Raw genomic sequence first — 72,089 nt, 5'->3', positions numbered from 1 at the left:
AGCCTCAACTACATTCAGCCAGTGTGCCGTGATTGAGATGTAGCATCCCTGGCCACATGCACTTGTCCAAGCGTCGGTGGTCAAGTGGAACTTTTGTGCAAAGCGCAGAACTTAGGGCCCGCCTGATGTTATGGGGCTGGTGCAAGGCTCAACTCACCCTAAGGGCCAAAAACACTGCTGGTGAATTTTGTTCCGTCCAAAAGGACTCTGTGTTTACATTTGGCTCAGTTGCAGCTCTAGGACATGCCTTTGAAGGCAAGGTTTCCTTTAGTGGCTCCATCTCAGCAGGATGATGCTGGTGAAGCTTGGTTAAATCTGGTGTCGGAAGGGAAAGTGGTTTCTGATCTACATCTAAAGTACTGGAACATGTTGTTTGGACAATTAACACCTGATCAGAACCCTGTAGAGGTAATGTAGAGTCCGATATTAGAGGACCATTACCGCTAGTAGTGGTTTCAGCCAATTCTCCCCCTTTGCGGTCCTCTAAATCAAAGTTACCCCCAGGACTTGATGCCAAAATGTTATCAATTTGACAGTCAAATTGAAGGTCAATGTCTGGGTCCTCAGTCCAATCCACTGCATCAATCCAACACAATGAGAGTGATGGTTCTGGAACCACTGTTTTAGGGGCAAAGAGTTTTAAAAGGGCTAACACTCTGCTGGTGCAAGGCTTTACTCACTCCAAGGGCAGAAAACACTGCTGGTGCAAGGCTCTACTCATGCCAAGGGCCTCAATCTCTGCTGGTAGCTCTGCTTAAGGTCCTGTAACTTTGTTTGGAAGGGCTCATGTTAAGGGCTAGAAAAGTGAAATGACAGTTAAGGGTGAGGGTTTTTGGATTTCCCATTGTCTATTCCATCCGTGGTTGTCATGGGGAACGTGATTTAAAGGGGTGGTTGTTACTGTTTGTTGAGCTTAAATTGGGGGTTGTGTCCATCCATTTGGGGACTAAAGAAGGTTTCCAGGTATTTTCCCACTTTGATAGAGGTTTTTTTGAATGTGTAAAGTGTGTAGTTGTTAGGCTGTGATGTTGGGGTAATAGAGGGTCTTTGGTGTGTTAGATGCCCCCAGACATGCTTCCCCTGCTGTCCCAGTGTCATTCCAGAGGTGTTGGCATCATTTCCTGGTGTCATAGTGGACTTGGTGACCCTCCAGAGACGGATTTGGGTTTCCCCCTTAACGAGTATATGTTCCCCATAGACTATAATGGGGTTCGAAACCCGTTCGAACACTCGAACAGTGAGCGGCTGTTTGAATCGGATTTCGAACCTCAAACATTTTAGTGTTCGCTCATCTCTATTAATTATACAAAGATTAAAAGAAAATACCTCTGAATTTTTCCAAAATATTTTCTTGTTATAAAGCACCAGCTGATTTCCTTCTTGAGCTGACACATTGAAATGGCCGACATCTTTGACGACCATCATGCTTTCCATAAGACTTTCATAGTTTAGGATGTAATACATAGTAGACATTTCTCCTTTTTCATTGAAATAGACGTCATCTCCATATGGATCTTTGAAATGGACTCTTCTTAGGTACTAGGAGAAGGAACCATGTATTATATGAGATTTACCTGAAAATAACATTGTATCATCTATTTTCAGTTGTTACAGTTTTTACAACAGTAATATTATTCATTAATGGGGAAAAATTTGGCAAATTTGTGATTTTAAAAAACTGTGTCACAGACAATCTTTATGTATTTGACATATGTTTTACCTTTTGCAATTGAATTTCTTTGTATTTGTCTTTGATATTTCCGGACATTTGTATTTGCATCTCCTGTAGAGAATGTGCCATGGCATAGACAGACTTATACACCAGATAAGTGATTCCAAACATCTCTGTATCATATAAATTGTTACTAAGTTCTCCTAACTTAATAGTTCTGTTACATTCATGAAGAGGAAGCGAATGGGATCTCAGAAGATCATTTATAACTGGATCTGAGGTTAAGCAATGAAAACCATGGGCCAAGATACATTCTACTATAACGTCATGTGTGCGATTTATTAGACTGATATCTTGTAGGAATCTTTTCAGATTCGGAATCCGTGTAGTCGGGGGTGAGAATACCAGACTGCCATGTAATGATGGCTTTTTATTTTCAGGAAAATCCATGAAAACAATCCAACCTGCCGGTATAATGTACGTCTTATCTTTTACTTTAATGGATTTTAATTGTAAAAATAATGTTATGGAAACAGAAAACTTTCCACAAATTGCAACAACTTGTGAAGTTGAGTTTCTAAGCAGTCTCATGTTATCAAGAACATGTGTATTTTTTTCTACTCCATCGTATATCTTTAAAATGTACTCAATACAGATCTCATATTCAGCAGCCATTGCCTTTAACTCCTGGCTCTGCTTCTCTCCAACATCATCATCAGATGTAATAACCCCGATCCATGTCCAGTTATAATGTCTCAGTAAGTGAACAATGGCCAGAATCTGGGTGGAGTAATTGGGAAGTGCTTGGAAGAACGATGGGAAGAGTCTAAAATTACTCAGAATAGGATCCATCGCACCGTAACTGATCTGATAATACAGGAATCATTTGGGTACACAACAATTATTACTAAACTAACTATTAGTTAAACAGCCATAACTATTACAGTATTTCACCGTTATGTCAAGGGGGATGAACCTTTAAAGATTTGTTTAATTTCAGGTTTGAGTGGTTTGTTCAAAAAATTAGTTTTGGGTTGGATAAGTGTCACAAATTCGAGATTAAATCACTTAAAACATAGGGGGACTTTCTTACAAATATCTTAATGGATTCCCTGACAGGGGCAAGGCTGGACAGAATTACTAAGAGCTTCTGGACTTAGTAATTTGAGAGGATATAGCTTTCCGTTATCTTAAATATATGTCAGGTAATGGCATAGATTGCCACCTACCCAGACCAGTCAAAGTGGGATTCCAGCCCAATAGAGACCTTCCACCTGGAGTTCTGCAAATACCTCCTCCATGTCCACTGTAGCACCTCCAACATGGGATGCCGGGCATAGCTAGGCAGACTCCCCCTATGGTTCACCATGCAGAAGAGGGCGCTATCATTCTGGACACACATACAGGGCAGCAGTCCTGGCTCTTACCACCACCAAGCCTGGCTGAGCCACAGAGCCCCGAGAAAACCCGATGCCCCCAACCAAGCATCAGCCATCTGCCAAGCCAAAACCCCCAACATGTCCTGAACAAGGCTCAAATAAAAGGAGTAATTGAGAGAGACAAAGAGCGGTACATCGAGGAATGGAGAAGCGCAATAAATAACTCCAAGAAACTCACTGTGTACCAGTCACTGCAAAGGGACTACATCATGGCCACCTACCTGGAGAGAATACCCCACCCCAAACACAGACAGACCCTGAGCCGGTACAGACTGAGCGCCCACAACTTGGAGATGGAGATGGGGCGACACAAGCAGACGTACAAGCCACGGGAGAATAGACTGTGCCAGCAATGTGACCAGGGGGTCCTAGAAGACGAGACCCACTTCCTGCTACACTGCACCAAATACTCAGCTGTGAGGGCCGTCTACTACCAAAGACTCTCTGCCCACATCCCAGACTTCACATCTGCAGACGAGAAGAGGAAACTCTACATCCTACTGGGAGAAGAAGAGGCCACTGTGGAGATTGCTGCCCAATACGTGTCCAGCTGTCACCAAACAAGAGGAAGATGAGACTCCATGGACTGTTATACCCCAAACCACCCACCCCACCCCACCTCCCCATATAGTGGTCACCAACTAAGAGGAAGATGAGACCCCACGGACTCTTATATATACTGAATCCCGTCTATGCCACAGAGACTATGTGATCCACCTCTGTCCTTCTATCACATGTTACATCTGCAGATGAAAATTTTAGTTTGTCCAAGACAAAATGCAAAACTTTCAGTTTCTCTTGTAAAAGGAAACGTTTGGTCATTTTCGGTCAAAACAGGTTCATTCTAAACTGGTTACCTCTTCTCTACTGATATGCTATTTGATAACTCACAAAAGCTTAACTTTAATCTGATAACTTGTAAGTCACAGACACAATCTAGTTTGCTGAAACTAATTTAAATGGGGTTTTCCACTGTAGGACATCTCACGATAGAGCTGGCTTTCTCACTAATCAAAAACAGGCATTCTTTACCCTTGTCTTGCAGCTACAGTGACTGGAGAGCATGCAGAGTATGTGTGGTTCTATCCTTTCACTTTTATGTGATTTGCAAGAAAAATTCAGCAAGGAGGAACTTGTGGATATGTCATAAATGTTCCTGTTGGGAAGACCACTTTAAATTGTTAAAGGGAGGTGTGGGGTTGTCCATTCACTGCAAAGTATAAACATTCTGACTGTATAGATGATGATGCCCTTTTACCCCATATGGGGGGGCCTTAAGTCTTCATATTTTGCCTCTCCAGCTGCTACTTTGGCTCTCTATGACTTTTCTGACTGGTTTGGTATCCTGGCAGTAAGTGTCAGATTATTTTAAAACGTTTTCAGGGTCTGGGATTGCTAGGTGAGGTGGCATAGACACAAAAGTCCAGATTCTTTAGTCCAAAAACAAAAGTAGAGTTTATTTTCACTCGAAAAGGTAGTGCAGCAACAAAAGGAAATACAAAAATAAATCCCTGCCCGGCCGGGCGCTAACTAAACATAGAATAGGTGACCTCACCTAGAATAACAGAAATCCAAAAAGCCAGTAGAATCATTCAGGACCCAGCTCCACAAATATGACCTCTCTGTCAGCTCTCCAGCCAAGCTCTGAAAAAAGTGTTGCTGCTGGAGCAACTTCTTAAGCCTCCTTGACGAGGAGACTCTCTGCAGCTGAGTCGCTGCCGGAACAACCCCAAAGTGTGGACTGGAGGGGGGTGGAATGACAGGTCCCACTACCAATCCTACCTGTCATTCTTAAAAATCCAGCCCAGTACTGATCATTTACCAAAATTCCCTGGAGTTTTCTCATCTCACCCACCTGAGTAGTCTGGGTGAGATGTACACCCCCTCCATTACCTGACCAGCCATTGACCTACAATGTTTAGACTTTTGAAGGCCCACAGTCTCCAAACATCCCATAGCCCTTGGTAGCTTTAACCTACCCCTAACACAATTGTAGACATTGTTGACTGAAGAACAAAACAGTAAAACATTTGGCAACAGTAAGAACAGTTCCGATTAGAGATGAACGAAGACTACTCGAAATAGCCGTTTCGAATAGCACGCTCCCATAGAAATGAATGGAAGTAGCCGGCACTGGGGGGGGGGGGGGTAAGCGGCCGGCCGCTGGCAAAGTTGGAGTGCCGGCTGCTTCCATTCATTTCTATGGGAGCGTGCTATTCATAATGGCTGGTTCGAATAGTGTTCGCTCATCTCTAGTTCCGATTTCTTCCAAATTATCTACTGTGGGAAAAGTGAATATTGCAGGCAAAATATATCTTTCTGTTTTTTCGAGCTTATTTGCAGAAAAATTCTGCAACATTTTCCATCTTTATACCCCTCTAGTTTTGAGAACTGGGCAGGAAAGAGGACGTGGTTAGTCTGTCTAATGTATGTGCACAGAATTTTGCAAATTAATTTTTTTAAAGTCAAAAAAGTGTCTAAAATCACAATCCTGTAAGAAAATTGCAGAAAAAATTCTTACTTACACCTTATTTATCATGTATTGTGTGGTATAGGATACATTCTGGCAAATGATGCTAATGCAAATTAAAATTTATTCTACAATAAATTCCTCAATACAGATGTATAATATGAAGTTCTGTTTCTACAGATAGGATCATATTGTAACCTATAAACATTGGACAACACTCTTAAAGAAGTTACTTAAAGAAAAGCTGTCCCTTACATAGTTCTATGTCTCACCTGGGCGTATCCATATAGACTTAATATTTGTGCCAAGTTTAAAGATATATCTGGGTTTATATCTCCAATAACACCAACCAAGTGACCAAAATTTGCACAAAAGTAATTAGGAGCTGTGTGTCCAGGACCAGATAAGATCTGTAGGACACTATCTATAGCGTTATTCACATTGTTACATGGATCATATACATGGTATCCCAGGGTCACATTTGGTAGAATATAAGGGTTCTTGTTAATCTCATCAATGGCAAAAATAAAGGCCATGAGATATCTGTAGAAATGGGGCAGAGGCCTGGAGAAAAGAGTAACAAAGAAGCTTTAATAGACACTTTAAGGTTGAGACCCCACATTGCAAAAACGCAACTTCTGTTGTTGTAGATTTACTGCAGTTTTTTGACGCAAAGTCAAGAATGACTACAAAATGAAAGGGAAATATAAAAGAAGTTCAATCCACTCCTGGATTTGGCTCAAAAAACCGCAACAAAATCTGCAACTAAAAAAAATCTACGTGTCCACAATGTGGGGCCTTAGCCTAAAGGGGTTTTCCAAGATTGTAATATTGATCTATCTAGATTGACCCATTACTAGTAGAGATGAGCGAGTAGTATTCGATCGAATACCTCGCCGACATAGGAATGCGTGTAATCGGCCCAACACCAAGGGGTTAAACGTTTCGAATATTTGATCACATACTACTTGCTCATCTCTAATTATTACAAATACCAAGCACGCCTCCGTACATTGCTTAGTGTCTGTGCTTGGTATTGCTTGTTCCTTCACTAAAATGAGATTGAACTGCATACAGGCCATGTATCAAAGGTGATGGCAATGGCCTGTGATGCAGAAGAAGTAGTCAAGCAGTTGAGGCATCAGACTCTCACAGAACAAATGAACCGATCTAAGGAGAGGTCATCAATAATTATCTCCTGGAAAACCCTTGGTTTATCAGAATTACACTGGGGTCAGTTGAAATGTTACCCATAAATATCATAGCAAACTTTTTCTAGCCGTTTTTCTTTTAATGTACTTGTCTACATAGCAGAATCCAAGAGGGAATGATAGTGGAGAGAAAACATGAGATACATTGGGCTGAGCAGGCGTATGCATTGAGTGAGAAAGAGAGAAAGGAGGAGAAAGAAAAAATAAAACAAAAAATACAATAATCGGTCATCTAAATAATACAGGGTTAGAAAACACATCCCAAGAAAGATCCAAAAGGTCAAACTGTGTTTCCTGGATGTGACCCATATGTCCTGGATGTGACTTGTGGATGTAACCTGTGTGTCCTGGAGGTAACCTGTGTGCCCTGAATATAACCTGTGTGACATGAATGTACCCTGTATGTCCTGGATGTAAACTGTGTGTCCTGGATGTGACCTGTGTGTCCTGGATGTGACCTGTGTCTCCTGAAAATAACCTGTGTGACGTGAATGTACCCTGTATGTCCTGGATGTAAACTGTGTGTCCTGGATGTAACCTGTGTGTCCTGTATATAACCTGTGTGTCCTGGATGTGACCAGTGTGTCCTGGATGTGACCTGTGTGTTCTGAATATAACCTGTGTGACGTGAATGTACCCTGTGTGTCCTGGATGTAAACTGTGTGTCCTGGATGTAACCTGTGTGTTCTAGATGTGACCTGTATGTCCTGGATGTGACTTGTGTGTCCTGGATGTGACCTGTGTGTATTAGATGTGACCTGTGTGTCCTGGATGTAAGCTGTGTGTCCTGGATGTAACCTGTGTGTCCTGGATGTGACCTGTGTGTCCTGGATGTAACCCGTGTGTCCTGGATGTGACCCATGTGTCCTGGATGTAACCTGTGTGTCCTGGATGTGACCCGTGTGTCCTGAATGTAACCTGTGTGTCCTGCATGTAACCTGTGTGTCCTAGATGTGACCTGTGTGTCCTGGATGTAATCTGTGTGTCCTGGATGTAACCTGCTATTCCTGGATGTAACACATGTGTCCTGGATGTAAGCTGTGTGTCCTGGATGTGACCTGTGTGTTCTGGATGTGACCTGTGTGTCCTGGATGTAACCCGTGTGTCCTGGATGTGACCCATGTGTCCTGGATGTAACCTGTGTGTCCTGGATGTGACCTGTGTGTCCTGGATGTGTCCTGTGTGTCCTGGATGTAACCTGTGTGTCCTGCATGTAACCTGTGTGTCCTGAATGTAACCTGTATATCCTGGATGTGACCTGGATGTCCTGGATGTAACCCGTGTGTCCTGGATGTGACCCATGTGTCCTGGATGTAACATGTGTGTCCTGGATGTGACCTGTGTGTCCTGGATGTTTCCTGTGTGTCCTGGATGTAACCTGTGTGTCCTGCATGTAACCTGTGTGTCCTGAATGTAACCTGTATATCCTGGATGTGACCTGTGTGTCCTGGATGTAACCTCTATATCCTGGATGTAACCTGTGTGTCCTGGATGTGACCTGTGTGTCCTGGATGTGACCTGTGTGTCCTGGATGTGACCTGTGTGTCCTGAATGTAACCTGTATATCCTGGATGTGACCTGTGTGTCCTGGATGTGACCTGTGTGTCCTGGATGTAAACTGTGTGTCCTGGATGTGACCTGTATCCTGGATGTGACCTGTGTGTCGTGGATGTGACCTGTGTGTCCTGGATGTACCCTGTGTGTCCTGGTTGTGACCTGTGTGTCCTGGATGTGACCTGTGTGTCGTGGATGTGACCTGTGTGTCCTGGATGTACCCTGTGTGTCCTGGTTGTGACCTGTGTGTCCTGTATATAACCTGTGTGTCCTGGATGTGACCAGTGTGTCCTGGATGTGACCTGTGTGTCCTGAATATAACCTGTGTGACGTGAATGTACCCTGTGTGTCCTGGATGTAAACTGTGTGTCCTGGATGTAACCTGTGTGTTCTAGATGTGACCTGTATGTCCTGGATGTGACTTGTGTGTCCTGGATGTGACTTGTGTGTCCTGGATGTGACCTGTGTGTATTAGATGTGACCTGTGTGTCCTGGATGTAAGCTGTGTGTCCTGGATGTAACCTGTGTGTCCTGGATGTGACCTGTGTGTCCTGGATGTAACCCGTGTGTCCTGGATGTGACCCATGTGTCCTGGATGTAACCTGTGTGTCCTGGATGTGACCCGTGTGTCCTGAATGTAACCTGTGTGTCCTGCATGTAACCTGTGTGTCCTAGATGTGACCTGTGTGTCCTGGATGTAATCTGTGTGTCCTGGATGTAACCTGCTATTCCTGGATGTAACACATGTGTCCTGGATGTAAGCTGTGTGTCCTGGATGTGACCTGTGTGTTCTGGATGTGACCTGTGTGTCCTGGATGTAACCCGTGTGTCCTGGATGTGACCCATGTGTCCTGGATGTAACCTGTGTGTCCTGGATGTGACCTGTGTGTCCTGGATGTGTCCTGTGTGTCCTGGATGTAACCTGTGTGTCCTGCATGTAACCTGTGTGTCCTGAATGTAACCTGTATATCCTGGATGTGACCTGGATGTCCTGGATGTAACCCGTGTGTCCTGGATGTGACCCATGTGTCCTGGATGTAACATGTGTGTCCTGGATGTGACCTGTGTGTCCTGGATGTTTCCTGTGTGTCCTGGATGTAACCTGTGTGTCCTGCATGTAACCTGTGTGTCCTGAATGTAACCTGTATATCCTGGATGTGACCTGTGTGTCCTGGATGTAACCTCTATATCCTGGATGTGACCTGTGTGTCCTGGATGTAACCTGTGTGTCCTGGATGTGACCTGTGTGTCCTGGATGTGACCTGTGTGTCCTGAATGTAACCTGTATATCCTGGATGTGACCTGTGTGTCCTGGATGTGACCTGTGTGTCCTGGATGTAAACTGTGTGTCCTGGATGTGACCTGTATCCTGGATGTGACCTGTGTGTCGTGGATGTGACCTGTGTGTCCTGGATGTACCCTGTGTGTCCTGGTTGTGACCTGTGTGTCCTGGATGTGACCTGTGTGTTCTGGATGTGACCTGTGTGTCCTGGATGTACAGTCATAGCCAAAAGTTTTGAGAATGATACAAATATTAATTTTTACAAAGTCTACTGCTTCAGTTTTCCTAATGACAATTTGCATATACTCCAGAATGGTATAAAGAGTGATCAGCTTAACAGCAATTACTTGCAAAGTCAATATTTGCCTAGAAAATGAACTTTATCCCCCAAAACACATTTCAACATCATTGCAGCCCTGCTTTAAAAGGACCAGCTAACATCGTTTCAATGATTGCTCCATTAACACAGGTGTGGGTGTTGATGAGGACAGGGCTGGAGATCAATCTGTCATGATTAAGTAAGAATGACACCACTGGACACTTTAAAAGGAGGCTGGTGCTTGGCATCATTGTTTCTCTTCTGTTAACCATGGTTATCTCTAAAGAAACACGTGCAGTCATCATTGCACTGCATAAAAATGGCCTAACAGGGAAGAGTATCGCAGCTAGAAAGATTGCACCTCAGTCAACAATCTATCACATCATCAAGAACTTCAAGGAGAGAGGTTCCATTGTTGGCAAAAAGACTCCAGGGCGCCCAAGAAAGACCAGCAAGTGCCAGGACCATCTCTTAAAAGTGTTTCAGCTGCGGGATCGGGCTACCAGCAGTGCAGAGCTTGCTCAGGAATGGCAGCAGGCGGCTGTGAGTGCATCTGCACGCACTGTGAGGCGGAGAATCTTGGAGCAAGGCCTGGTCTCAAGGTGGGCAGCAAAGAAGCCACTTCTCTCCAGAAAAAACATCAGGGACAAACTGATATTCTGCAAAAGGTACAGGGAGTGGACTGCTGAGGACTGTAGTAAAGTCATTTTCTCTGATGAATCCCCTTTTCGATTGTTTGGGACATCTGGAAAACAGCTTATTGGGAGAAGACGAGGTGAGCGCTACCACCAGTCTTGTCTCATGCCAACTGTAAAGCATCCTGAAACCATTCATGTGTGGGGTTGCTTCTCAGCCAAGGGAATCGGCTCTCTCACAGTCTTGCCTAAAAACACAGCCATGAATAAAGAATGGTACCAGAATGTCCTCCAAGATCAACTTCTCCCAACCGTCCAAGAGCAGTTTGGCCATCAACAATGCCTTTTCCAGCATGATGGAGCACCTTGCCATAAAGCAAAGGTGATAACTAAATGGCTCAGGGAACAAAACAGAGATTTTGGGTGCATGGCCTGGAAACTCCTCAGATCTTAATCCTATTGAGAACTTGTGGTCAATCATCAAGAGACGGGTGGACAAACAAAAACCTACAAATTCTGACAAAATGCAAGCATTGATTGTGCAAGAATGGATGGCTATCAGTCAGGATTTGGTCCAGAAGTTGATAGAGAGCATGCCAGGGAGAATTGCAGAGGTCCTGAAGAAGAAGGGTCAACACTGCAAATATTGCAACGCTGCATTAACTCATTCTAACTGTCAATATAAGCTTTTGTTACTCATAATATGATTGCAATTCTATTTCTGTATGTGATAAACACATCTGACAAACACACATAAAAACCAGAGGGCAGCAGATCATGTGACAATAGAAGATTTGTGTCATTCTCAAAACTTTTGGCCATGACTGTAGTCTAAATAACCCTAAAAGTCTAATGCATGGGCAAATGTATTTATTTTTTCTTACAGAATAAAATATAATCCCGGTTTACATTGATTTGTATCAGTCACGATCTTTGCCATAATCATCTACACCTAAAAAATACATAAGAAAACCCCAAGTACTTACAGGTCACAATAACATGAAACATCATTCATGGCATTGTTAATAAATTCATAGTAACTGACAGTAAATATCCCCCCGATGATCAGGTCTCCGTCCTGTATATACTTGGCATTGAATAACGTCCATCTCTTCCTGATAGAACATGGTGGAGCGGCGCTGGATTGTTGGCCCTGAGATGGAGGAATCAGACTGAGACAGGATATTGGTATTAGAAGATATTTAGAAATCATTACTGAATTATAAAGTATTGTATTCATGTAGATCTATAGAGGAGAGATTGTACACGACACATAATACAGCCTCGGTGCAGCTGGAGTGACGTGTGCTGTGTTATACCGTCTTATATAGACAGGGAACGAGAGACGGATTTATTCATAGAGTCTCTTGTTGAGTTGCTTCACTTTTAGTAATTCCCAGTTATACAGAAGAACCCGCAAAGGAATACAGTTATTGTTTCTATTATCACATACAGTGTGTCAGCCCTGGAATATTTTTATGATTTCTTTTCTGTTATTTCTTACTTTAACTTTACAAGATGTATTACTTTGTCTTACTACATCATGTCTTCTCTTCCTTAAAGGGATCTTTTGAAGACAAAAATTGAGATTGTAATTAGCCACACTAGGCTACAATAAAATGGCCACCACCATGTGTTAGACCAGGAAATACTGAGCAGACAATGTCATGTATGCGGTGACTCACACACAACATCTGACAGTCTTAGGGTGCTGATGTCATACACATGCGTATACATTCATATCTATGCTTGTGCACTCTGTAATGGTGGAAATGCACACACATCTTTGTCGCTGCATCTTATAGCTAATGTTATCCTATTAGCAGCAAGACCACAGACTGGGCAAGCCAGAAGAAATGAAAACTGAACAATAGTTATAGGAAGACTAGAGAGAATCACCCGATATACACAGCAGATTAGTAGTGCAATGCTAGAATGGAATTGAATAGACTGACATCAGTGGCGAACATTTGACATGGGGCCCCCCCCCAACCAACACCGAAGACATCGACCGACCCCCTCCTCCGCACTCTATTATGTCCCTTAGTAAGCCCTTCACACAGTATTATGTCCATTAGTGGCCCCTGCACACATTATTATGTCCATTAGTGGCCCCTGCACACAGTATTATGTCCATTAGTGGCCCCTGCACACAGTATTATCCCCCATAGTGGCCCCTGCACACAGTATTATCCCCCATAGTGGCCCCTGCACACAGTATTATACCCCATAGTGGCCCCTGCACACAGTATTATGTCCATTAGTGGCCCCTGCACACGGTATTATGTCCATTAGTGGCCCCTGCACACAGTATTATGCCCCATAGTGGCCCCTGCACACAGTATTATGTCCATTAGTGGCCCCTGCACACAGTATTATCCCCCATAGTGGCCCCTGCACACAGTATTATCCCCCATAGTGGCCCCTGCACACAGTATTATACCCCATAGTGGCCCCTGCACACAGTATTATGTCCATTAGTGGCCCCTGCACACGGTATTATGTCCATTAGTGGCCCCTGCACACAGTATTATGCCCCATAGTGGCCCCTGCACACAGTATTATACCCCATAGTGGCCCCTGTACACAGTATTATCCCCTATAGTGGCCCCTGCACACAGTATTATGCCCCATAGTGGCCCCTGTACACAGTATTATCCCCCATAGTGGCCCCCTGAACACAATATTATGTCCCATAGTGGCCCCTGCACACAGTATTATGCCCCATAGTGACCCTTGCACACAGTATTATCCCCCATAGTGGCCCCTACACACAGTATTATCCCCCATAGTGGCCCCTGCAGACACTATTATGCCCCATAGTGGCCCCTGCACACAGTATTATGTCCATTAGTGGCCCTGTACACAGTATTATCCCCCATAGTGGCCCCTGCACACAGTATTATGTCCCATAGTGGCCCCTGCACACAGTATTATACCCCATAGTGGCCCCTGCACACAGTATTATACCCCATAGTGGCCCCTGCACACAGTATTATCCCCTATAGTGGCCCCTGCACACAGTATTATCCCCTATAGTGGCCCCTGTACACAGTATTATCCCCCATAGTGGCCCCTGAACACAATATTATGTCCCATAGTGGCCCCTGCACACAGTATTATGCCCCATAGTGGCCCCTGCACACAGTATTATACCCCATAGTGGCCCCTGCACACAGTATTATACCCCATAGTGGCCCCTACACACAGTATTATGCCCCATAGTGACCCTTGCACACAGTATTATGCCCCCATAGTGGCCCCTGCACACAGTATTATCCCCCATAGTGGCCCCTGCAGACACTATTATGCCCCATAGTGGCCCCTGCACACAGTATTATGTCCCATAGTGGCCCCTGCACACAGTATTATGTCCATTAGTGGCCCTGTACACAGTATTATCCCCCATAGTGGCCCCTGCACACAGTATTATCCCCCATAGTGACCCTTGCACACAGTATTATGTCCCATAGTGGCCCCTGTACACAGTATTATCCCCCATAGTGGCCCCTGCACACAGTATTATGTCCCATAGTGGCCCTGTACACAGTATTATCCCCCATAGTGGCCCCTGCACACAGTATTATCCCCCATAGTGGCCCTGCACACAGTATTATGTCCCATAGTGGCCCCTGCACACAGTATTATCCCCATAGTGGCCCCTGCACACAGTATTATACTCCCTAGTGGCCCCTACACACAGTATTATGCCCCATAGTGGCCCCTACACACAGTATTATGTCCATTAGTGGCCCTGCACACAGTATTATGTCCATTAGTGGCCCTGCACACAGTATTATGCCCCACTATGGACACCCATTAACAATTATTATACTCTGGGGTCTTTTCAGATCCCAGAGTATAATAATCGGAAACATAAAAATTACTGTTTCTTACCTGTCCCCAGGCTCTTAAACTGTCTTCTCCGTTGCCGTCCTTTTTCTATGACGTTGGACGTCACATGACCTGGGAAGCAGGTCAGATTCATGTGATGTCAGGAAAGAGGCCTGGCAGGATCGTGGAGAGGTAAGTAACAGTGTTTTTTACGTTCCCTTACCTCTCCCGGTCTGCAAAGACCCCCGAGTATAATGATAGTATTTGTGAGGCCTGCGGTGTCACTTACTGATCCCAGCGCAGCCTGGATCGGCAAGTAAATAGTGCCCGTAATGGCCTATTAAAAAAAAAAAAAAACACAGCGGTAGCGGCTGTCACCGGGCCCTCTAATGGCCCGGGCCCTGTGGCAGCCGCCTCCGCTGCCTCTGCGGTAGTTACGCCACTGACTGACATAGTTATGTAGGACAGTTTCGGACAGTGAGTCTGCACAGCAGACAGTTAACCTTTTCATTGCCAGGCAATAATCTATATTATCTGACAGTACTTGTAAGAATTGTATCTCTTCTTTATACACATAATGCATAAATCTGAACAGAATATTCTAATTAGGGTTGAGCCGATCTTGAGATTTCAGGATCGATTTTAAAATCAGATTTCTGATCATTTTCCATTTGAACCCGATTCCGATCCTAATGTAAGTCAATGTTTTTTTTTTTTTAATGATCAATGATCGGATTTTAAAAACAATCCTGTTCACTACACAGAGTGGAGTCCAAAAATTGAAGCCTCCACGCTGTGTAGTGATTAAAAAATCCGCCGGCTACTTAGTCCCCACCACTTACCTGCACAGAACTGCTGCTGCCTCCTCTCCCGATGTGTACGCCGCTCCCCGGAGCTCCGGGCCGTTGTTCTCTCCTCTCTCTCTTCGCATGCCGGTAGAGCGCTGTGCTTGCTCTTGCTTCCCAGGCTAATGTGACTGATGCTGGAAGAAGGCGGGGCTTGTTGTGGCTTAGGAGAGTATGGGCGGGTACAGGGCAGGGAGAAGTGAGTGCATCACTTACATCTCCCCTCCCTGTACCTGTCCACACTCTCCTAAGCCATAAAAATCCCCGTCTACTCCCAGCAGTAACACTAGCCTAGGGAGGCAGGGGCGCACACAGTGCTCTGCCAGCATGCAAAGAGAGAGAGGAGAGAACAGCGTCCCGGAGCTCTGGGGAGCGGGAGCGGTTCTGTGCAGGTAAGTCGGTTGAGCGATCGGGATCGGAATTCTGTTCCCGATCTTTTTTAGGTGGGATCGGAACCCGATCACGATCGTGAAATTTACTCGATCGCCGATCGGGATCCGATCTTTTCCGATCCCTATCGCTCAACCCTAATTCTAATCCTTTGTACATTGCATGTGCATATGTAATTCTAGTTATACTCCACACACAATAAAGTAGTAGTGTTCGGCTTGGTACTACAAGTAGTGCACCACCTCCTCTGCCAGTGCCATAAATATCAGGTTTTGGGGAAAAAGCAGCAGCCAGGCTTTATGAAGCACACTTTAAATTGTCCTCCTAGGAACCTATCTATAAAACATAGTGTAGAAGACTCTTAGGTCTCTTAAGAACCTATATATAAAACATAGTGTAGACCCTTAAAGATCCTAGGAACCTATTTATCCAATTTCTCTAAGGCAAAAACTGCCAATGTTATTTTTAAGTGAATGTGACATATATGTCTATGGGAAACCAAATGGTAAGCAATGATACAAACTCAGAGTTTAACCATACAATGCGCTGACACTCACCTTTATGCATTTTAACATTTAAAATGCTCTAACATTTACCCTATTATTAGGTAAATGTGCTTGCCCATGGTTGTCGACACATGGTTGCTATATTACAAAAAAACATTGTTTTTGTAGAAAAATTAGTCCTCTTTGATTGCTTCTGTTTCAGGGGCTTATTGTTATTTGAGAGACAAATTTATGGCTGTGAGCCACTTGAAAAGTGATAAAGAATTGTGGCCAAAAATTATCCTTATAATGGACTGCATGTGATAGAGGCATCAGCTGTAGGTGTTTGAAAATTCTCACATATCAATGTCTGATTCATTTTGACAAAAGTTCTTCTTTTTACACTACTTGTGGACCCTCGGGCCCATTAGGCTTTAGGCTAGACAAGATAAACTCCCATGGCAAAGTGGCCCAGCTCCTTCGAGTGGGAAGGAAGTCAATAAGGTTAGTGTTATCTGCTGGAATATCAGTGCGCTCTTGGTATGACTGTACCTACTTGTGCAGATGATAGGTGTCAGTTACCTGTTGTGGCTCCAGTTGGTGCTACGATATGAAAATTTTCTAGTTCATCAACTTCCAGATACAGTACTGGATGTGGCTGCTGCGTTTTTTTCTCCTTCTGCCACTTCGAAGTGTAGCAATGGAAGAAGTGGTGGAGCACTGGCTGTGTAAAGTGAAGGGGAAGCTCTACTACTCCAGAGATGCATCTCTGGTGTAGCAGAGCTCAGCACACACTCAGCTCTGCTACATCTCGGATGTAGCAGAGCTCAGGGCACGGTCAGCTCTGCTACATTGCCGGTGTAGCAGAGCTGTCCTCTCAACACATCTGAGATCAGACCAGAATGGAGACTGCTATGGACCGATCTTAGACTCTGCCTCCTCCGGCAGAACCAGTGTTGATTGGCCGAATGCTGTACTCTGTATGGCATTTATTCAATCAACGTTGGTCAATGTATTCCTATGGGAAAAAGTCAGCTCCCACATATCATAAGCTGACAGGGATCCCGACGAGATGGTGGCATAATACAGGTACTTGGGCATGTTAGATGCCCCCCTGCTGTCCCAGTTCCATTCCAGGGTGTTGGCATCATTTCCTGGGGTGTCATAGTGGACTTGGTGACACTCCTGAGTCTAAGAGTGGCTTCCCCTGAAACAAAGCATTTTTCCCCATAGACTATAATGGGGTTCGATATTTGTTCGCATATCAAATATCGAATATTTCACTGTTTGCTCATCTCTAGTGAGGAGCCATCCAGCGGCATATTTGCTGCAGGATACAATGAAGCAGCTTCTCCTGTGTCGCTCCTCTGATCCAGGGTCCATCATTTTAAACCTGCATAACAGTGCTTCTCCTTATGCCAATGAAATTGGAAGTGGAGTGGAAGCTTTCCATGGTGAAGATGTTGGTAGGAAATGGTCCAGAGAGGATTATCCAGAGGAGGTAGATGGGTCTGCAAAATCAGGGTGGAAGTAGCACCTGGCCTTTCCAAGGAGAGGCCCACATTCTCTGACACATGGTGTTGTAAAGCAGGAACAGTTTTCCTAGAGAAATAATGGCAGCCAGGTACTGTATCCTCCATTGAGGTTGAGCACGTACCATAAATTGGGAAATGCAATGGAATCCACTAAGTGGTACGGCAGTAACTGCACCTCCAGCAGCTTGACCAGGTGTAATGTAAGTTACAGATACTAGGTGTAGTTGTGGCCTACTTACAAGGAAGATCACAAGCAGAAGGAGTGAAACAGCCTTGCTCACTTTCCCAATGCTTCCACTGCCAAGTCTATTTTGCCAAATAAGATAGTGAGTAGAGATGAGCGAGTAGTATTCGATAGAGTAGGTATTCGATCAAATACTACGGTATTCAAAATACTCATACTCGATCGAGTACCACTCGCTATTCAAATGGAAAAGTTTGATGCAGAACCAGCATTGATTGGCCGAATGCTATACAGTCGGTCAATCAACGCTGGTTCGTCTCCTACCTTTAGAAGTCTTCTCCGTGCAGCTTCCCCGCGGCATCTTCCGGCTCTTCATTCACTCTGCCAGGCGTCGGGCCTGGGCAGAGCCGACTGCGCATGTCCGCTTGTAGTGCAGACATGCGCAGTCGGCTCTGCCCAGGCCCAATGCCTGGCAGAGAGAATGAAGAGCTGGAAAATGCCGCCGGGACGCTGCAAGGAGAAGACTGCACGGAGGATCCAGCCCGACCCTCACTCGTGGACTTGGTAAGTATAATTTGATCGAACGTTGCCTACCCCTGAAACGAGCATTTCCCCCCCCACAGACTATAATAGGGTTCGATATTCAATTTGAGTAGTCGAATATTGAGGGGCTACTCGAAATGAATATCGAACCTCGAACATTTTACTGTTCGCTCATCTCTAATAGTGAGGTCTTTTCATTTGAGTATAAAACGATATCAGTGTTGCATTTGTTCCTGCACAGCCAATTTCTGCTTGTAGATCTCGAACATCGACATGGAACTGACTGAAAAAAATCCTTTTCTCTGTCCCCTGCCCTGTTTTTTTACAGGCATTTTTTTACTGCACACACAATCCCGTCACACTTCTGACTCTGTGTATAAATCTTAATTTTGTTTTTATTGGTATTTTTTAAAGACAATAAAAGAGTATTTCAGGAAAAGTCAGCTTTAAATAACATTGTTTTATTTTAGATTAGCGCAGGCTGCTATAGATATTTATGATTTTAATTTTTTTTTTCAGATTAACTGTGTATTTTGTGGTGAGCGGAGTAGAAAAAGCAAAACAAAAACATTATATAACAAGAGGTTTGGGTGTTTTTTCAGATTGTTTTGCCTGTTAAAATTTTGTTTAAAGACTATACGAAAAGATGAAACTGCTCTATTGCACAACAGTCAGAGACAAAATTAGATTATTGACATAGAAAGGGTTAACTTTCCTGTTTGTGTGCACCTAATTCTGCATTAGAACAGCCATGAATGCAACAGTCTCAAGCACAAACAGCAACTGCTATGTCCTCAGTTATATCTATTCATTTCTATTACTAATCTACCTGTGTAATAGCTTGAATGAATATTGCTTTTCAGACATGTGCTGTGTATGATGCAGTGAGATGAAACGTAGACCTCACACTATTTGAAATAAACTTCTATTCTCGCTTGCAACACTTTATATACTGTATATGACATCAGCACTGTGAAGTGTCCCCACACTATTGTCTATTGACTAAGAGACTGGCAGCTATTGTAAGGTGGTGCTAGAGCTCCACATAGTCACTCATACAAACATGTCTTCTCTGCATTTCCTGCTCAAACATGTGACGGCGGCCATTTTAATTTGTCTGAGATGAATCGCCTTTTAGTTTCATTAACATAAGAACAATTTGGAATATTTGGGTTGCATCTGGTCCGTGACACAGTGGTCCACCCATCTCTAGAAAAGATTATGTATCATGGTAGCAAATCTCCAAGTATGAGGAGATCAAAGATTCTGGTGGTGAAGTAGTGAGAGATTGCTGCAATTCAGGGGTGTATGGAGGGGCAGGTTGTGGATGGCTTTGGATTTTGGCATTCAATTTTAAATTGTATTTTCGGGCCAATGTGTCACCAATGAAGGGATTGAGGAAGGGTCAGGGGTGAACCTAGCTTTTTTGCCACCTGAGGCCGACGACAGAAGACCCCCTCCCCCCCCTGGAAGGGGCAGAGAGGAGGTGGTGGGGTGGAGCGGAGCGGAAGGGGCCTGGCGGATGGGGCGGCATTAGCAGGGAGAGGTCCACAGGGCCTACCCAATCCACCGCTCGCTTCCCGTGCCGGGCTGCTGAGACGGTGACGCTAAGCCAGTCCAAGACAGCTTGTGCTGGAATGGCTTAGGTAAGCAAAAATGCTGCCCTCCCAAGGGCCCTGGCATAGCGTCGCCTGAAGCGGTCGCTTCAGGTCGCCTCATGAGAGGTGCGGCACTGGGAAGGGTGAGGCAGAGGAAAAGTTTGACCTTTGCAGCAACTTTCTAAGTATCTAGTCCCCTGATGTTAACTTCAGCTAATTTCACAATAGCAAGATGGTTCTCTACACTACATGCTTATTATAGGGGGAAAGGACATAGACCTCTATCCATGACAATGTAAAGTACAGCGAAACCTCCTCTTGGAGAAGACCTCCTTCTTACTGACACCATATTTTATGTGATGGATATTTAGTTCGCTATACTAGCCATCTTCTTTGAGAAGACCACCTCTCTAGAAGATGACATTTTTATGCAATTTTAAGTGCTCATCTCAAATAGGCTTCACGGTTTGTTTTATTGAATAATCTACTTTTAGAGTTTAGTTCTGGTCTCACCAGTATAATATAACATTTAGGGAAGAATATGCAGCCTAAAATCCCAACACTTGATGATATTATAGCAAATATTTCTACCAGAACTGTATTTTTCCCAGTAACACTCATATAGGCCGGGATAAAAGCCACCCAGACACTGCAGACAACCAGCATGCTGAAGGTGATGTTTTTGGCTTCATTAAAACTATCTGGTAAATTTCTGGCCAAGAAAGCCACCATGAAACTAACAGCCGCAAGTAGTCCCATATAGCCCAGGAGTATGGAGAAGGCCAGCATGGAGCCTTCATTACACTGAAATATAATCTTGTCCTGGTATAAGTGAGTGTTCATTTCTGGGAATGGAGGAGAAGTAGATAACCAAATGATACTAAGCAAAACCTGAAGGAATGAACAGAAGAAGACCACACAGTTTGGAATTTTCACACCAATAAATTTCCTCCAGGAACTTCCAGGTTTGGTGGCTTTGAAGGCCGTGTAGACCAGGATGGTTTTAGCCAGAATAGAAGAGATAGCTACGGAGAAGATGATCCCAAATGAGGTCTGACGAAGCATACAGGAGACATGTGTAGGACGACCCAGGAACAGAAATACACAGAGGAAACTCAACATGATGGAAGCCAAGAGAATGAAGCTCAGGGTTTGGTTATTGGCTCTGACCACTGGAGTATCTCGGAATAGAACAAAGATGCCCAAGTTTATAGATGTTGTAATAAAAGAAGAGACAGATATAATGAAGACAGCGATAATTGTTGGTTCATGATGATCATAGGATAAGTATTCAGTAGGTTTCTGTACACACTTGCTCATATCATTTGGCCATTGATCTTCTGGACATTTTTGGCATGATGCACTGTCTGCAAAAAATAACAGTAACTAGTAAGACTAAAGATAACAGATTGTTCTCAAAAATCTTATTAAATCAGTAAAAGAAACAGTAGTTGCTAGTAGGTTATCTATATTCTAGCGCTATATTGTGGAATAAGCTCGATAATGAATATATTAGGGAAGATTTATGAAGACTGGAATATTTAACACCAGACTTTATAACTAGAGATGAGCGAACAGTAAAATGTTCGAGATTCGATATTCGTTTCGAGTAGCCCCTCAATATTCGACTACTCGAATCGAATATTGAACCCTATTATACTCTATGGGGGGGAAAATGCTTGTTTCAGGGGTAGGCAACGTTCGGTCAAATTATACTTACCAAGTCCACGAGTGAGGGTCGGGCTGGATCCTCCAAGCAGTCTTCTCCTTGTAGCGTCCCGGCGGCATCTTCCAGCTCTTCATTCTCTCTGCCAGGCATTTTGCTTACCTAAGCCATTCCAGCACAAGCTGTCTTGGACTGGCTTAGCGTCACCGTCTCAGCAGCCCGGCACGGGAAGCGAGCGGTGGATTGGGTAGGCCCTGTGGACCTCTCCCTGCTAATGCCGCCCCATCCGCCAGGCCCCTTCCGCTCCGCTCCGCCCCACCACCTCCTCTCCGCCCCTTCCAGGGGGGGGAGGGTCTTCTGTCGTCGGCCTCAGGTGGCAAAAAAGCTAGGTTCACCCCTGACCCTTCCTCAATCCCTTCATTGGTGACACATTGGCCCGAAAATACAATTTAAAATTGAATGCCAAAATCCAAAGCCATCCACAACCTGCCCCTCCATACACCCCTGAATTGCAGCAATCTCTCACTACTTCACCACCAGAATCTTTGATCTCCTCATACTTGGAGATTTGCTACCATGATACATAATCTTTTCTAGAGATGGGTGGACCACTGTGTCACAGACCAGATGCAACCCAAATATTCCAAATTGTTCTTATGTTAATGAAACTAAAAGGCGATTCATCTCAGACAAATTAAAATGGCCGCCGTCACATGTTTGAGCAGGAAATGCAGAGAAGACATGTTTGTATGAGTGACTATGTGAAGCTCTAGCACCACCTTACAATAGCTGCCAGTCTCTTAGTCAATAGACAATAGTGTGGGGACACTTCACAGTGCTGATGTCATATACAGTATATAAAGTGGTGCAAGCGAGAATAGAAGTTTATTTCAAATAGTGTGAGGTCTACGTTTCATCTCACTGCATCATACACAGCACATGTCTGAAAAGCAATATTCATTCAAGCTATTACACAGGTAGATTAGTAATAGAAATGAATAGATATAACTGAGGACATAGCAGTTGCTGTTTGTGCTTGAGACTGTTGCATTCATGGCTGTTCTAATGCAGAATTAGGTGCACACAAACAGGAAAGTTAACCCTTTCTATGTCAATAATCTAATTTTGTCTCTGACTGTTGTGCAATAGAGCAGTTTCATCTTTTCGTATAGTCTTTAAACAAAATTTTAACAGGCAAAACAATCTGAAAAAACACCCAAACCTCTTGTTATATAATGTTTTTGTTTTGCTTTTTCTACTCCGCTCACCACAAAATACAGTTAATCTGAAAAAAAAATTAAAATCATAAATATCTATAGCAGCCTGCGCTAATCTAAAATAAAACTATGTTATTTAAAGCTGACTTTTCCTGAAATACTCTTTTATTGTCTTTAAAAAATACCAATAAAAACAAAATTAAGATTTATACACAGAGTCAGAAGTGTGACGGGATTGTGTGTGCAGTAAAAAAATGCCTGTAAAAAAACAGGGCAGGGGACAGAGAAAAGGATTTTTTTCAGTCAGTTCCATGTCGATGTTCGAGATCTACAAGCAGAAATTGGCTGTGCAGGAACAAATGCAACACTGATATCGTTTTATACTCAAATGAAAAGACCTCACTATTAGAGATGAGCGAACAGTAAAATGTTCGAGGTTCGATATTCGTTTCGAGTAGCCCCTCAATATTCGACTACTCAAATTGAATATCGAACCCTATTATAGTCTATGGGGGGGAAAATGCTCGTTTCAGGGGTAGGCAACGTTCGATCAAATTATACTTACCAAGTCCACGAGTGAGGGTCGGGCTGGATCCTCCGTGCAGTCTTCTCCTTGCAGCGTCCCGGCGGCATCTTCCAGCTCTTCATTCACTCTACCAGGCATTGGGCCTGGGCAGAGCCGACTGCGCATGTCTGCACTACAAGCGAACATGCACAGTCGGCTCTGTCCGATAATAATTTTTTTTTTATTTTTTTAAGATTAATAACTAGAGATGAGCGAGTAGTTAAATATTTGATATTCGTTTCGAGTAACCCCTCAATATTCGACTACTTGAATCGAATATCGAATCCTATTATATTCTACGGGGGAAAACATTAGGCAACATTCGATCAAATAGAACTTACCAAGTCCACGAGTGAGGGTCGGGCTGGATTCTCCGAGAAGTCTTCTCCGTACAGCGTCCCTGCTTACAGTCAAGGCGGCCATTTTCTTGTAGTGCGGGCATGCGCAGTCGGCTCTGCCCAGGTCCGATGCCTGGCAGAGTGAATACTGAGCCAGAAGACGCCGCGGGGACGCTGCAAGCAGAAGACATCTAAAGGTAGGAGAAGAACCAGCGTTGATTGGCTGACTGTATAGCATTCGGCCAATCAATGCTGGTTCTGCATTGAATTTTTCCATTCGAATAGCGAGTGGTACTCGATCGAGTACGAGTATTTTGAATACCGTAGTATTCGATCAAATACCTACTCAATCGAATACTTCTCGCTCATCTCTATTCATAACTAGAGATGAGCGAGTACTATTCGAAAATCCAGTTTCAAATAGCACACACCCATAGGAATGAATGGAAGTGGCAGGGGGTTAAGCGGCCGGCCGCCGGCAAAGTCTGCGTGCCGGCTACGTCCATTTATTCCTATGGGTGCGTGCTATTTGAAACTGGAGTTTTGAATTGTACTCGCTCGTCTCTATTAATAACTATAAAGAATTCTATATCTCTCGATTGCTGCCATTAGTAACTAACAGTTTTCAATTATATAAACTAGACTTCTTTACCCATTCCAGGTGATATTTCTCCCTCGGAGCATCTGAAACACTCGGAGCAGCATTTATGTATTCCCGGCTTTATGGCTCTTTTGTAACCTGGAGGACACTGCTCAGAACATGTAGAGACCGGGATCTGTTACATAGAATCAGAGAGAGAAAAAGTTGCAGTAAAAAAATTGGATTAATAAATTGATAGTTCGATTAATAATATGATTTTAGAAAAGCAATAAATGAAAGATTAAAAATCCTATAAAATATTATATGAACTAAGATTGGATTAACTGCAGAGTGTGAGTAGCAGGTTTCAGGGTTGGTCCCCACAATAGCATCCTCCTCCTACACCGTCCTCTCCATGTTCATTGGTATTACATATAAATCGAGGCTGGCTTTACTATTGTAATAATGGAGTCTGCCAGCCGTCATATTCGTGTCATACCATTGAACAAGGAGAGAATACGCTGGATCAGTGTGCTCGGTGCTGGTTATGAACACGTGACACGTCCTATTTTTAACCATTCTCATGGATCATTTGATAGACTTAAGTCTGTGAAGGATCCATGAAAACAGATGCCCCACCGATGAAAAACCATGCATGTTCCATCAATTTTTATTGACTGGGGTTTTTTGATCACCCTTTGTGTACATGAGTCCTTAGAGATCTGCATTGTGCTGTGTATCTGTTATTCCTTCTAGAACTGTATGATATCAATTGTACTTCCTAAAACAGTCATGTCCGGAGAGTTGTCTATAGGAGACAGAGCATAGTGAATATTCATTGCTGTGGTAGGAAATCCAGTTCGTTTTAGGCAATAGCTCTTTACAGTGTCGACCAAAAGTATTGGCACCCCTGCAATTCTGTCAGATAATACTCAGTTTCTTCCAGAAAATGATTGCAATCACAAATTCTTTGGTATTATTATATTCATTTAATTTGTCTTCAATGGAAAACCACAAAAAGAATTGTCAAAAAGCCAAATTGGATATAATTCCACAGCAAACATAAAAAAGGGGGTGGACAAAAGTATTGACACTGTTTGAAAAATCATGTGATGCTTCTCTAATTTGTGTAATTAACAGCACCTGTTACTTACCTGAGGCACCTAACAGGTGGTGGCAATAACTAAATCACACTTGCAGCCAAATGAAATGGATTAAAGTTGACTCCACCTCTGTTCTGTGTCCTTGTGTGACCACATTGAGCATGGAGAAAAGAAAGAAGACCAAAGAACTGTCTGAGGACTTGAGAAGCAAAATTGTGAGGAAGCATGAGCAATCTCAAGGCTACAAGTCCATCTCCAAAGACCTGAATGTTCCTGTGTCTACCGTGCGCAGTGTCATCAAGAAGTGTAAAGCCCATGGCACTGTGGCTAACCTCCCTAGATGTGGACGCAAAAGAAACAGTGACGAGAGATCTAAACGCAAGATTGTGCGGATGGCGGATAAAGAACCTCGACTAACATCCAAACAAGTCCAAGCTGCCCTGCAGTCCGAGGGTACAACAGTGTCACCCCGTACTATCCAGAGTCAGCATCTGAATGAGAAGGGACTGTATGGTAGGAGAACCAGGAAGACCCCACTTCTTACCCAGAGACATAAAAAAGCCAGGCTGGAGTTTGCCAAAACTTACCTGAGAAAGCCAAAACCGTTCTGGAAGAATGTTCTCTGGTCAGATGAGACAAAAGTAGGAAAAGGCCTCAACATAGAGTTTACAGGAAAAAAAAAGAGGCCTTCAAAGAGAAGAAGACGCCCCCTACAGTCAGACATGGCGGAGGGTCCCTGATGTTTTGGGGTTGCTTTGCTGCCTCTGGCACTGGACTGCTTGACCGTGTGCATGGTATTATGAAGTCTGAAGACGACCAACACATTGTGCAGCATCATGTAGGGCCCAGTGTGAGAAAGCTGGGTCTCCCTCAGAGGTCAGGGCTCTTCCAGCAGGACAATGACCCAAAACACACTTCAGGTCAGCACTAGAAAATGGTGGTGAGAGAAAGCCCTGGAGACTTGTAAAGTGGCAGCAATGAGTCCAGCCCTGAATCCCATAGAACACCTGTGGGGGAGGGGGAGAGATCTCCTGATGGCAGTTTGGAGAAGGCCCCCTTCACATCTCAGGGGGGACCTGGAGCAGTTTGCCAAAGAAGAATGGTCTAAGATTCCAGCAGAGCCTTGTAAGAAACTCATTGCTGGTTACCGGAAGCGGTTGTGCGCAGTTATTGTGTCTAAAGGTTGTGCTACCAAGTATTAGGCTGAGGGCGCCAATACTTCTGTCCGCACCATTTCTGGAGTTTTGTGTAAAATGATCAATGATTTGATTTTTTTTCATTCTCTTTTGTGTTTTTTCATTGCAAGCAAAATAAATGAAGATATTACCAAAGAGTTTGTGCTTGTAATCATTTTCTGGAAGACACCGACAGAATTGCAGGGGGGCCAATACTCTTGGCCAACACTGTATGTTCTACTTCAGTAGATAAGTTCATTTAGTTCACTTACCCCTCCTTCACATCTGCATTGGTATTCCGTCCGGGGGAGTCCGCATGAGAACCCCCTTGAACGAATACCAAACGCAACTGCAAGCGTTGTGCCAGTGAAAGCACACTGACCCCATAGACTATGATGAGGTCCATGTGCTTGTCGCACGTTGCCCGCATGAATCATGCGGACAGGAAAGTAGATTGTGAACTACTTTCCATGATCCCTGAGGAGATATGTCAGCAAGCACATGGACCCCATTATAGTCTATGGGGTCTGTGTGCTTTCACTGGCACACCGCTTGCAGTTGCTTTTGGTATTCACTTCGGGGGAGTCCTCATGCAGACTCCCTCAGACGGAATCCAAACGCAGATGAACAAGGGGTTAGTTCACTATTTCTCTGGCTCTGGACACTGCTGAGAACATAGATCCAGCCTCATATACAGTCACTACCAGCTCCTAGTTGTGTTCGCTCAGATAGATTCAATGGCCGACGGACATGCACAGTCGGCGCTTTAGGATTAAGATGTGACAGTGACGCGGGAGAAGACGTGGTCTTTAGAAGAAGATGGAGGGCGATGCTGGAGAGTTCTCAAGCAGAACAAGGGACGCCCTGACGTCTTTAAACGTACAGGTGGCCCTCAAAGTCCAAGACCAATCGGGTAGCAGAGGAGTGGGGTAAGGCGCGCACAAACCAACTGGACATAAATTCTTCCAGAATCTTTATTGACAAGGCACTACGCGTTTCGGGCACTAGCCCTTTCTCAAGTGCATATAGGTCTCAAGTGCGCGCCTTACCCCACTCCTCTGCTACCTGATTGGTCTTGGACTTTGAGGGCCACCTGTATGTTTAATTTTTTTGCGAGCCTTGGCTGTCGCAAGGGGACTAGCTGCTGCCACCACCCTTTAATTCTGTGTGCTAATAGTGTTGTGATTTGTCACATCACAACACAACAAGGTAAGGGGCTTTAATTTATGACTATTGCCTCATCTTATCAGGAATACTACACTATTGGCGCTCGGTGTCTCCCTCTTTTCTTTTTTGCCCTGACGTCTTTGTCAGGGGCGTCAACTAGATCTGTTAGTTCACTATGGAGATCACTTCCTTTTGAACTAAAAGTTTGTGAACTCCCCATCACTAATTCATTACTTAAGAATGAAATAAAAAATTACATCTGGATTTTTCCACGATATTTTGTGACTATCGAGCACCAGCTGATTTCCTTCTTGAGATGCCACATTGAAATGGCCGACATCATTGAAGATCATTTTCCCTGTAGTAAGACTTGCGTAGTTAAGGATGTGATAGATTGTAGACATTTCTCCTTTTTCATTGAAATAAACATCTTCTCCATATGGATCTTTGAAATCAATTCTTCTTAGATACTAGGAGAAGGAACCGTATATTATATGGGATGTAACGGAAATAACTTTGTATCCTTCTTTTCAGGTTGTCACAGTGTTTATGGAATATGTAATCCTACTAATATTGTAAATGTGAAAGTTTGGATATTTGGATGTTTGTTACTCAACACGCAAAAATGAAATTTGGCACATAGATAGTTTGTAACCTCGATTAACACACAGGCTACTTTTTATCCCAGTAAATGACATGGCTTCACTACTGTTATGAATTTATGTTCACATACTATATTACACTGCTCTTGGCAGCAGCTTGTCTGAGCTTCTACTAAACCCAGGTCTGTTATCTTTCTATATAAACAATCAACTAACCCTCAGTCCATTCTGTACATGCATTTGCATATTTTCTGATCTACTCCAGGCAGTGCTGACACACTGGATGGAAAAACACCTTTAATCCATATTGGCAGTTTTCTACTTTTAAACATGCCGGGAAATAGAAAATCTAATTTGTAGCAAAATTATAAAACAACGACAGCTATAAAGGAGCCAGAAGTCACAGAGTTCTCCTCAAGTGAAGCTGAGGGGGATCATCGGAGTCAACAACACGTTCATTATATATTGTCCCAGCGTGCTGCTGAGATGCTGGAACAATCACGGGCACAGCGCGAGGAATGAGTTCAGTGACAGGCCAGCTTGACAGCTGCTGAAACGCCAGAGCAGGTGGATCATCAACGTCAACAGCACGCTCATGATATGGTGTTGCAGCAAGCTGCTGAGATGCCGGAATAACCACAGGCACGGCGTGAGGAATAGGTTCAGCAGCAGGACAGCTTAAGAGCTGCTGAAACACTGGAGCAGGCAAACCATCGACGGCAGCAATTTGCTGAATATAGGCGGATCATCCACTCCAAGAACCCGCAGATGAAGTCGCGGGCAGAAGCTAGATAATAATATAAGGCCGTAAATTTGATTAAAACGTTCCCGCACCTCAATGTAATCGTTAAGATAATTAACGCACCTCAATGTATAATTATTTTAGGGTGATTTCATAGAAAACTTGCCCATGTGATCGGTGTGGGAACCCCATAGAGACTGATAGCCAGGCTTCTACTGTGATGAACACATTCAGTGGTAACACCAATTTCTGCCATTTTAACCATCTAAGGAAGCCCCTTCTGCTCCTATGTGGACAACCCCCACTTCCATCAGAAGTTACCAATGTGCCCACTGCGCATGTCCATCGGACATTTTCCTGTGGCCTCTCCTGTTTGGCCACAGGAAAATGACCACGGACATGCGCAGTTGGTGCTTTTTGAAAGAAGACATAACGGGACAAGGATGAAGAGGTGGAGGAAGCAAACAAGAAGTAGACGGTGCTGTATAGTTTTCTCGCAGCACTAGGGTCGCCCCCAGTGCTGTTTGGGTGCTGGGGCCTGCCCCCAGTGCTGTGAGAAAACTAATTAGCATATGGATGAAAACCGGGATATCTAAGGAACGTCGGCGCGGAGAAGATATCAAAAGGTAGGGGGGGATTAATCTTTCTTAAGGCTATTGATAGAATCCCTTTAAGGCAGCATAATAATTGTCATGATAAAGGATGGGGTTCCATCTGAAACACATAGACAGCTCTCATCACCCTGTACTTTGTTATATACCTGGAGATCCATCCTTTCCCATGTTCTCATGATTCCCAAGCCACTCCATGCGCAAAAAAGCCATCAAAATGTCAGTTATCTGGATTTTTGTCTTGATCCCGTTGACTTCAATGGAAGCTGACAGTATTGGTGCCGAGCCCTATACAGGGCACTGAGTCAACGTATTCTGTCTCTTCTGTGCATTGTACTATATACAGACCCAATTCACCTCTGAAACAGGTGATCTGTATGAGGGTTGGCTGCCATGCCCCCACCAATTAGATATTTATGGACTATCCTAAGGATATGCTGCAAATCAACAATTCCTTTAAAAAAGAACCTTTCATGTCCTCATGCACATACAGTATTACATAACACTAGAAAGCAGACAGTGCACTGAGTTCAGCGCACTATCGTCTTTCCTGTTATGTGCCTGTGGTGAAGGACTATCGGTGCCGTTATTGTAGCTCTTCACCGTTTCTGACCGTTTTTGAGGAATGCCCCTCCTAACAGTAGAGTCCATAATGCTATACTGTCAGAACAGGCGTTCCTTACCACCCAGCCATGACGTTGAGCTGTAAGGAACGCCCCCCCTCCTGACAGTACTCCTCCATAGACTAGTACAGGGGGGCATTCACTGTCGGCTTTCTATTGGTATATAAAACCGCATGTGCCTGAGGACATGAAAGGTATTAACTATCTCAGTATGAAATATCTTATTATGAAGGACTAAGGGCTAAGATTCTAAGACCAGATTCTAAGACTAAGGACTAAAATTCTAAGACCAGATTCTAAGACTAAGGACTAAGATTCTAAGACCAGATTCTAAGACTAAGGACTAAGATTCTAAGACCAGATTCTAAGACTAAGAACTAAGATTCTAAGACCAGATTCTAAGACTAAGGACTAAGATTCAGACCAGTCAGAGAATAGTGTTCGCAACCATTCTTGTCATAGAATTGTATGTATTCCATATATAATATATTACCTTTTCCATGAGAAATTGAGTTCCTTTGTGTTTGTTTTTGGAATTTTTGGCCACCTGTATTTGCATCTGATGCAGAGAATGTGCCATGGCATAGACAGACTTATACACCAGATAAGTGACCCCAAATCTCTCCATATTATTCTTACTACGTTCTCCTAACTTAATAGTTCTGTTACATTCATGAAGAGGGAGCACAACGAGATTATTAATAACTGGATTTGTTGTTAAGCAATGAAAAGAATGCGCTAAGATATTCTCCAGTATAACGTCATGTGGGCGATTTATTGGACTGATATCTTGTAGGAATCTCTTTAGTTCTGGCATCATCTTTATAGGGGGTGAGAATACCAGACTGCCATGCAACGATGGTTTATTAATTCCAAGCTTAACGATCACGTGAACAATCCAGCCCGCCGGTATAACGTACGTCTTCTCATTGACTTTAATAGATTCTGATTGTATTAAAAAAATAATGGAAACCGAAAACTTTCCACAAATTGCAACAACCTGTGAAGTTGAATTGTTCAGGGTCCTCGTGTTTTCAAGAATCTTCATAGATTTTTCGACTCCATCGTATATCTTTATAATATACTCAACACAGATCTCATATTTGGCAGCCATTGCCTTTAACTCCTGGCTCTGCTTCTCTCCGACATCATCATCAGATGTAATAACCCCGATCCATGTCCAGTTATAATGTCTCAGTAAGTGAACAATGGCCAGACACTGGGTGGAGAAATTGGGAAGTGCTTGGAAGAACGATGGGAAGAGTCTTACGGTGCTCAGGATAGGATCCACCGCACCATAACTGATCTGATAATACAGGAACAACTTTAGTGCATAATGATTATTATTAAACACACTGGGACATATTTATTATGCCTTATATGCCAGAAAACTATCCAATTTTTAAATTTTGCATCCGCTTCACCACTTCTGCAAAAAGAGGGTGTAGCGAGGACAGTCAGAGAGTCGTTGCCCTACCTGTTTTATCAGCATTCATGCCAGAAATCTGGAGTAAGTGAAGTGGTACATGTATGAGAATCCCCCTCCAGGTACACTCATCATCAATAAGCAGCAATGGGGTTATGAAGACTGACATTGAACCCCAAGTTTTGGGGGTTTGCTACTTATGCATTATTATTAGAGATGAGCGAGTAGTGTTTGATCGAGTAGGTGTTCAATCGAATACTACGGTATTTGAAATACTCGTACTCGATCGAACACTACTAGCTGTTCGAAGTTTAATGTTCGATGCAGAACCAGCGTTGATTGGCAGAATGCTATACATTCTGCCAATCAACACTGGTTCTTCTCTTACCTTTCCGAAGTCTTCTCCGCGCTGCGTCCCCGCGTCTTCCAGGTGGAATTCACTCTGCCTAGGCATCCGGCCTAGGCAGAGCCGACTGCGCATGCCCGGGCATGCCCTCGCATACACGCGCATGCACAGTCGGCTCTGCCTAGGCCGGATGCCTAGGCAGAGTGAATTCCACCCGGAAGAGGACGCGGGGACGCTGCACGGAGAAGACTTCAAGCAGAATCCAGCCCGACCGTCACTCGTGGACTTGGTAAGTATAATTTTATCGAATGTTGCCTACCACTGAAACGAGCATTTCCCCCAATAGACTGTAATGGGGTTTGAAATCCGTTCGAACAGTCGAACAGTGTGCGGCTGTTCGAATCAGATTTCGAACCTCGGACACTTTAGTGTTCGCTCATCTCTAATTATTATCATACTCTGTAGTCTTCTTAGACCCCAAATCATTATAAATGGAGGCCTAGGTGAGATGCAAATATATTCCTCACCTCTCCTGGGCTGGCTTTCTTCTTTCCCGGAGTTCAATCCTCACCTCTGGGTTCTTCTGGCCCCTTTAAGCACATGCCTATGATTGAGCCTCAGTGGTTACGTGGGGCCCACCAACTTTATGATGCTTCCAGCTGAACCGAAACTTGTGAAAAACAAATCTCGCAAGATTTGCCTATTGCTACACAGTCCAGTCACATTAATGTGACCACCTGTCAAAATCCAGAATAACCCCCTTTGGCAGAGCGGACCGCTGCGAGACGTGCAGGAAGAGAGGGGATGTTGTGATGATGTCACTGTGATGTTGAGCCATGCCGACTCCGGTGCCGTGGCCAGCTGCGCTAGGTTACGCGGCTGAGCATCCATGGCGCGAACAACCCAATCGCGGTGGTCCCACAGATTCTCGATTGGGTTCAAGTCCGGAGAATTTGCTGGCCAAGGGAGTATGGTAAACTCATCCTGGTGCTCCTTGAACCACGCACGTACACTGCGAGCTTTATGATACGTCGCATTGTACTGCTGGTAGATGCCATCATCCTGAGGAAAAACAATTCACATGTAGGGGTGAACATGGTCCGCAAGGATAGATGCATACTTGTGTTGATCCATCGTGCCTTCCAAAATGATGAGTGCACCCAGATGGCTGATGACCCGTGCCTTCTGCCATTGGTTAATGTTGACGTCAAAAGTAGGCGGTGGTCACATAAATATGACTGGACTGGGGGGCGGAGCCTGACCGCGAACCAAGATGGCCGCGCTGTGAAAGAGCTCCATCACAACGGACCCTCTCAACTCCACAAAAAATCAACATTGAACGGGCAAACATGGGCAAACTTAGTAGAGATGGCTCTACAGACCCTCCGGGTACCCCGCAGAGATCAAAACAACAAGGTGACATGCAGCGTTACCTTAAAAAGAAGCCGTTACCTTCTCCATCTGAAGCTTCTAAGATGGCGCCGCTCTCCCGCCGAGACACTGAGCCGGAGGACGACTCAGACCCTGAAAGCCACACAGAAGGGGAACACTCAGACGCAGGACTCCGTGAGTTTTTTCAAAAAACGCTATCTAAAGCTTTATCTCCCATATTGAACGAGCTTAAAGAAATTAGATGTGAGATGCAATTCCTTAGTGGCAAAGTGCAAGTACTTGAAGAGACTTACTCCTCTGTTAAAGAACATGCAGACTCTGTCTCAGATCAACTTCAGATCCACAGGGATCTTATAGACCGATCCCTAACCCTGGTAGAGGACCAGGAAAACAGAAATAGAAGGCGCAATATACGCATAAAGGGAGTACCTGAAACTTACACACCAGAGCAACTTCCCAAGATGGCGGCTGAACTATTTCAGGACCTACTAGGCCCAGAGAGAGCAGCTATGATAGTAGTGGAGCGCATTCACCGCGCCCTGCGCCCCAAGCCTGAACAAGGGGACCCCCCCAGAGACGTTTTATGTGGATTATTATCTTTTTTGGATACTCAAGTGATACTTGCCGCTGCAAGAGAAAAAGAAAAAATTCTAATTGGTGACGCAGAAGTATTTCTCTACCAAGATATTGCGCCCTCCGTATTGGCCAAGCGCAGATTGATGAGACCCCTGCTGGACATTCTAAGAAGTCGTAACATACAATACACCTGGCTCTATCCTTTCGGGATTGCTATTCTCACTGGTGGTAAAAGAATTGTCGTACATACCCCAAAGGACTTACGCTCTATCTGGTCCCTTCTTAACATCGAGCCAATAGACATCCCGTCCTGGCTACCTTCAGCTGATTGCAACGCTATACCCGAGATACCTTCACTATCTGTGGAACCGCGCCAATACCGGAACCGCTCGCCCAAAGCTAAAAAAGCTCTTTCTAAACTGAGACAGGCTCTTCTATAAGGACACTCATTCTTCCACTGGATTTTGTGAGTTAAACCACGCATAAGTTAAGAAATTTTGATATGGGTCCTTTTCGCTAGACATATCTGTTGTCTCACAAGTTATGTCCTTTTATATCATATAGTTACTGAATATGCCTAAGTTCAATGTTTTAAACATGTTCATCACCTAGTTTAGTGTGGAGAGCGGAGGGTCACTCACCGATCGGGATTGACACTTCGCTCCTATTTTGTTCCTACATACAGTACTAATTTGTGCTATTGTTCATTAGTTCTATCTATTCGCTGTTTTGCTATTTTGTAGTGATACCAGTCCATTGCTTCTCAAATCATATAGAACATCCTTGATATTTACTATAGTATCAATCATCCCAACCCCCCCCCCCCCCCGCCCAACTAATCCTCTCCCCCCCCCCCCCTATCTGTATCTTTGATATAAGTGAATTGTGCTCTCTCTCATAACACAGAGTAAAACAAAAATTATCATGGCCACGGCGTCTACCAACAAAGACTGTGTCTTAACAATCACCACCTTTAATACTAAAGGTCTGAACTCCCCACATAAAAGACATTGGCTTATCCGACTCACCAAAAAACTACAGACAGATGTTTTAATGTTACAAGAAACCCACTATAAAAGTGGGAATATACCCAAACCCCCTCGCTCTGGCTTCTCACAATGGTATTATTCTTGCTCACCTGACTCTGCTACTAAGGGTGTAGCAATTGCTATTAAAAATACTGTTCCTTTTGAGTTAACAGCGCAACTTTCAGACACTGAGGGGAGATACCTTTTCCTGAAAGGAAAATTAGAATCCAGAACTATAACTTTAGCCACACTATACTCCCCAAATCAAAAGCATATATCATGGCTGTCATCCGCGCTGCAAGACTTATCTCACTTTGCAGAAGGAGATCTTATCCTAGGAGGTGATTTAAATGTCACCTTAGACCCTGTTATAGATACATCTCAAGGTAAATCAGCAACTTCTCAGAAAGCATTGAGTCATATTCATGGTAAACTTCAATCAATGAAGTTAGCAGACACCTGGAGAATTTTCAGACCCACAGAAAGAGACTACACTTTCTACTCCAACCCACATTCGTCATACCAACGCCTAGACTATATACTGTGTTCTTTCCCACTTGCCAAATTAATTCGAACCTCAGATATTGGAGTTATTGGTGTATCAGATCACGCCCCAGTCACCACAGTTTTCCATATTCCTGAACTCTCTCCTAGACAATGGTCTTGGCGCTTAAACGAAACCATACTAGACGACCCACAAACAACTCAATATTTAGCAGAAGAACTGGAATCTTATTTCATTAGAAACGACACTCCTGAAATTACCCCAGCCTTACTGTGGGAGTCCCACAAACCTTTTATAAGAGGCCTACTCATCTCTAAAGCATCTGCCTTACGGAAAAATAGACAAAAAGAGATAGACTCGTTGCTAGCCCAAATAGCAACGCTTGAGAAAATTCACAAATTCCAGAAACTTAAGTCCGCACACGCAGATTTAATTACGCTTCGAGAAAAACTCAAATCTATCCTAAACTATGCAGCAGGTAAACAAATCCTTTATTCAAAATTAAGATTATATGCTCATGGCAATAAAGGGAGTAAAATTATGTCCAAGCTGATAAAGAAAGAAAAGGCAAAATCCCTCATAACAGCAATTAAAAACTCAGAAGGTAACATTGATAGAGAAACTGAGCAAATAGCCAAGTCCTTTCACTCTTTCTATACTCAACTTTATAATTTAAACATAGATTCTTCCCCAGAGCAAAATACCAGACTTAAAGAAAAAATAGAAACATTTTTCTCCAAAATCTCGATACCTAAAATCTCGAATGACAGAGCGCAGGAGCTATTAATTCCTATTACGCAAGAAGAAGTCAAAAAAGTGATACAATCCTTTCCCCCAGGAAAATGTCCAGGACCAGACGGTCTTCCATTGACCTACTTCCTGAAGTTCCAAAACCAGCTATTACCACATCTCACATCCTTTTGCAATTCACTATTTAATGGAAAGCCGATGCCTAGACAAACTCAAGAGGCATATATATCTCTCATACATAAACCAGGAAAAGACCCACTGGAATGTTCAAGCTATAGGCCTATTTCATTGCTCAATTTAGACTTGAAAATTTGGGCAAAACTGCTCGCTTTAAGAATACGTACTTTACTTCCTACAATATTAAGTGATGAGCAAGTGGGATTTGTAAAATCCAGAGAAGGCAAAGAAAACACTACACGCCTTCTACATATTCTCACCTTAGTCAAAAAGCTAAAGAAACCACTGCTCCTTCTCAGCGTAGAAGGCATTTGACCGAGTCAACTGGAATTTCATGTATGCCACTCTAAGAAACTTTAACTTCCCCCAACAATTTGTATCTGCAATTCAAACGCTATATTCCCAACCACATGCAAGATTAAAAGTTAATAACTCCCTTTCTGACTATTTTAGTATAACAAATGGCACACGCCAGGGCTGCCCCCTTTCCCCATCACTCTTTATCCTCACCCTTGAAGTCCTTCTCCTAGCAGTAAGACAGAACCAACAGATTAGAGGTTTTGAACATGACGATGTTAAAATTCAAGCACTAGCTTTTGCAGATGACATTTTATTCCTCTTATCTAATCCAGAAACCGGTTTAAAGGCCCTTACTGATATCATTGCAGACTACAGTGTAGTATCGAATTATAAAATGAATGTCTCCAAATCTGAGATTCTAAATATATCCTTTCCACCAGAAGTAGTACAAAAGCTCAAAACTAATTCTCCCTTTCTCTGGAAGACCGACTCAATTAAATATTTAGGAGTGCATATTGTACCCAAGGTCAAAGACATATATGGGGCTAACTTTGAACCCCTGCTAAAAGAAGTCAAAAAACTCCTTGCAGACTACGACTTACCTTTTATATCCTGGATGGGTAGACGAAATCTCCTCCAAACATACATTATACCAAAAATATTATATACACTACAGATGCTTCCTATTTCCCTCCCAATCTCTTTCTTTTCAACCCTTAAAAGATGCTTTACAAAATTTCTATGGAGAGGAAAACCACCTAGAATAAGTTACAGTTTTCTTACTAGGAACAAAAAAGACGGAGGCATAGCCATACCTGATGTAACTTTATACTACCAGGCCATCCAGCTGTCAAGATGGATGACATACGTTAGACCAATAGTCTCAAACTCCCTGTCAAAGTTAGTGAAAGCGCAACATGGTGAGTCCTTGCAGAAAAAGCTCTGGTTCCCAGATCGGAAAAAATTTCAGCAACAAGATTTTGACCCACTTCTCAAAGGACCAAGCGAAATCTGGCTTCAGCATAAACATACTCTATCACCAGAACTCTCGCCAGTGGGCCCAGCAATACTGCTGCCCATGTTTGTTCACACTAACAAATCCCCACACCCAGAGCCCTGGTCACACCTCAACCCACTACTGATAAGGGACCTTTTCCGAAACAATAGCCCCATTCCTTGGGAAGACATCAAAACTAAATTGATCACTAGGAAAACGAACTTTATGCATAAACTACAATATCAATCAGCTTAAGACCACTCACTTTTTTTGAAAAACAACTAATATCAGACCTACCAGCCTCAAGAAAAATTTCAGCTTGCAAAAATATATTGATGGACACGAAACAGTTGAACACCCCATCTTATATTTACTCATGGGAAAAAGATCTTAATATTTCTTTATCTGAAAATGATGTTGCAAATATACTCAAAAACTCACATGGTTTTTCAACCTGCGTCCGCCTGCAAGAAATTCATTACAAAACTTTAACACGATGGTATAGGTCGCCAAATTGGCTGGCACAACGTAAGCTCTCAGATTCTAATCTCTGCTGGAGATGTAAAACCCAACCTGGCACACAGGAACATATTTGGTGGTCTTGCGCTAGTATCAAAAAATACTGGTCCTCAATTCAAAAATATATTTCCAAAGTTGTGAAAAAGAAGATAGACCTCACACCAAGTGAAATACTACTCTCTACTCCAACCTCTTCATACATTCCGACAAAGTCCAACCTTGTCACACTATTACTCGAAGCTGCAAAATCTCTCATACCACTCTACTGGTTACAGGAAGAAACACCACCAGTACAGCTATGGATAGAAAAGTCTTTCCAAATTGCGAGATTCGAAGAACTCATTAGCTGGAGAGAGCGCAGACACGACAGTTATCTTAAAATCTGGTCCCCATGGTGGCAATTTCACTCATCAAAATAAGTCAGACCTACCGCTGGTGAATTCAGTTTAAACAGTCAAAGATACCCTATCCATTCCCCCACCCGTACCATCCCCCCACCTTTACCCCCCCTTTTTTCTTTTCTCATTCTAGATCAGTTTCTTATCCTCTAGAGAAGCAAAGAGAACAGCATTACCCCTTTTTCATCTACAAAATAGTAGTGAATAAATAACTTCTATTAAACAAATTCTAACTTTTTGTAACACTTAATAGACACCTCATGTGTCAGTTAATGCACTCTGTAACTAATCTTTGTTTGTTACATGTACATGTTATGAGAACAGTGTTTCATATGTATATGTTGTAAAATGAAAAACTTAATAAAATCAGAATTGAAAAAAAAAAAAAAATATATGACTGGACTGAGTAGAAAGTGCTCAAGAAGGAGCCAGTTTTGTTTGAATGGGTATACAGATGCTATAGGGAGAAAAGTAATTGCATATCATCGATGGGCTATAGGATAAAGGGGAAAGGCTACATCAACCTTCCCCCATCACTAGCAGTTTGGATACAACTGTAGCTGAGACTTTGTAAGTTTTATGTATTAATCAATGGAATAATCAATGAATCTGCAGTAGTTTATGAGCCATGGTTGGCAATAAAGTTTTGAGACTTTTTGAGCTCATTTGCATTTTTACAACAGTTACTCTATTTTTGAAAAGTGGGTGGAACTAAGAGCACGGATTGGCCGCCTCAATTTGTGCACCTGATTTATCAAATTAAAATTTTGAAAAAGTCATAATAATTAAAGATGAGCAAACACTAAAATGTCCGAGGTTCGAAATCCAATTCGAACAGCCGCACACTGTTCGACTGTTTGAACGGATTTCGAACCCCATTATAGTCTATGGGGGAAATGCTTGTTTCAGGGGTACGCAAAATTCGATAAAATTATACTTACCAAGTCCACGAGTGACGGTCGGGCTGGATTCTCCTTGAAGTCTTCTCCCGACGCAGCACTCCCGCGGCGTCTTCCGGGTGGAATTCACTCTGCCTAGGCATCGGGGCTTAGGCAGAACCAACTGCGCATGCGCGGTCGGCTCTGCCCGGCCCGACGCCTGAGCAGAGCCAACTGCGCATGCGAGGGCATGCCCGCACATGCGCAGTCGGCTCTACCTAGGCCGGATGCCTAGGCAGAGTGAATTCCAGCCGGAAGACGCCACGGGAAGGCTGCACGGAGAAGACTTCTAAAGGTAAGAGAAGAACCAGCGTTGATTGGCAGAATGTATAGCATTCTGCCAATCAACGCTGGTTCTGCATCGAACCTTAAACTTCGAACAGCTAGTAGTGTTCGATCGAGTACGACTATTTCGAATACCGTAGTATTCGATCGAACACCTACTCGATCAAACACTACTCGCTCATCTCTAATAATAATGGTCTCAATCTCATTTCAGTAAAGGAATGGAGTAGAAAATAGAGTAACATCGTGGCATGGAAGTGATAGACTAATGCATAGGCGAAATGAGTTATTGTCATACATTGTTGATGCATTGGGTAACATTAGGCTAATGCAGAGTTCAATTGACTTTGAACAAATAAAATACTCATTACACCATTCTACCAATATTGTCATCATGTTCCACTACTATTTCTCACCTGGGCGTATCCATATAGACTTAATATGTGTGCCAAGGTTAAAGTTATTTCTGAATTCATATCCCCAATAACACCAACCAAGTGACCAAACTTCATACAGCAGTAGTTAGGAGCTGCATCTCCAGGACCAGATAAGATCTGTAGGACACTATCTATAGCGTTATTCACATTGTTACACGAGTCATATACATGGTATCCCAGGGTCACATTTGGTAGAATATCAGGGTTCTTGTTAATCTCATCAATGGCAAAAATAAAGGCCATGAGATATCTGTAGAAGCGATGTATAGGCCTGGAGAAAAGAGTAACAAAGAAACACTTGGTTGGCTAAGTAATCCAGGGCTAATACCCCATCCAAAGAACGTTCCAGCATGTTTTTGCACACTAGGTTTAAAAATGAGCCTATATGTCGTGTAATGTTGTTGAATGACTTACTGGCAGCTTTATTGCGAAGTTATGTGCTCCTCCCTGGAGCATTGACATCCTCTCTGCTCCTCTGCATGGAGTGGGCCAATAAATTAGGACTTATTCAACTGTTTTCAGGCATACAAGGCATGGAAATGCGATGGGTGCGTCCCCACTGCTGCTCGAAAACAGGCTCCAGCGACGCCTCTATCTTCTGCTGGATCCTCCCCTTCTTTCTTCGGCATCACCTCCGACGCCTGCGCAGTTGGCTCTGCCATTGAGACACTAGTAGAACGGACTGCGCATGCGCAGTCGCCTCTACTAGTGTCTCACTGGCAAAACCAACTGAGCAGGCGTCGGAGGTGATGCCAAAGAAAAAGGGGAGGATCCAGCAGAAGATAGAGGCGTCGCTGGAGCCTGTTTTCGAGCAGCAGTGGGGACGCTCCCATCACATTTCCATTGCTGGGGCCCGCTGCCATCGCTGCGAGAGAACTAATTATCGATAAATATCGATATTTCTAAGGAACGGCGCGGCGGAGATCACAACTAAAGGTAAGAGACAAATACACTTTTTAAAGGCTATTCCGACGTCTTATCCACAAAAAAAAAAAAAGTTTTAATGGTAGAATCCCTTTAATGCAAAAATTGTAAGTGTTTCAGTTTTGTACCCCACTCATCACTTTTTAAAAAAGTGGGCTGTACAGGGTAAGAATCTAGATCGGCTGGGACAGGGACAGACACTTCATCCTGCCTCATTTACAACACAGTTGCACCAGAAATCTATTCTGGCATACTGGGCTTCCATGTTAAGTGCCAACATTGTTAAGAGGCTGCATCTTGGTAATTCTGGTGCATCTTGCATCAACAACATAGATTAAGACCAGCGCACTAGATCTAGTGTTTCCTGCATTCATAGGAGATCAAAGTCACAATGTAACTCTAATAGGCTCACATTGTCCTATGACTTCATCTATGCTCCAGATGAGCCAATATGATGTTAGTGCTCCAGAGGAAAGCACATAACAAAACAACAAATCTATTCACTAACAGTACACTATACACAGGCTCATTCTCAAATAGAGGGGCAAGAAAATTACAAGGATGCTTCTTTAAGGATTCATACACACCAAGATCAAGAATATTTGGCAGGGCATGGAGACTGCATGGCTATGTAGATTCACACAGGTACCATGTTCTCCTGAACGGCTTCCATCTTTTTCCATATGGACACATATATTCTCCCTCTAAAATAATTCTTTACTGGGATGTTACTATTGCACATACAACATCTCATGGACCATACCATCAGTACGGTAGTCTAAATAACCCTTAAGTCTAATGCTAGGGCAATACATGTTTTTCATCATTACTTTCATCATCCTCTACACCAAAAAAGTAATAAAAATGAAACAAAGTACTTACATGTGACAATAACATGAAACCTCATTCATGGCATTGGTAATAAGTTCATAGTAACTGACAGTGAATATCCCCCCGATGATCAGGTCTCCATCCTGTATATACTTGGCATTGAACAACGTCCATCTCTTCCGGGGAGAACATTGCGGACTGGAGATGAATTTTTGGCTCTGTGATGGTGAAATGAGACTGAGAAATAATATTGGTAAAAGAAAATATTTTGTTCTCATGGTGAATAATAATGTCTTGTATCATGTATGTAGAAGAGAAAGCTTGTCCCCAGCACATAGCACAGCCTGAGCGTCGCTGATCCTCAGTGACATGTGCTGGGTTATAGCGTCTTATATAGGCAGGAGCACAGATGCATTTATTCATAGATTACGTCTTTGGTAGCTTTATTTTGTCACAAAGATGAATATAGTTGTTGTGATATATTTTCAGTTATTACCTTCAGTTTTCAAAAAAAAAAAAAGAGGCCTCTCATCATCTCTTCCCTTTATTAAAATATAGGGTTGAGCGATCAGATTCCGATCGGCAATTGAGAAAATTTCACGATCGCGATCGGAATTCTGAACACAATCTTTTTAGGTGGTCAAGCATTGTGGGAAAGGCTAACAATGTTAGCCTTCATACTGAGTATACGCACCACTCATTCTGAGCGAAGTGTATACTCCGTGTGAAGGCTCCGCTGCGGTTCCATACCAATGAATGGAAGCAGCCGGCACACACCCTAAACCCCCTGCGCGCCAGCTGCATCCATTCAATCTAATGGGAGACTAGCTAACATCTCTAGTAGCTACTGACCTGCAGAGATGGCTGGTCCGGTGCCCGGTGTTCTCGTTCTTCTTCGCCTCGCTGCCCCCGCCTCCCAGGTTAGTGTTTAAAGAGCTAGGAAGAAGGCGGGACTTGTGGCTTAGGAGAGTGTGGGCGGGTACAGGGTGGGGAGACGTGATGTCTCCCCTCCCAGTATCCGCCCACACTCTCCTAACCTGGCAGGGAGGGGGCAGCGAGGCGAAGAAGACCGAGAACACCGAGCACCGGACCAGCCATCTCTGCAGGTAAGTGGACACCAGGGGGGAATAAGTAGCCAGAGGATTAAAAAAAAATCCTCTGGCTACTTAGTGATTCACTGCACAGCGTGGATTCTAACAATTAAAGCGTTCACTTGTTAGATTCCATGTTATATAGTGAATAGGATTGCTTTTAAAATCCGATCTCCAGTTAGTAAAAAAATCCCATTGACTTGCATTGGGATTGGAATTGGGATCGAGATCGGATTCGAATGAAAAATGACCGGAAATCGGATTTCAAAATCGATCCTGAAAAGTCAAGATCGGCTCAACCCTATTAAAATACCGTCATCAAGTTTTGAGATTCAGTGTTTTATGATTCTTCCCCTCCATTTAAATGATATTTTACTTGAGTCATTTTCTCTTCCTTTCCAGTCTACAAAGACAGTGTTTTCCTGTATTAGGCTATAGACCAATGTTGGAGAAACACAGCATTTTTTTTTTTTTGCAGATTTTGCTGCGTTTTTGAGTCAAAGTAAGGCCTCGTTCACATCTACGTTTGGATTCCAGCTGGGGGAGTCCGCATGAGGACCCCCCCCGAATGGAATACCGAACACAACTGCAAGCAGTGTGCAGTGAAAGCACATGAATCCCCATAGACTATAATGGGGTCCATGTGCTCGCCGCCAGATCTACCGCATAGTAGTTCACAATCCACCGCATGATTCGGTGGATTGTAGTCTATGGGGTCCTTGTGCTTTCACTGGCACACCGCTTGCCGTTACGTTCGGTACTCCTGTACGCAGATGTGAATGAAGGGTCAGGAGTAAATCTAACCCAAGGGAAGACATCTAAGAGCTTCCTTGATATTTCTTATACCCTTTTAAGCCACTCCTGGCTTTGGCTCAAAAACCCCGGCAAAATCTACAACAACAAAAAATGTGTTTCCACAACGTGGGACTTTAGCCGTAGAGGTATTCCATGTACCAGATGTCCTTCTATTTTCTGCTAATAGCTCAGCACAGATCTATAGTATAAATCTCATGATGTCTCGCTTTGGTATGTTCTGTTGTCTCCATTTATGCAAACTACGTGATCTTTACATGATTTATGTTATGTATACTGTGTCTGACGGAGGTCACGAGCTCGAAAACTCACTATGTGCCAACCGATGGGAGGGTTCTGACCAATTCTATTCTGATTAGTATGTTACAAGACATTACACTGAGGAACAGAAATTTTGCTGTCTTACATCTGTGACTTGTTTTCAACTAACTTTTGGCCTCGGGATCCAAAAATAACCGCAGTTTTTGTCTATCACGTCAAATTTTTAAGCTACAGAATACCCTCAACAGTCATACAAATTCTGCATATCAAGGTAGATAAAGCAAAAACTTTCCAAATATACTGTTTAGGGCAGGTTCACACCTGCGCCCGGTCTCCGCTTTGCAGGTTTCCGTTTCCTGTCCGAGAAACTGGACAGGAGACAGAAACCGGCGGGCAGTTTTTAAACCCATTCATTTCAATGAGTATGCAAAGTGTCCGCCCGTAAGCGGCTGTGAGCGTTCTCTGGTCTACGCGGCAAAACCGTTTTTTTTTTTTTTTAACTGGACACAAAGTTGGACATGCAGGACTTTGTAACCAGCTATATCCAGAATTCAACTTTTAAGGATAACAATGTTTTTCATACATTACATGATTATAACCACCCCAATATCTCTCCACTGTCAGGAGACTGAGCCTTATAGCCTAACATAACCACTGGGCTGTAGGGAACACCCCAGCGACGGTATTCTTCCATAGCCTTGCACCGTCGGGAGGGTCATTCCTCACAGTCCACCTTACTGGGGGCCAAAAATATGCACAAAAAATGAATTTCCGTAATGTGCGGCTTCAGTCTAACAAAACAAGATAGACACAGACATTGACGGCTAAAACAGATAGTCTTTTATTTTTAACTTTATCAACTTTTACCAACTCTTCAGCAAACTTCCAACTTTTTCTAAGAATCCTGAGCCCTCCTGATATAATATGTTGTATTTGGGTAAGAAATATACAAAGGACAATATTACTTTCTTTTACACTGTTTTAAAGGATTTGCTTTTATTTTTCTGGATAATCTACATTTAGAGTTTAGTTCTGGTCTCACCAGTATAATATAACATTTAGGGAAGAATATGCAGCCTAAAATCCCAACACTGGATGATATTATAGCAAATATTTCTACCAGAACTGTATTTTTCCCAGTAACACTCATATAGGCCGGGATAAAAGCCACCCAGACACTGCAGACAACCAGCATGCTGAAGGTGATGTTTTTGGCTTCATTAAAACTATCTGGTAAATTTCTGGCCAAGAAAGCCACCATGAAACTAACAGCCGCAAGTAGTCCCATATAGCCCAGGAGTATGGAGAAGGCCAGCATGGAGCCTTCATTACACTGAAATATAATCTTGTCCTGGTAGAAGTGAGTGTTCATTTCTGGGAATGGAGGAGAAGTAGATAACCAAGTGATACTAAGTAACACCTGAAGGAATGAACAGAAGAAGACCACACAGTTTGGAATTTTCACACCAATAAATTTCCTCCAGGAACTTCCAGGTTTGGTGGCTTTGAAGGCCATGTAGACCAGGATGGTTTTAGCCAGAATAGAAGAGATAGCTACGGAGAAGATGATCCCAAATGAGGTCTGACGAAGCATACAGGAGACATGTGTAGGACGACCCAGGAACAGAAATACACAGAGGAAACTCAACATGATGGAAGCCAAGAGAATGAAGCTCAGGGTTTGGTTATTGGCTCTGACCACTGGAGTGTCTCGGAATAAAATGAAGATCCCCAAGATTGTTGAAGTTTTGAAGAAACATAGGGAAGAAATTGAAGAAAGAGAAAGAGCTGTGGTGTCACAGTAATTGTAAGATAAAAATTCTATAGGTTTCGGTAGACACTGGGTCATGTCATTTGGCCACTGATCTTCTGGACACTTGTGGCATGATACACTGTCTACAAAAAGAAAAGCAAATAGTGAACCTACATTTATTACAGAATAATAGAAGTTTGCTCTGAAAAAAAAATCACTACATTTTAGATAATGGTTGAAAAATGATAAGAAGCACCGGATGGCATCACTTAGGTCACGGAAATATTATTATTATTATTATTATTATTATTATTATTATTATTATTATTATTATTATTATTATTATTATTATTATTATTATTATATAATTTTGCTAAATATTATAAAAGCATGTTTAGATTGTCCTTTTGATAAGCGTCACCTTATTGGTAAAATAGAAAGTGGTGCCAATGGTAACAATCACAATATCACAATTACTAGGGAGTCTATAGTAACAATCACAACATTGCCAATAGAGATGAGCGAACAGTGAAATATTGGAGATTCGATATTCGTTTCGAGTAGAGCCTCAATATTCAACTACTCGATTGAATATCGAATCCCATTATAGTCTATGGGAAAAAATGCTTGTTTCAGGGGAAACCACTATTCCACTAAAGGAGAGTCACCAAGTCCACGATTAGCAGGAGGAGAATATTTAGGAGGAGCGAAGTGCAGTTAAAGCGCATGGACCCCATTATAGTCTATGGTGTCCGTGTGCTTTAACTGCACAGTGCTTGCATTTGCGCTGATAAAAAGTCAGCTCCCTCGCAACCGCAAGCTGCCAGCTCTCCTGACTGGCAAAGACGACCCTGCGACAAATCAACGCTGGTTCTGCAGCAGGCTCGTCCTTGCTAGTCAGGAGAGCTGGCAGCTTGCTGTTACGAGGGTTCTGACTTTTAGGAATTGGAATGCATTGACCAGCGTTGATTGGCCAGTGTACAGCATTCGGCCAATCAACGCTGGTTCTGCCGGAGGCTCGTCTGTGAGGAGGCGGAGTCTAAGATCGGACCACAGCAGTCTCCATTGTGGTCCGATCTTAGACTCTGTTTCCTCACAGACGAGCCTCCAGCAGTTCCAGTGTTGATTGGCCAAATGCTGTACACTGGCCAATCAACGCTGGTCAATGCATTCCTTTGAGACAAAGTAAGCTCCCTCGTAACAGCAACTGCCAGCTCTCCCGACTAGCAAGGACAAGCCTGTTGCTGGACCAGCATCAATTTGCCGAATGCTATACACTGTATAGCATTCGGCCAATCCACGCTGGTTCTGAATCGAATATTTACTGCGAATAGCTAGTAGTATTCGACCGAGTACGAATATTTAGAATACCTACTCGTTCATCTCTAATTGCCAATTTTAACACCAAAGAATTGGGATTTTTATTTTACCTGTTTTATTGGATATTTCTCCCTCTGAGCACCTCAGACATTCAGAGCAGCATTTATGTATTCCCGGCTTTATGGCTCTTTTGTAACCTGGAGGACACTGCTCAGAACATGTAGAGACCGGGATCTGTTATATAGAATCAGAAAATGGAGAGATAACAGTAGAAATATCAAAGATCAGATACAATACTGATAATATTAGATAAGAGATCAGAGATGTATCTAGATCTTTCTTTTTTTATCACCGCTGTATGTATCTAAGGGGATATTTCAAAGACGAATTTTGAGCATGTCTTGATTCTTCTTGACATTTTTCCTCTAGTCTTCACCCTTCCTGCTCTCTACTGTCACAGGGCCTGGGTGGAAAGAGAAATACGTGGACCACCCACCTTATGGTAGAGACCATAACTACGCTGAATAGAACAGAAATTATTGTGCAGGAATGGAGGGGGCTAGAGAAAAAAATTCCAACTGTACCAGACTGCCTATTGAAGGATGCAATGAGTAACAGTTGATGGGGTAGGTGAAAGGTCCATTGTAATAACAAGGACACCCCGCAGTTATGATCAACCAACCAAGAGACAGCCCACACGATTGCACCACCCTGGACCTATGGGGCTTTAGAAGGGTGAATGTATCTGCCACCATGGCCAAACTGTGATCAAAAACTGGAACAGCCATCTTGTGGTCTACTTCCACCTCCCCGCACTGTGGATGTAACTAGTCTCATTGTAGGTACTGCAGGGTTAAGCAGCCTCTTTGGTACCATGTTCCTAATAAACAAAAAAAGTCAAAGATGACGTCTAGGTCTTAGGGTTCCATGCAATAGTCATACAGTTCTTGTCTCCTACATGAACGTGATATAATGGAAATTGATTCATTTTTGCTGCTTGTGACAACCTTTGTCCAACCTATCAACATGGTGAACCAGAAATCTGAATTCGTCTGACCATCTTGCCTTCAGTTTTTCTTCTAAAGCAATGGCACGAAAACTAGTCATCTGCTGTTATATCCTATCCATGCTAAGGAAGGAGGAGTTGCGTGTTCGGACACATTAGTTGGACACCAGTGTCAAATTCCATTTCAGTTTGCTGCCTGATCATCAGAACAATCCTCCTCAGGCCACTCTGGTCAATGAGTTGTTGATGTCCACATGATCACTGGTGGTTTTTCCTTGATAATATCTTTCTTAGTATATTCTCAACACCGTATATAGGCACCACCTAGTCTAGCATCAATGATTATACCTCAATCGAGTTTAATCAATTTTTCCATTATAATGTGAATTCACACTGATGTTAGGTTCACACTAACATTTGAGTTTCCTTTCTTCGGGTCCATTTGGAGACCCGAAAAACGGAAACCCAATCTGCTTGAAAGCAGTTATCCAAAGACCAAATTATAGGACTCAATGTTCCTCTAGGACCCGTGATATCATCCAGGGGGTTGGAAGAGGCTAGAGGAGGATCGTAATGGATAGGTGAGGGAAAGTATTTGTGTTTGTGTTTTCTGCACATCTCTCTGCTTTTTATACTCTGGGATTGAAAGAGATATCAGAATTTAATGGGGATTTATGGTGGAAAAAAACCCAAAATTTCCAAAACCAAATGATTTTAGAAAAATCATAATGAACCTGGCTTGAGACGAACCAATTTTCTCATCTCTAATGACAAGATATGTTACATTTCTCAACATGATATTAGGGTTGAGTTGATCTTGAGATTTCAGGATCGTTTTTAAAATCCAATTTCCAATAATTTTCCATCTGAACCCAATTCCAATCCTAATGCAAGTCAATGGGATTTTTTTCAATTATCAAAGATTGAATTTTAAAAACGATCCTATTCACTACACAGCATGGAGTCCAAAAATTGTTCATGCTGTGTAGTGATTAAAAAAAAAATCCTCCGGCTACTTAGCCCCACTGTTGTCCACTTACCTGCACAGATCCGCTGCCACTGCCACTCCCCATTCTTCTCGGTCCGATCCTCTCTCATTGACATGCCTTCAGAGCGCCGTGCGCGCCCTCATCTCCCTAGGCTAGTGATAGAGATGATGGGAGTAGGCGGGGCTTGTTGTGGCTTAGGAGAGTGTGGGCGGGGAGACGTGAGTGCATCACTCACGTCTCCCCTCCCAGTACCTACCCACACTCTCCTAAGCCACAAGCCCCGACTTCTCCCAGCATCTCCAACACTAGTCTAGGGAGGCGGGGGTGCGCAGGGCATGTGAAGGAGAAAGTAGAGGAGCGAGAAGAACGGGGAGCGGCAGCGGCAGCACTTCTGTGCAGGTAAGTCGAGTGATCGGTATCGGAATTCCGTTGCCGATCTTTTTTAGGCGGGATCGGAACCCGATCGCGATCTTGAAATTTACTCGATCGCCAATCCTGATCGCTCAACCCTACACGATATGATTTTGTGACAACTATACTATTAGAGTCCAATGGGCGCGGTGAATTATAGTCTTTCACGGCTTTTATTAGCATCTGTTGATATTGGATTGGATTGGTTTCATCACAAATTTGACTACTTAACCAAAGTGGAGATCAGTTGAGTCTGGGCATACAGTATGTATATATACTAAAAGAGTTATGGTACTTTTTAATAGACAAAAGACAATATTCATTTATTTAAATAATTTCTACAAGAATTTGAAACATTACATCAGAATTTTTCCACACTATTTTGTGACTATTGAACCGCAGCTGATTTCCTTCTTGAGATGATACATTGAAGTGTCCAACCTCTCTGGAGATCATTATTCCCTCTTTAGGACTTGCATAGTTAAGGAGGTGATAGATTGTAGACATTTCTCCCTTCTCATTGAAATACACATCTTCTCCAGTAGGATCTCTAAAATGAATTCTTCTTAGGTTCTAGGAGAAGGAACAATGTATCACACGGGATCCAAATGATATTTACGTATCATTTATCACTATCATTTATCCTGATTTTATTGTTCGGTCAGTTTAATAACTGGGAAATTTAATTAATTAACCTGATCTGAGATGGTCATAATTATTATTTGTTATACATGTGCATTGCAGAGACATAGTTGACAACATTCCATTGGCGCGCAAGCGGTTTTGGGTAAAATAAACTCCCAAATTGGATTTTTCATGGGTGTTTCAAAGGAGCATTCCAAAGGGGACATTCCTGGAAGTATAGGTCACGGGAATGGTTAAAGTCAGGGGCATAGCTATAGAGTTTTCAGAGATAGGCCTCGTTCACACGTTGTAACGTGCCGTGTGATGTGGCACGTGTACGCCGCGGGACCCTTTGCGTGCCGTACACGCTCCCATTGATTTCAATGGGAGCGGGGATCGTATGCGCCGCGCTAGATTGCGGCCGTGTACGGCACGCAAAGGGTCCCACGGCGTACACGTGCCACATCACGCGGCACGTTACACCGTGTGAACGAGGCTATAGAAGTCAATATGAGGCCCAGAAACCCTTAGAGGACAAAAAGCAGTTTCTATAGCACAGGTTGAATTGAGGTCCCAGATTTTGCATTGGGGCTCAGATTATACCTCTGGGTAAAGTGTAGTTGTATTTTTTAGAAACTATGTTCAGACCCAGCCACTCCCTCTCCTCCCAGGATCTGCCCTGACGTGCAGGCTTTGTAGCATTTTATGGCCAGTAATGAGCCTCAGGATCCATACCTGGGCTGCAGCTTATTCAAGATTTGCCCAGGACTGCACATATGTTAGGAAACTGCGGCTGATATAGCGGGACTCCAGCACTCTGTCTCTTACTATCCATTACGGTCAGCTGGATATATTTAAAAAAAAACTAAATAAACTAATATCCTGCGGAGCCCACTGGGCTCTGAACTGCAGGGCGTGCAGGTGTGAATAAGGCCCGACAGGTAAGCTCACTGCCGGGCTACACCCAAAACTAAGTTTTTTGATGTGTATGTACGTGACATGTGATTTATTACCTTTTTCATGAGTAACTGAACCTCTTTGTATTTGTCTTTGATATTTCCGGACATTTGTATTTGCATCTCATGCAGAGAATGTGCCATGGCATAGACAGACTTATACACTAGGTAAGTGACTCCAAATCTCTCCGTATCATATAAATTGTGACTAAGTTCTCCTAACTTAATAGTTCTATTACATTCCCAAAGAGGCAATTCAAGAAGAAGAAACTTGTTATTAATAGGATCTGAGGTTAAGCACTGAAAAGTATATGCTAAGATTTGCTCGACTAAAATGTCATGTGGGCGATTTCTTAAACTGATCTCTCGTAGGAATAATTTCAGATCTGGAATCTCTTTAATAGGAAATGAAAATACCAGACTGCCATGAAATTTTGGTTTTCCGGTTCGGGGTATAATCATGTGAGACATCCAACCTGCTGGTACAATAAATGTCTTCTCATCGGCTTTCTTGAATTCCAGTTCAATAAAGTATAAAATAACAACAGAAAATTTTCCGCAAATGACGACGACTTGTGAAGTAGAGTTTTTAAGAAATGTTATATTTTCATAAAAAATTGAACTTTCTTCCTTTCTATCATAGATTTTAATAATATACTCAACACAGATCTCATAGTGAGCAGCCATCGCCTTTAACTCCTGGCTCTGCTTCTCTCCGACATCATCATCAGATGTAATAACCCCGATCCATGTCCAGTTATAATGTCTCAGTAAGTGAACAATGGCCAGACACTGGGTGGAGTAATTGGGAAGTGCTTGGAAGAACGATGGGAAGAGTCTAAAGTTACTCAGAATAGGATCCACCGCACCATAACTGATCTGATAATACAGGAATCATTGGGAAAATAATGATGATAATGACTCTAAATGTGTTTCATTAATATTCCTTGCCCAAATATAGTTTTAGTGGGTTATTTTTGGAAATCTTTTAACTAATATTTAATAAAAGTTATATTTTTTTTTCTTTTTTGTTCCATAGTCTTTTCAGTAGGGTTGAGCGATCGGGATCGAAAAAGATCGGATCCTGATTGGCGATCGAATAAATTTCACAATTGCGATCGGGTAACCGACTTACCTGCAAGGAACCGCTGCCGCTACCCGGAGCTCCGGGCCTTTGTTCTCTCGTCTCTCTCTCTTCTTACTCTCTGCACTCACGTCTCCCCACCCTATACCCACCCACACTCTCCTAACCCACAACAATCCCCGCCTTCTCCCAGCATCAGTCACACCAGCCTAGGGAGGTGGGGGTGCCCGGAGCTACGGGGAGCGGCATACACATCGGGAGAGGAGGCAACAGCAGTTTGGTGCAGGAAAGTGGGGGGACTAAGAAGCCGGCGGATTTTTTAATCACTACACAGCGTGGAGGCTTCCATTTTTGGACTCCACGCTGTGTAATGTACAGGAACGTTTTTAAAATCCAATTTTTGATCATTAAAAAATCCCATTGATTTACATTAGGATCAGGATTAGGATCGGGTTCGAATGGAAAAGGATCGGATTTTAAAATCGATCCTGAAATCTCAAGATCAGCTCAACCCTACTTTTCAGTGAATAATCGATATATGAAGGAACTAGCTGGTACCCGCGACTTCGTCTGCGGTGATTGTAGCAGTGGGTATATACAGGCGTGGGTAAGGTTTTCGTACTGTGTATAAGGTATGGGATATGAAATGTAACTTTGTATCTTGTTTTTGCTCTAATTCAGAGAATACGTGAGACTTTTGTGTTGGATGTAACTTGTATTAGAGCTGCTATATATACGGTGTTGTGAGAAACTTTACATAGTGACTTTGGGACTGAAGTATTTGAAGTTAACCCCTTCCCCTCGATGGCATTTTTTGATTTTGGTTTTTCATTTTTGACTCCCCTCCTTCTAAACCCCATAACTTTTTTATTTCTCCGCTCCCAGAGCCATATGAGGTCTTAATTTTTCTTGGGACAAATTTTTCTTCATGATGCCGCCATTAATTATTCTATATAATGTACTGGGAAGCAGGAAAAAAATTCTGAATGGGGTGGATTTGACCAAAAAATGCATTTCTGCGACTTTCTTACGGGCTTTGGTTTTACGGCGTTCACTGTGCAACCAAAATGACATGTCCCCTGTATTCTGTGTTTCGTTACGATTCCGGGGATACCAAATTTATATGGTTTTATTTACATTTTGACCCCTTAAAAAAATCCAAAACTGTGTTCAAACATTTTTTTTTGAAAAGTCGTCATATTCCGACAGCCGTAACTTTTTTATACGTGCGTGTACGGGGATGTATAGGGCGTCTTTTTTTGCGGGGTTGGGTGTACTTTGTAGTTCTACCATTTTCGGGAAATGTTATTGCTTTGATCACTTTTTATTCAAATTTTTATCAGAATCAAAAGAGTGAAAAAACGGCGGTTTGGCACTTTTGACCATTTTTCCCGCTATGGCGTTTACCGAACAGGAAAAATATTTGTATAGCTTTGTAGAGCGGGCGATTTCGGACACGGGGATACCTAACATGTATGTGTTTCACAGTTTTTAACTACTTTTATATGTGTTCTAGGGAAAGGGGGTGATTTGAATTTTTAATCCTTTTTATTTGTTTTTATATTTTTTTTACTTTTTTTAAAACTTTTTTTTTACATTTATTAGACTTCCTAGGGGTATTGACATGGGTGGGCGGTGTCGCGGATTGTCAGAGCGGTGGGGGGTCGGCAAACATGGCTGCTCCGGAGCGTTAAAGAGAGCCTCCTGGAGTATCGTTAAGGTGAGGGGCAAAGTGGTAAAGTATATGTATATGTGATTGTATGGGGTTAGGGGCGAGGCTGTAGAGGGCAATATGAATTTTGTGGCTTGCTATGGTCCAAAGTGTGTGAGATTGCAGAGATGGTGGTGTGAGTTTGGGTTTTGTGGGGGTCCTGGCACAGACGTATGTGCGCTGTTGTGACGAAAAGTAGCCTATTGCGCAATCGAGTGTAGTGACTATGTTTGTGGAAAATTTCAGCCAAATCGGTCGAGCGGGTTTTGCGTGATTGAGGAACAAACATCCGAACATCCAAACACACAAACACACAAACCCACAAACATCCAAACTCACAAACTTTCACATTTATAATATTAATAGGATTATCCCTCAGTAATTGGTCAATACGTTTCATAGTAATATACAGTAAATATGTGAATAGGGATGTCAAATTTCATTTTCATTTCATGTCGTTTTTGAGGTCACGTGATCATAGGAAATTTTATGAGGATGTGGTTGGTGAATGAAATGTGAATGGGATGTAGAATATCGGTGACCAATGGGAATTTATGAAGGGGTAGGTGGATCTCGGTTGATAACCAATCAGATTCACAAGTTTTTTGAGTAACTAGAAGTTGTGAAACACAATGAGAAATTATTAACATTTAGTCATTATTAGTGATGAGCGAGTAGTATTTGATCGAATACCTCGCCGACATAGGAATGCGTGTAATCGGCTGTACACCAAGGGGTTAAACGCATCGCATATTCGAAGCACTTAACCCCTTGGTGTTCGGCAGACTACACGCGTTTCCATCACTCGCTCATCACTAGTCATTATTAGGCGGTAATGGATATCGGCATTGTGTAATAGTGGATCGAGAGATATCAGATAGTATAGAAATTTCAATACCCCCTTTGTTTCAAGTTCTAATTTGACTAATAATATTGAAAACCACTATTTTATAGTTTTATGTATTGCATCTGGCAATGAAGTAGTTAATATGCTACATACATATAAACAAGGGGTACCAACAATTTTGTCCACGTGTGTAACTGTGACAGTACAGTGTACATGATAAAGCCCTAGAAGAAGCTGAAATAGATAGACTTCCTGACTAGATGCTACTGGGTTTGAAGGGTTTAAGTCATGACAACTATTATCTACAGTCATGGCCATAAGTGTTGGCACCCCTGAAATGTTTCCAGAATGGAAGATTATGAAGATAATCTGTTTTCCCTTAGCCCAAACAGCAGCACAAGATGGGGTATTCCTGCCCCTGTGTGCTGTTAGGACAGGTGGAACTTTTAATTAGCTAACAGTTTTTCCCCCTATAAGAGGCCAGAGCGACCTCCTCCCCCCTGTGTTAGTCAAAAAGTATAAAAGGCAATATAACAATACAAACATTACCATAAACAATGGGAGGGAGCCTTGTGCTGCTGTTTGGGCTAAGGGAAAACAGATTATCTTCATAATCTTCCATTCCCCCTACGCCAAACAGCAGCACAAGATGGGGATCTAGCAAGTAAAATCCTAACTAGGGTGGGAGATCTTGGCAAGCAGATGCCAAGACAGAATGTCCGAAGGCTGTGGCCTCTGAGCTGCGCCAGTCCAATCTGCAGTGTCTGGCGAACATCAGATGAAACCTCCAGGAAGCAGCGGAACATATCTGCTCTAAGGAGAGCGAGCGTCTCTCTGACCGGGAAGTTGGTCCAATTCCGGTACTGGTAGGTCTTGAGCGCGAAGAGAGCAAGCGATGGCCTCCCTGATCCATCTTGACAGGGTGGCTTTAGAGGCTTTAACACCTTTGTTATGGCCGTAGGTATTGATGAGAAGGTTCTTCGAAAGGAAGCTGTACAATCCAAATATATGCGCAAATATATGCGACCTTAGGACAAAATCCCTGGATGAACCCAAGTTGAACCCTATCAGGGAAAAAGGTAATGAATGGCTCCGAGGCAGCCAAAGCTTGTAATTCTCCAACCCTTTTGGCAGAGGTAATTGCCAACAAGAAGGTTACCTTGTAGGCGAGATATCTCAAGTCCACTTCTGTTAAGAGTTCAAAGGGGGGAGAACAAAGCCCCTGAAGAACCGCAGCCAAGTCCCATTGCGGGACAGGAGGCTGCATCTGAGGGCGGAGCCTAGAGGCCCCTTTAAGGAATTACTTTAATAGAGTATCTTGTTATAACCAGGTCCCTAGAAGAGCGGAAAGTGCTGAAACATGAACCTTCAGGGTAGCTGGAGTTAGCCCCTTATCCAGGTCACTCTGTGGGAACTCCAAGACCGATTCGATAGCAGAGTTATTAAGCTGCCTATCCGAGATCCTTTGGTAACTCCTGTTAGTTGAATCCGCTCTTGAATGGGCCAACGTTCTTAGAATGGCCTGGGATAATCGTCTATCTCCGTATACCATGCGGTCAACCTCCAGGCCATGAGGTTGAACCTGTCCAGGTCCTGGCAGAGCTGTCAGTTCAGAATTACCAGGTTTTGGACTTGTGGAAGCCTCCAGTAGGTCCCTTGACTCATTAGGATGAGGTGGGCAAACCATGCCCTCTTTTTTTTTTTTTTTTTTGGCCAGAATGGCATGATCACTATTGCCGAAGCCTGGTCCTGCCTGAGTTTCGCCAATACCTTCAGAATCATCAGAATAGGAGGAAAAACGTATGCCAGTTTGAACCTCCAAGGTATTGACAGGGCATCTACCGCCAAAGGATTGTCTTCCCGGTAGAGGGAGCAAAACCTCGTCACTTTGGCGTTGTACTGGGTGGCCATCAGGTCCACCTCGGGGAGACCCCACATCTCAGTGAGATGATGAAAGATGTCCGGATTTTAGGGACCATTCGCCTGTCGTCACCAGGCCTCTGCTTAGCTGATCCGCAAGGATGTTCAGCCCACCTCGAATATGAACCGCTGATAGTTGTGAAAGATTCCTCTCCACCAAGAGTATATTAGATTTGTCACCTGCAGAAGCGAGGGGGATCTGGTTCCCTCCTTGTTTGCTGATATATCGGACTGCTGTTAAGTTGTCTGTTCTCACTCTCACAGCTTTCCTTTGCAGGTGGGGTGCAAACATTAGAAGCACACGGTGCACCGCAGTGAGCTCTCGCCAGTTGGACAAATGAGCCTTCTCTAAGCTGGTTCCAGGTCCCACGTACCGGGGTCTCCCCCAGAAGCACTCCCCATCTTGTGAGGGAGGCATCTGTGGTCAACAGGGTCCAGGATGTCTGGACCGTGGATTTCCCATCTCTGAGCTGGGACCACCAAGCCAGTGATCGATGGGTTCTGATGGATAACTGGATAGGCCTCTGTAGCCCCGAAGGACTGTGGTTCCCGACTCTCAGGATCTCGCACTGTAAGGGGCGCATGTGCCATAGGGCCCACAGAACTGCCTTGATGGCTGCGGACATGAGACCTAGGACCTTCATGGCGGTCCTGATAGTAACCTTCCGGGTTGTGGATAGGTGATGAGCCGCTTGACCAATCTTCTCCTTCCAAGGAGGAGGCAGGGAGATCATCATGCTGAGAGAATCAAAGATAAACCCCAGAAATTGAATCGGGGTAGATGGAACCACTACCGACTTCTGCCAGTTTATTAGCCAGCCCAGCTCATTTAGGAAAGCCACAGTGGATTCCAACTGTGTAGCAAGCACCTCCTTTGACCGGGCTTTTAGGAGCCATTCGTCTAGTTATGGGACAATAAGATCCCTTGGAGGCGCAGAGCGGCTACGACCGGGGCCACTACCTTTGTGAAGGTGTGGGGGGCCAAGGATTTGCCGAATGGGAGAGCTGTCTAGATAAAGTTGCTTGATGCCCTGAAGAGGGAGGGTCCTTACGTATTTGTTTGGCTTGAACAAGTTGAGGGACCGATGGATCTTGGATAAGCCGTGATCAGGCGGACATATGATGAGACCAAATAGCCTACCCAGCCGATCTAGATGTGCTCTCCTCAGAGAGGGAGACATAGGTAGTCAACAGGGTCCGGCCTTAGCTGGATCGTGGACACTCTCCACCAGAGAGGGATGCATCAGTGGTCAACAGGGTCCAGATAAATTGGACCGTGGACTCTACATTCAATTTCATGTTCCTCCTACGGAACGCTTATCTGGATGTGCTCTCCACCAGAGAGGGAGACATAGGTAGTCAACAGGGTCCGGCCTTAGCTGGATCGTGGACACTCTCCACCAGAGAGGGATGCATCAGTGGTCAACAGGGTCCAGATAAATTGGACCGTGGACTCTACATTCAATTTCATGTTCCTCCTATGGAACGCTTATCTGGATGTGCTCTCCACCAGAGAGGGAGACATAGGTAGTCAACAGGGTCCGGCCTTAGCTGGACCGTGGACACTCTCCACCAGAGAGGGATGCATCAGTGGTCAACAGGGTCCAGATAAATTGGACCATGAACTCTTCATCCAATTCCACTTTATTCCTATGGAACTTTTCTCTAGATTCGCCCCACTAGTGAGAGAGAGGCGTTTATAGTCAACAGGGTCCAGCGCTAGCTGGACCATGGACATCCCATCCTTAAGATGGAACCCCACCTGGATGAAAGACAAATTTTGAGGAATAACTAGATTGGCTTGACCCAGACTGCTGAGTTTTTTGTCAGCTGGATGACACAGCCTCCTCCATCCAATTCCTCATTGCCCGTATGGGAATCTCCTGTAGATGCGCTCTCTACCGGAGAGAGCTGTCTCTGTGGTCAACAGGGTCCAGACTATCTGGACATGGACATCCAGCCCTTAAAATGAAGCCCCTGCAGGCCCCACGGGTTGTGATTCCAGGCCTCAGACTTACCTTCTGCAGGCCGCATGCGCTATATGGCCCAAGGGACTGCAACTGCAGACCCTGACATAAGATCCAGTAACCTTTGGCAGTTAGGATGGAAACCCGCTGTATCACCTATAGATAATGCACTGCTGATATGATCTTTTCCCACCTAGAGGAGGGAGATTTTCAAGCAGACAGAGTCCAGCATGAAGTTTAGAGACTTTCTCCATGTGAATGGACCATGAGAACCACAAGTACCTTATTAACTTTTTTTTTTTTTTTTTTTTTTATATATCACGAATGCAAAGTGCAACTGGGATTGAACCCAGGATACTGTGGATTCAGGCATACAAGTCTGTAACCCTACAGATTGAGCCACTAGGGCTTCTATTTCTAAGTAAGACCTCTTATGAAAACTGGGAGAGGGAACCTTACCAGAAATCTCATGTACTCCTTCACCCAGGAGATGACAACAATAAATGAAGGGCTCCTAGCTGGAGGACCCCGTACTGACAGCAGTGCAGACATGCATAACCTTACAACAAAATGCCTTAGAGCATCCACTATCATGTGAGCAATAAGCAAATATGCACCTAATAAGTAATGACAGTACATAGGTATATGAACCCTTCTTTTAGGTTCACAGCATATAGTCCCCGCTTAGGAATTAAATGCACATTGAAAAACCGCAAGAAATAAAAAAAAAAAATTTGGTTGGATCTTACCATAATGGCGGTGAATCGACTTCGATATTGTGAAGCTGACAGAGTGTCCATAGCAATAGAAATTAGTGCTTTTAGTCTGTGCAGTGAACACAGAGGGAAAGCTGAAAGAAGACACGGCTTACCTTACTGCAGGGCAATAAATGAACTGCAGCTGAAAAAGTCAGTAACCTGCACAAGGCAGGTAAGACAAAAGACTGCAGTATAAACCTAGATCTTTCACTCAGAAAGAAGGGAAAGAGAAGAAAGGATCTAAGACACCTTATTCTAAACCATAGAGGAGGCCACAGCCTCCTCCACCTGTCCAGTCGCACAGGACAGAAAAAAACACAGGGGGGAGGAGGTCGCTCTGGCCTCTTATAGGGGGAAAAACTGTTAGCTAATTAAAAGTTCCACCTGTCCTAACAGCACACAGGGGCAGGAATACCCCATCTTGTGCTGCTGTTTGGCGTAGGGGGAAAATAAAGTATTTCTCCCAGTAAACTGGATAAATTGAAAAAATAATATAATTTTACGCAAAACTCCAAAAATGAGCCAGACAAAATAACTTGCATCCTAAACTTTGAATATTTGGTTGCACACCATTTGGAAAGAATAAGCAAAACCAACTAGCTTCTTACACCTCTCAACTGGAATTTTGCACCCCTCTTCTTTTGCAAACTGCTCCAGGTCTCTCCTATTTGAAGGGTGTCTTCTCCCAACAGCAATTTTAAGATCTTTTCAATGGGATTTAAATCCAGACTCATTGCTGGTTGCTTCAGAACTCTCCAGGCCTTTTTTTCCATAAATTTTTGATGTAGATTTGGGGTCATGGCCCTGCTGCCCATGACTTAGGATGTAAACCCAGCTTTCTGACACTGGGCTTTACATTAAGCCCCAAAGTCCTGGGGTAATATTCAGATTTCATGATGCCTTGCACACAGTCAAGGCACCCAGTGACAGAGGTAGCAAAACAACCCCAAAAGATCTTTGTGCCCCCCCCATAAGAAAAAAAAAAGTTCTTTCAGCTCACCATATCCAAATAGGCTACCTACATGTCAGAATGCAGTGAACATGCTAGGTAGACTTCTCCAAGCAAGCATGTCCAGGGAGATTATCTACAATGTCATGGGTTGTAAGCTTCTTGATTATGTTGTGCACCGTTGACAAAGAAGCATCAAAATCTCTGGAGATGGCCTTGTACCCTTGAGATTAATGATATTTTTCCACAATTTTGGTCCTCAAATCCTCAGACAGTTCTCTTCTCCTCTTTCTGTTCTCCATGCTTAGTGTGGCACACCAAGCGCACAATTCAATTATTGAGTCAGCTTCTCTTCTTTTAATCTGGTTTCAGGTGTAATTTTTATATTGCCCACACCTGTTACTTGCCACAGGAGAGTTTGAATGAAACAAAGCTATTCACCCACAATTTTGAAAAGGTGCAAACAATTTTGTCTGGTCCGTTTTGTTTGAAATGATGTCCAATTTGACTTTTTTTTCCGTTTTTTTTTTTTTGTGGTTTTTCAACATGTGTATAACGAAACGTGTCATTGCAATTGTTTTCTGGGCGAAATACTACATTTTATGGAAAAAATTCAGGGGTACCAACACCTGTATCTAAAGGGTATACATGTACAAGTCACTGTATCCATATTTGGGAGAGCTCCAGTACATGCTTATAACATACACCCAGTGCACAGGAGAGGCTCTTTGACAGCCCCATTACTTGCATTTTGTCACGGCTGGAGACTTGAGAATTAGGGACGTTTTCCCATGAAAAATATGTATGACATATCCACAGGATATACAATAAGTATCTAATACATATAGATTCCACCTCTGGGACCAGTAACTATCACTAATATGAGTCCCCCTTTTATCCTCCATGCCCTTCTACTTACTTGGCCACAGCCTGGCTGTGAAGATGTTCGGCTATGGTCACTCATTACTGAAATAGCGTAGCTCTGACTTCTGTTGTTTCCTTAACTCCATATTAGTGAATGGGACTTACAAAAACAACCGAGCTCACAGATCTGTGCTTTCTCTGTAAATAGTGGGGAAGTGAAACTGGGGGGTTAGTTTTAGAGATAAGTGTGGGTGCCAGAGGTGGGAGCAGTATTTTACAGTACCAGTAAAATGAAATAGCTTTTCGTTAATCTCATCTGAGATGCAGCAGAGCTCAGTGTGCAGCAGGGTTCAATGCACACTCAGCTCTCCGATGTAGCAGTGCTGGCCATGCGCTGAGCTCAGCTGCATCTTCGGAGTAGTCGAGCTCAGCGCACGGCCAGTTATGCTTCATCTCCCATGTAGCAGTGCTGGCCGGGCGCTGAGCTTGGCTGCATCTTCGGAGTAGCCAAGCTCGGTGCACAGCCGGCAGCCGGCACTGCTTCATCTTCGATGTAGCAGTGCTGGCTGTGCGCTGAGCTTGGCTGCATCTTTGGCGTAGTCGAGCTCAGCGCACGGCCAGCACTGCTTCATCATCTCGACGTAATACAGTGACTTGGACATGCTTCCCCTGCTGTCCCAGTTGCATTCCAGGCTGTTGGCATCATTTCCTGGGGTGTGAGAGTGGACTCGGTGACCCTCCTGAGTCAAATGGTGGTTTCCCCTGAAACTAAGCATTTTTCCCCATAGACTATAATGGGGTTTGATATTCGTTCGAATAGTAGAATATTGAGCGGCTATTCAAAACAAATATCGAATATTTTACTGTTTGCTCATCTCTAGTAAACAACACGTGTCAGAGTCAGCGCTTCAAAATAGAATCCCATTGACTTCAATGGGTTCCGTCCTACGCGCGCTACACATTGAAATCAATAGGTTACAAAGTCAATGGGATTCTGTTTTGATGAGCTGACTCTGATACGTGTTTACGTGTCAGAATGAGCGCCGCGTTACATCGTGGGAATGAGCCCTTAAGGAAATGCTGCTTTTTTTATTGCAGATTTTGTTGCATTTTTTTTTTTTTTTTTCACCAAAACCCAGAGTGGATTGAGCAGAAGGTAGAAGTACAAGAACTTCCTAGATAATTCCCATTACTTTGGTAGCCATTCTTGCAACAAAAAATTTGCATTTCCGCAACGTGGAGACTGAGCCTTAAGGTGCTAATTGTGACTGTTGCAGTAGGGTGTGTTGTGTGTTACAGTTGACACCCACTGCTGATAGCGCCAGCTCAGGAGCTGAGTCAGCTAAGACCTTTCTGCAACGACCACAATTTTGCCCCTTTTTGTTCAAGTCCAATGCTGTTGATAGCGCCGGCTTACACCCTGAGCCGGCTCCGTATTTCACATTAACCACCACTGTACTATTATGTCATAGGGTGGTAAATGGTTAAATAGATTAGACAACACTCTTAAAAAACATAATAAAAAAAGGTGCCCTTGATATTTTTATACTAATATGTTGCACCTGTGAATATCCAAAGACTCTTAACATCTGTGCTATACTTAAAGATATATCTGGGTTTTTATCTCCAATAACACCAACCAAGTGACCAAAGTCCTCCAAGTAATAATTGGGAATGGCGTCTCCAGGTCCAGATAAGATCTGTAGGACACATTCTATGGCTTTATTCACATTGTTACATGAGTCATATACATGGTATCCCAGGGTCACATTTGGTAAAATATCAGGGTTCTTGCTAATCTCTTCAATGGCAAAAACAAGGGCCATGAGATATCTGTAGAAACGAGGAACAGGCCTGGAGAAAATAGTAAGAAAGATACTTTAATAACAACAAACCACTGTATTAGGAACCAGAAGGGCAAATTGCCCTAAAAAGTTGTGGGCTCATCAGGTTCTACCTAAGGTCTCATGCACACAAACATTGAACGCAGATGAAACGGCCCTTTTATATTGTACGTTTTCCATCGTGGTTTTAATCTGTTTTTAAACCATTAAGAAACAGTCGGTTACAAAAGAAATAGATTTGGATTCACTTCCATTGTCCTAACAAATGGACATGAGATGGATGTTATAAAATGTCAGTTTTCCCTGTCGTGTGAATGAAGGCTTAACACCTTTCTAGGTCTCTAATGCTAATGCAGACATAACCTCAAAATGGCAGCAACAAACGTAAATATGGATTAATGGGCGACAGCCTGTTCAAAAACACACTTATGATTAACAGTAATATTATTAACATACAATTAATATAAATTCTATTAAATGAGTGGGTCTTATGCAGCAAAAACAAGTAGTTAGTCTTATCCAATAGTTAGTCTAATAGTGTTGTCCAATAGTTAGTCTTGTCTAATATTTAGTCTTGCCCAATAGTTAGACTTGTCTAATAGATATTCTTGCCCAATAGTTAGTCTTGTCCAATAGTTAGAGTACAATAGTTAGGTAATTTTTATCATATCAGTATGTGTTTTGTAAAATGGGAGGAAATCCACGCAAACATGGGGAGAGCATACAAACTCCTTGCAGATGTTGTTCCTGGAGGTATTCGAACCCAGGACTCCAGCGCTGCAAGGCTGCAGTGCTAACCACTGTGCCACCATGTTGCCCCAGTTAGTCCTGTCTAATAGTTAGATTTGTCCAATAGATAGCCTTGTCTAATAGTTAGTCTTGCCCAATAGTTAATTTTGTCTAATAGTTAGCCCTTTTTTTTTTTTATGTAGATTGTGAGCCCCATATAGAGCTCACAATGTACATTTTTTCCTATCAGTATGTCTTTGGAGTATGGGATGGAAATCCATGCAAACACGGGGAGAACATACAAACTCCTTGCAGATGGTTTAATGCCCTTGGCGGGATTTGAACACCAGGACTCCAGTGCTGCAAGGCTGCAGTGCTAACCACTGAGCCACCGTGTGGCCCCTCTAATAGTTAGCCTTGTCTAATAGTTAGCCTTGTCTAATAGTTAGCCTTGTCTAATAGTTAGCCTTGTCTAATAGTTAGCCTTGTCTAATAGTTAGGCTTGTTTAAATATAATCAAGAAGTTGTTAGTCCCTGGCAGCTACTTGGAATCTTCCAATGTCTAGATATTGTACTAAAAAGTTCCACAATGTTCATTATGTAATGATTAAGCAGTGTTCACATAAACGTGAAAACCTCACTTTATATTCATTATGTCGGTATTCTGTCAATAAGAGGAGATGAAGGTTGTGAGGACGACTGATACATATCAATACCCATTGGCATCAAGAAGATAAGAACTTCATCAGGTGTCTTATCTTCAGATATTCAGTATTGTCCACTTCAGGTCAGAATAAATCTATACGTATGGCATTGAGCATGTCACCCTATGGTATGAGGCTCGCCTAGCCTGGTTCTATATGTGGTAGGACAACATCTAATTCTAGGTTAAAGAATACTTCCAGTCCAGATTGGATTTTCCATACACATGACCTATCCACAGAGTAAGCCATCAGCATCTGGTCTGTCAAGATTCAACACCTGATCCCTGCATAGATAGCTGCTACAGTGTATCAAATACAGGCGTGTGGCTATGTAGTACACCGCCACTATACAGCGGATGGGGCTACTGCTCTGCTCCTATTATTGCTCCCTATTCACTGCAACACATTCCACTGCCCTGAGACTGTCCGAGAAGCTGATCACGGTGGGATCTGGATCTAATATGTGTATTGATCACATATCCTCACTACCTCCATAGTCAGCTCCTAAAAGATACCTATAAAAGATGCAGAAAGTACTTACGTGTCACAATAAGATGCATAGTAATTCAGTTCACGGTTGTAAAACTGCCTGCAATTGCTGACAGTAAATACCCCCCTGATGATCAGGTCTCCGTCCTGGACATATCTTGCAGCAAAAAAAGTTGGCCTCTTGCTTGGTAAAAAACATTGTGGACTGGAGATAAGTTTTTGGCACAGACAGAGTGGAATGACAGCGAGACATGATAATATTATAGAGAGAGATTTACTGATCATTCCCGAAATATAAAGTATTGGACGGAAGAGAAGACCAGACACAGCCCATAACACAGCTCAGTCCAGCAGATCTTATGTGTGCTGTGTTATACAGACTTATATAGTCCTGGCAGGGCAGGAGCAGAGACCGATTTATTCCGAGACTCTTGTTAAGTTTCGTCAATTTAGCTTTTACCCAATTTAGAAAATGAAAACTGATTTCTAGAATTGTTTCTTACATTATCTAATACAACGTGTCAGTTCAATATTATCTTCTTATGAGAGATGAGCGAGTAGTACTCGATCGAGTAGGTATTCGATCCAATACTACGGTATTCAAAATACTCATACTCGATCGAATACTACTCGCTATTCAAAAGGAAAAATTTGATGCAGAACCAGCGTTGATTGGCCGAATGCTATACAGTCCTACATCGCGGTTCTTCCCACAGAGTTTTCCTCCACGGACTTTCTGTTACAATTATATCTACGGAGAAGCCGCCGGCGTTTCATAGATATAATTGACATGCTGCGATTTTCAAAACCACAATGGTTTTGGAAATCGCATCATGTCCGTGCTGTGATTTTTTTCTGCAGAGTGGGCATGGGATTCGCATGAATCCCATCCACTTTGCAAGTACTGTAAAATGCCGCGATTTTTCCTGTGGCGTTTCTGGCCCATGGGACCCCGGCCTAAAAAGCTAAAAAGGACAGGATCTTGATCAGCAGCCATTTTGTAAGACACATCAGAAGACAAATTTCTCATTTTTTTCTTCAATCTTTTGACATGCACTGAAGTTGCAGTGACCAAGGACCCATACTCTAGCTCTTACCCTCTAAGGGTAAGTTCACATGGGGTTTTTTGGTCTGGAACCTGAGGCAGAGGCTGCTACAGGTTCCGGACCAAAATACGGGTAGCTACGACTGGATACCAGTGCAGTGCACTGGCATCCAGTCGCACACTCCGCTCTGGATTAGGCCCAAATGAATGGGCCTAGTCAGGAGGGAGTGCCTTCAGGTGGATGTCGCAAGGCGTATCCGTCTGAAGAATGAGCATGTCACTTCCTTTTTCCAGGAGACGGAACACACGGATCCCAGAAAAAAGAACTGACTGGCTCCCATTGATTTCAATGGGAGACATCTTTTTGGTCAGGATTTTGAGGCAGATACGGCCTCAAAATCCTGATCAAAAAAACCCTGTGTGAACTTACCCTAAGGGTTCCAGTCATCTAAAATGCCAAGGCACTAGGAAATTTCAATCATGAATTTAACGTGAGATTACTTATGGCCATCACCACATCAAAGCAATAGCAGTAGAACCGGATACCCTCTTTTAGATCAAATGCCCTTGGTTGGAGAAATCGTGAGAAATCTTACCCTCATAAAACAAAATTTTTTCTCTGCCAAGTCATCATGATATAAGGACAGCCTTCAGGCAAAATTTACACACAAATAGATGAAATTGTAAGTTAGTTCACGAAGAATAACATTTCCCACAAACATTAAGCCCTAATATGGCTCCATGAATGGAAAAATAAAGAGGTTATGGTGTTTGGAAGGGGGGAGAGTCAAATACAAAAAATACTTGTTGTGGGAAGGGTTTAGGGTTATCAATAGGTGAGCCCTAGTAAATTGACTACCTAAATAGTCGGCTGCTCTTGTCATCAGAAATGAATCCAAAAAGTCTCTGACTTGCTGAAATTTAAAACTTTTGGGAAATTCTCCAAGAATGCAACTTGTTTGGAATCATTTCATTTATCTGTTCATCCCTATCCTGCGGCAACATGACTTACCTGCACATATCCAAAAATAGCCAATGTTTGTGCAATATAGAAAGACATATCTGGGTTTATATCTCCAATAACACCAACCAAGTCACCAAACTCCTCACAGCAGTAGTTAGGAATGGTGTCTCCAGGACCAGATAAGATCTGTAGGACACTATCTATGCCCTTATTCACATGGTTACATGAATCAACTACATGGTATTCCAGAGTCACAATTGGTAAAATACAGTCCTATGAAAAAGTTTGGGCACCCCTATTAATCTTAATCATTTTTAGTTCTAAATATTTTGGTGTTTGCAGCAGCCATTTCAGTTTGATATATCTAATAACTGATGGACACAGTAATATTTCAGGATTGAAATGAGGTTTATTGTACTAACAGAAAATGCGCAATATGCATTAAACCAAAATTTGACCGGTGCAAAAGTATGGGCACCTCAACAGAAAAGTGACATTAATATTTAGTACATCCTCCTTTTGCAAAGATAACAGTCTCTAGTCGCTTCCTGTAGCTTTTAATCAGTTCCTGGATCCTGGATAAAGGTATTTTGGACAAACAATTCAAGTTCAGTTAAGTTAGATGGTCGCCGAGCATGGACAGCCCGCTTCAAATCATCCCACAGATGTTCAATGATATTCAGGTCTGGGGACTGGGATGGCCATTCCAGAACATTGTAATTGTTCCTCTGCATGAATGCCTGAGGATTTGGAGCGGTGTTTTGGATCATTGTCTTGCTGAAATATCCATCCCCGGCGTAACTTCAACTTCGTCACTGATTCTTGAACATTATTCTCAAGAATCTGCTGATACTGAGTGGAATCCATGCGACCCTCAACTTTAACAAGATTCCCGATGCCGGCATTGGCCACACAGCCCCAAAGCATGATGGAACCTCCACCAAATTTTACAGTGGGTAGCATGTGTTTTTCTTGGAATGCTGTTTCTTTTTGGACGCCATGCATAACGCCTTTTTTTATAACCAAACAACTCAATTTTTGTTTCCAAAATGAAGCTGCCTTGTCCAAATGTGCTTTTTCATACCTCAGGCAACTCTATTTGTGGCGTACGTGCAGAAACGGCTTCTTTCTCATCACTCTCCCATACAGCTTCTCCTTGTGCAAAGTGCGCTGTATAGTTGACCGATGCACAGTGACACCATCTGCAGCAAGATGATGCTGCAGCTCTTTGGAGGTGGTCTAAGGATTGTCCTTGACTGTTCTCACCATTCTTCTTCTCTGCCTTTCTGATATTTTTCTTGGCCTGCCACTTCTGGGCTTAACAAGAACTGTCCCTGTGGTCTTCCATTTCCTTACTATGTTCCTCACAGTGGAAACTGACAGGTTAAATCTCTGAGACAGCTTTTTGTATCCTTCCCCTGAACAACTATGTTGAACAATCTTTGTTTTCAGATCATTTGAGAGTTGTTTTGAGTAGCCCATGATGCCACTCTTCAGAGGAGATTCAAATAGTAGAACAACTTGCAATTGGCCACCTTAAATACCTTTTCTTATGATTGGATACACCTGGCTATGAAGTTCAAAGCTCACTGAGGTTACAAAACCAATTTTGTGCTTCAGTAAGTCAGTAAAAAGTAGTTAGGAGTATTCAAATCAATAAAATGATAAGGGTGCCCATACTTTTGCACCGTTCAAATTTTGGTTTAATGCATATTGCGCATTTTCTGTTAGTACAATAAACCTCATGTCAATCCCGAAATATTACTGTGTCCATCAGTTATTAGATATATCAAACTGAAATGGCTGCTGCAAACACCAAAATATTTAGAACTAAAAATGATTAAGATTAATAGGGGTGCCCAAACTTTTTCATAGGACTGTATCAGTATTCTTGTTTATCTCATCAATGGCAAACATGAAAAAAAAAAATGGCTACACCTACCTGGGGCTGGAGCTCAGCCAATCAGGAAGCTTCAAAACAGCAATAGAAACCCTGAAAGTAAAAGCCTGCAGACCAACCAAACAACAGCCAACCACCAAACCAAATACACCAACAGATGATAACCAAGGCCGAAATAAAGGCGACCACAGAAGCAAACAGAGAGCGGTACATTGAAGAATGGAGAAACTAAATAAATAACTCCAAGAAACTCACCATGTACCAATCCCTGCAAAGGGACTACACCAGGGGTGCCCAATACGTCGATCACGATCTACTGGTAGTTCGCAAAGGACATATGTGTTGATCACGGGATGCAGGGATCCCCGTTGTCTGTTTGTTCACAGCGCAGGCTGAGAGTCATCTCCGGACACTGGCAGGTGGGGCTGCTGCAGCCCCAGTTTGCCAGTGTCCAGAGATAACTCTCAGCCTGCGCTGTGAACAAATAGACAGCAGGGATCCCTGGGCAGCCACAGAATGCCGCTGTCTCCTGCTCTCACGATCCGCCTGGCCCTGCCCACATGCCAGGCCTCGCTCACAGACACGCTCGCCCCGCCCACAGGCCTGCCCCGGCCCCGCCCTAGTAGATCTTTTGCATTGGTCAGTTAATAAAGTAGCTCACACACTGAAAAAGTGTGAGCACCCCTGGACTACACCATGGTCACCTACCTGGAGAGAATACCCCACCCCAAAAACAGACAGACTGAGCCGGTACAGACTGAGCGCCCATAACCTAGAGATTGAAACGGGGCAACACAGGCAAACATACAAGTCACGCGAGAACAGACTGTGCCAGCACTGTGACCAGGGGGCCCAAAAGACGAGACCCACTTCCTGCTACACTGCACCAAATACTCAGCTGTGAGGGCCGTCTACTACCAAAGACTCTCTGCCCACATCCCAGACTTCATATCTGCAGACGAGAAGAGGAAACTCTACATCCTACTGGGAGAAGAAGAGGCCACTGTGGAGATCGCTGCCCAATACATGTCCAGCTGTCACCAAACAAGAGGAAGATGAGACACATGGACTATCAAACCCACCACCCAAATCACCCATCCCACCCCCACCCCCCATACAGCTGTCACCAACTAAGAGGAAGATGAGACCCCACGGACTGTTATACCCCAAACAACCCACCCCACCCCACCCCCATACCCACCACTCTCCATCCCCAACCCCAACTCTCCCCACCCCCCCACTTTACTAGCTTTCGCAATGCCAAATATATATTCGGATGTGCCAATATAGCTTGTTTGATTTGATTTGATTTGATTTGTAAGAATTCTTTCAAAAGTGTTAATATTCAGAAGGGTTAATAGTTACTTTTTATCAATTGACAAAACTAAGTGAATGACGAAAAAGAGAAATGTACATTTCATCAATATTTGGGATGACCTTTGGCCTTCCATCAGATATTATTGGTACTTGCAGACAGTTTTTGGCAGAACTCGGCAAGAAGGTTGTTCCCACCATCTTGGAGAACTAAGCCCAGGTATTCTGTAGATGTAGGCTTGCTCCAATGTGTCTGTCTCTTCATGTCATCCAAGACAGACTGGGTAATGATGAGATCAGGGCTCTGTGGGGGCCATATCATCACTTTCAGGACTCCTCCTCCAAAGGGCAAAGGTCAGACCAAATATTGATGGGATTTAGCATACTCTTTTCTTCATTCCCTTTATTTTGTTAATTGATGAAAATAAACTAGTTACTAGTTAAGTTTTGCACAATTCTGTATCTATATGGGAATGTTAGTTAAAAGCTTCTTTCACTGCCTCCACCTCCACCAGTTCTTTTCTCAGGGCAGCTCAAGTCATTCCATTGCAGTTGGAATTTTTTTTCTACTCCCCACCATTCTCAAACAAGTACAGGTAGTTTTGTTGTCTGGTATCTTCAGTCAAGTGGTGGTCTTCAGGTCTCAAATCAAAATTGTGTGCTTCACTGAGCATCCTCCATTCCCCTCTCCAAGACTGGGAGATCTATCCTCCGATGTCACATCCCTTTCCTGTCCCACAGATGAAGCATCACCTGCCGTCTACTGACTCCAGATCCCCACCTGGACCTCTTGGTCGTTCTTCCTAGGAACACCCACCCTGATCTGTCCTGGGCTCTTCTGATGCTATTGGTACCAGCTCATCCCTGATTTTTTGTAGATTTGAGGGATGCCATTGCCCCGCCGTGAGCTCGTGCATTTTTGTATCCTTTTCATGATTTTGTGTCAGTTTTTGAGTATGTATTTTGGTGCTCCTGCTGTAGGTGGGTGAGGCCATAGGGGATGCATCTTTGTGGGACTTAGCTAGCTGTGCTTAGCTTATTGGATTTACTGTTCTTCTCCGACTTTTGCTAGTAACCCCGCCAGGTAGTGGTTGCTCCTTGGTCCATTTGACCTTTTTCCTTCATAATGTTGCATTTGTTATGTTTTCTGTTGTACTGTTCTTCCCCTTCTCTTTTTGTTTTATTCCTGGTCTCTTCCCTTGAGAGCGACTTCTGGTTATTCCTGTTGCCTGGAGGCCATACTCCATCTTTGGGAACCTCCCTGGCTGGGGTGAGCCTCCCATCTCTTTCTTTACCATGTACATATATTTGCCATAGTTAAGATCGTAACCTGATTGTAATCTGTATGCCCCTAAGTCATCCCAAACAGAATTTCTTACCTGGGTATTGAAAAAGTGGCTAGGCTTCCCCTCATCCTTCCATCATCATTGGGTGTGACTTTAATATGTCTTTTTCTGAATTTATGGACCACCACACCCCTCCCGGAGGTTCCCTTCTCCCTTCCCATCAGCTCATTTCCGATATATAAGGGGACATTTACCATATGATAAATGGCGTATTAA

This window comes from Leptodactylus fuscus, chromosome 1 (genome assembly GCF_031893055.1).
Source record: "Leptodactylus fuscus isolate aLepFus1 chromosome 1, aLepFus1.hap2, whole genome shotgun sequence".
NCBI classification, from domain to species: domain Eukaryota; kingdom Metazoa; phylum Chordata; class Amphibia; order Anura; family Leptodactylidae; genus Leptodactylus; species Leptodactylus fuscus.
This window is presented reverse-complemented; position numbering follows the sequence as displayed.